The sequence below is a fragment of the Empidonax traillii genome, unplaced genomic scaffold, assembly GCF_003031625.1.
Source record: "Empidonax traillii isolate 1590-97213 ecotype Southwest subspecies unplaced genomic scaffold, ASM303162v1 scaffold1657:size115891, whole genome shotgun sequence".
Lineage (NCBI taxonomy): Eukaryota > Metazoa > Chordata > Aves > Passeriformes > Tyrannidae > Empidonax > Empidonax traillii.
In genome coordinates this window covers 1,285-71,986 of record NW_020956850.1, presented here as the reverse complement: position 1 = coordinate 71,986, position 70,702 = coordinate 1,285, and the positions used below count along the sequence as shown (strand labels likewise).

The 70,702-nt window shown below is 52.6% G+C and overlaps 1 protein-coding gene and 1 long non-coding RNA gene across 3 annotated transcripts in view; both read right to left on the bottom strand.

Annotated features, from left to right (window-relative positions):
• The window catches only part of LOC114070682, a 22,720-nt gene extending 14,912 nt beyond the window's left edge, over positions 1-7,808 (bottom strand). Inside the window, exons 1-3 of one of the 2 annotated variants that reach the window (XR_003573957.1) lie at positions 7,598-7,808; positions 6,718-7,092; positions 5,956-6,145 (exon numbers count right to left, since the gene is read on the bottom strand). This is a non-coding gene — a long non-coding RNA (uncharacterized LOC114070682). Of the gene's footprint in view, positions 1-5,955; positions 6,146-6,717; positions 7,213-7,597 lie in introns of those variants that run through there. The other variant, XR_003573956.1, reaches the window with a different exon arrangement.
• A 3,166-nt stretch (positions 7,809-10,974) lies between these two features.
• LOC114070678 (protein scribble homolog) lies at positions 10,975-61,060 on the bottom strand (the record flags this gene model as incomplete). The annotated part of the gene is made up of 29 exons (XM_027908211.1): positions 10,975-13,230; positions 18,279-18,330; positions 19,837-19,911; positions 21,008-21,045; positions 21,439-21,578; positions 22,259-22,423; positions 25,790-25,978; positions 26,343-26,432; positions 27,817-27,982; positions 29,661-29,826; positions 30,116-30,163; positions 32,381-32,488; positions 33,622-33,747; positions 34,588-34,629; positions 37,403-37,471; positions 39,018-39,425; positions 43,651-43,734; positions 44,448-44,504; positions 47,688-47,744; positions 47,986-48,105; positions 48,821-49,009; positions 49,903-50,019; positions 50,435-50,611; positions 51,793-51,903; positions 52,469-52,726; positions 57,617-57,697; positions 58,417-58,731; positions 60,375-60,452; positions 60,971-61,060. Coding segments are annotated over 29 exons (3,777 nt in total), but the record flags the coding sequence as incomplete, so codon positions are not given.
• Between the last annotated feature and the right edge of the window lie 9,642 nt (positions 61,061-70,702).

Sequence of the window (70,702 nt, the reverse complement as noted above, 5' to 3'; positions counted from 1 at the left end):
TTTCCCTGGATTTTATTCAGAAGGTAGAAGATATAACAAAGTCTAGACCAGAAAACTTCAAGAAAAGGACCGGCAGTGTAAGGTCTAACATGGAGAAGGAGAAGGAGAACCCCCTTCTGCCTTTCGCTGTTATTTCCCCCCCCCATCCTGATCAAACTCTTCCTCATTAGGGCTACAAAAATCCAGTATATTGGGCCTGATAAGCAGTCTGGAAGTGTTCCATGTAACCATAAAATGCAAAGGAGTCCAATCCCGCAAGGTTTGGAGGTGAATTTCAGTTGCTTGGAAAGTTGTGATTGCCAGAAAAGTTATGTCTAGAACATGGGTGAATCTGTCCTGACCCACAACCCTGCTCTGCCACAAACAGACTGTGGCATGTGAACATTTCCACATTTATAGACTCTCAGAATCAGAGACTGGTTGGGGTGGGAAGGAATCGTCAGGCCCATCTCGTTCCATCCCCTGCCATGGGCAGGGATGCCTTCCACTAGGCCAGACTCCTCCCAGCCCCAGCCTGGCCTTGAACACTTCCAGGGATGGGGCAGCCACAAATTTTTCAAAGATGTCCCCTAAGCCACACAGAGAGCATAACTTTTTTTCCCCCTCTCTGAATACTCCTATTCCCACTGCCAGGTGACAGCAAATCCAGCTCTCCTTTCATCTCTCAAGTACAACTCTAAAAGCCCCTCAGGTAAATAAGAGTGAGAACAAAATCTGAACGACCTTCTCTCCCCAAACTACAGTCCCTCCGTGTCCCTCTAATGGATCCAGGTCACGCTGTGCTCTCCTGCCTCCTGATCCAGGGAAAACATGTGCACGGGGAACTGGGAAGCCGTGTTTGGCACTGCTGTCTCTGTCGCTGCTCTGCTTTGGGGTACTGTGCTGTTACTGACATATTTTTGGCCTCCCTCACAACTGAGCTTATTGCAGTTCCCAAAAATTAGATGTTTTCAGCAGCAGAAGGATTTGATCAGCACTCCTGTCCCTTCGCAGGTGCCTCTTCCCTCTCTAATTGTCCCAGAAGATGGAGAACCTGGTCCTCAGGCCAGGCAAGAGCCATAATTGACCCCTATTGACCTCAGCCAATTTAGAGTGAGGAACACGGGACCGTCCCCTTCCTCTGCTCACACACAAATCCTGAGGTCTGTCAGGCTCACCCCTGTGGAAAACTCACCGAGTGTCAGCACGTGTGCTTGTGCACGCGTGTCCACGCGCATCCGTCCGTGCTCCTGCCTGGACGTGCACGGCTATGTCGGGGCTCGCGGGCTGTGTCGGTGCTCGGCTGCACACCCAACCTCACGCGTGTGGAGAGCGGGAGCCTGGGAACTGCTTCCCAGCTCCTCGCACACGGCAGACCTCAGCCCTCCCAGCACGACCACCGGTGATGTCCCCTCTGTGCCAACCTCCCGACCACGTCCCTACTGCATTCCTGATCCAAGAAAGAGGCCGACTCGGGCTCCGTCATGAGGAACTGAGTCAGGCTGTAAGACTCTTCCCAAAGACTGAGGCTGAGTTTGGGAATACCCGCTCCTTGGGGATTTCTCAAAGGGACGGGACACAGTTGTGTGAAGTGTTCACTGAGCAATTTTGATCTGAGGACAGATGGGTCCCTTCCCATCCCCAATCCCTGATGCCACCACTGGGACATTCTGGATCCCTTCCCTTGCGATCCCCAGCCCCTGCTGCCAGTGCTGGGACATTTTTCCTCCCCACTTGCCTCTCTCTTCTCCTCCTGTGTCTCTCCCTTCTCCCCATCACGGCGTGACTGGGAGCTCCTGCCACTGGAGCCTTCCTGCGTAGAAGCAGCCATCTCCTGCCCATGGAATGCCTGCAGAATTCCCCGTCCCAGATCCCAGATGCCCAGCCCTGCGCACAGAAGCAAGGCAGGCCCTCCCCAGCCCTTGCCCTCCACCTCACGCAGCCATGCAGGTACCCCGGCTGTGTCTGCCCTTCTCCTACCTTCCCAGGGGAGCCGGGCTGGTGGTGGGTCACTCTGGCTCAGGCGGCCATGCAGGTACCCGCAAGGTCCCTGCCCTTCTCCTGCCTTCCCAGGTGAGCCGGGGCAGATGGTGGGTCACTCTCTGCTCACCTGGACGTGCCTGCAACCTGATTCACCTGGGAGCCTGGAGAGCGAGGCTCCACCCAGGGCAGAGCGGGGGTGAGTAAGAGCGAGAGAAAGGCAAACTCCGGAGCGTTGTTCCCTCCCCAGGCGCAGGGAGCCAGAGATAAGGGCTGCGCATTCCTGAGCCGCCGGAGGCCTCTCCCTTCCCGTCTGTCCTGAGCCTGTCAGACCAGCTCGGGGCTGGGAGCGGGACCGAGCAGCGCCCCAGACACGGACCCCCGACCCCTGACATGGGCCCGAGCACGGACCTTGGCCCCCAGCCCCGGGCAGGGCTTGGCCCTGCGGCCCCCAGGGACGGGGGATTTGGGCTCTCGGGCACTTCTCTACTCTGGGGGTCTGTTCGGGGCGGTCGAGCGGCAATTGGCACCGTGGCAACAGGAGGGGGTCGGGGGGCAGCGCCCTGTGGCCGCATCTCCGCAGCGGCGGGACGGGGACCCTGCGGCGGGACTGTCCCCCCGGTGTCCCTGAGGGTGCCGGAGAAGGGGGTGTGAGGAGGTGGCCTCCTGCCTCCCCCCCCCTCATCGCTGTACTCGCCCCCGGAGCCCAGGCCCCGCGGGCGGGGAAGGGTTAAGCGAGATTCCCCGCAGCCCCGGGCGTGGCAGCGCCTGTTCCACCTTTCATGTCCCAGCTCGTCCCGCCCGGCAGCCGCCGCCGCCGTGAGGGCCGGGCCGGGCCGGCGGTGACTCAGGCGGGGGCGGGGGAGGCGCCATGGCGGGGAGGCGGGAGGCAGCGGGGCCGGGACCGGGACCGGGGGGTCCCGGGGGGTCCCGGGGGGCGGGCGGGCAGAAAGAACCCCTTGTGTTCCCGCGGCTGAGGCACCTCGAACGCTGACGGGGTGGGTCAGTGTTGCGCCCCTCATGAAAAGGAGGACATTGAAGGGCCTGGAGCGTGCCCAGGGAAGGGGCTGCGGCACCAGGAGCGGCTGAGGGAGCTGGGGGGGCTCAGCCTGGAGAAAAGGAGGCTCAGGGGGGACCTTCTGGCTCTCTGCAGCTCCCTGACAGGAGAGGGTCGGGCTCTGCTCCCAGGGAATAAGGGATAGGTAAAACAGCTTCAAGTTGTGCCAGGGGAGGGGTCAGGTTGGATGTTGAGAAAATTCCTTCCCAGAAAGGGCCGTCCAACCCTGGGACAGTCTGCCTAGGTCAGGGGTGGAGTCCCTGTCTCTGGGGGGATTTAACAGCCATGTGGATGTGGCACCTGGGGACATGGGTTAGTTGTGGCATTGGCAGTGCTGTGGGAGCAGCTGGACTTTGTCATTATCAAGTTATCGAATCATGGAATAGTTGGGGCTGGAAAGAACCTTTAAGCCCATCCAGTTCCACCCCCTGCCCTGAGCAGGGATGCCTTCCATTAAACCAGGTTGGTCCAAGCCCTGTCCAGCCCAGCCTGGAACACTTTCAGGGATGGGGCAGTCACAGCCTCTTTGGGCAACCTGTGCCAGGAACTCACCACTGTCACAGGGAGAGTTTCTTCCCAATTGCCCATCTAACCCTGCCCTCTGGCAGTGGGAAGCTATTGCCCCTTGTCTTAGCCTTCCAGGCCCTTGTCCAAAGTCCCTCTCCAGCTCTCAGGGAGCCCCTTCAGGCACTGGAATTGTGGTAACAGTTCATCAGCTCCTTGGCTTCTCTTCTTGTGGACGGATCACTTCTGCTCTCTAATGGAATGTAGTATTGTCTTTGATTATGTACATCTTTGAGATGATACCTTGTTTGTCATCAGGAAACTGCAAAGGCTCTGTTTTGAGGCCCCAAAAGTGATGACGTTGCTGGCAGTGCCATGGTTATGATACAGATGTTTAAGGCAGGATTTATCAGACTTTGGTAACGACTACAGAGATGGCTGCATCGTGGCCGGGCATCCCATATATTTTGGCATGGTGTCACTATTGTCCATGGGTGCAGTTCAGATCTTCTAGACCAAAAAGATGAACTGTGGCTGAACCTCCCTGGGTACAAGGGAGCCAAACCATCTATCTGATATCTCAGATAGAATTTAGGTTGGATAAGCAGCATTCCTGGTCTGAAGCTGCGATTCGAGACCAGCTGAGCTGAACCAACCCTGCCCGTAAGGAAAGTCAGTTTCAGTCTGAGTTTGGGGCTTTTCTTTGTGCAATATTGACACACGAATTGGTGAAATTACTCAGAAAGTCAAGCCTAAACTGCTTCCCTAATTTTTCCGCAAGGTTTCAGTGTGTGGCTTTACAGACCTTTTATTCCTTAAATAACAATGATTTGTAATAGTCTAAAATGACCTGTAAAGGAACTTAAAATCCACGTGAACTTCAGATCTAGATTCTATCAGCCAGCAAGAGCCTGTGTTATTCTGGGGTGTTACTATTTGAGAAAAATCCCAGTGAAAATTCACTGGCCTTCACGGTTTGTGGTCAGAACAACTCCCTAGACTCATGTTTCAGCCTTTATGTCACACCGTACATAGAATTTAATCCACCTCATTAAATGTCATAACTTGCATTTGACTAAAGTATTTCTCAGTAATGTCACTATTAGTTATCACCTTTCAGTCTTCTCTTTATTAAATAAAGAGAACATTTAAAACCTCTCTTATTTTCTCTTTTGCCCATCATTTAAACCACGTTCGTGAACCTTTTTTGTTCCAGCTTCTCAAAGCTGACGTTCAAATCTGATTATGAAATTGGACACTTTTACTTTCAGTTTCATATTGCTGTATACACAACTGACCGACATTTTATTAGAGTAGGTTTGACTTCTCCTGAATGAAAAATCACCTCGAAAGGCTGATTTCAAAGCTATTCCCAAGGGAATAAAAGGGCCTTAATCATCACACTACAACAAAAATGGGACCACCTGCATCTTTCCACTTGGGAATTAGTAATGAAGTTTTGATGGTTTTCTATTCTGAAGGTTGGTCGTGTTTATTTTCGTGTTCTCTTTCCAAAATAATCTTGGTTATTTTAGGGAATCTTCATTCACAAATGCAGTGTACATGTGTAGATGGTGTTTGTTTGGTTTTCACTAATTACAAGTGTGTGTCTGCATTGTTACACTGGATTAGGGCAGTAATCTGGGTAATTACTGTTTGTCCTCAGTGTCTTGGCAGGCTCCTTCTGCTGTGGCCTGCACACAAGGGACACTTGTGTCCTAGATTGCTGATCTCTGGGTTAATGACATGGGATAAAACAAAGAGCGTGGAATGAGTGTGAGACCTCGTTTCAGATTTGTGGCAGCTGCTCCAGCTGTGACAGAGCCCGCAGAGTGTGGCAGCGAACACTTTGAACAGGTGGGCAGCAGCTCCTCAGGAACCAACGCAGCCCTCAGGCATCAGTCAGGGCATGCTGGGGGTACTGCTGTGGCCCCCAGTTTTGGCAGCGGCCTGAACAGGAGCTGTGAGAGGTCCCAGCAGCAATCAGGAGGGCATTGCACAGATTTGTGTCCTCAAGTGCCACAGAATTCAACAAACATGTGAATATGGCACTTGAGGACATGGTTTAATGGTGAACATGGTGGCGGTGCTGGGCTGGTGGTTGGGCTTCATGATCTTAAAGGTCTTTTCCAGCCTTAATGATTCTATGATTCCATGATTCCAAAACTGACACGTGGAAATCTGACCTGATGGGAGCTGGCACAGAGAAGGCAGGTTTCCCAGAGAAGCTGTGGCTGCCCCGTCCCTGGAAGTGTTACAGTCCAGGCCAGGTTGGACGAGGCTTGGAGCAACGTGGTCTGGTGGAAGGTGTCCCTGCCCATGGCAGGGGTGGGACTGAATGGGCTTTGAGGTCTCTTACCACCTAAGCCATTCTGTGATTCTGTGATTATCACCTCTATGAGCCCTGACAAGAGTATAAGGAACAGATACATTACCGGCCCCAGTGGTGCCATGAACAGAGAGACAAGGTGACCTGGAGAACAGGAACTCGTTCTTCGAATCGCTTCTCTAGCAGTGCAGATCCCTGGGCTCTTGGATAATGGAGGAGAAGGCGGTGAATCCTCCCCTTGACTCCACGCTGGTGACTCAGCCCGGCTGCCACTCTAGGTTTGATCTTTTCAGGCTCTGCATTTGTAGATAGCAGATTATCTGGGTTAAGTGCAGCTTCGCTTTCTCCCTTTTTATCTGTCTGCTCTGAAGCTGTTTAACATGATCTGCCTGTTTCTATGCAACTCAGTATCAGGAACTCCCAGGTACTGACACTGAGCTGAGTTTTTCTGCAGTGACCGCATGCTCGGTGTGTTCGTGAACTCACAGAGTCCCAATTCCCACACCCTGCTCTGCTGACAGCAATGGAGAAGTCTCTTCAGTGGTTGCACGAGTCATCCCCCTCTAGTTCTTCACAGTGACTTTTTACTGGAAAGAACTGTGGAGAAATCCCACATTATTCTAACAAGCAGGAGTGACATCTGAATGGAACTACAGGAGTGAGAACAGAAACCTGGTCTTGCACAGTTCATTAGAATTTTAGAATTATTCATTTTTAAATGAAAACTGCCTTAAATTAATGGGCTGAATGAGGAATAACCTGAGAAGAGTCACTGTTGTATTTGTACAGCAGCACTGTTTGGGTACCATGGGGGCGGCAGGGAAGGGAAGGAGGGTGGTTTTGGTGGTTGTTGTTTTTTTTTTCTTACCAGTGTTCAGCTCTGACGGCCATCCTTTCCTCTCTGTGGAAAAACGCAGGAGCGACCTAAGGAAGATCCCTGGGATCAGGTCGCCTGGCCTTAACCTGTGACCAAACTGGAGAGTCCCCAGTGCAGACGAGGGATTCAGAACATCCAGTAAGAACTAAGAGGAAACTCCTATCTGTTTGGCTGGACCAATTAACGCCTCCCCACAGGAACAAGGATCTCCGGGGCCAGAGTTCATCCCTCCACTGGCAGAGTCTCCATCTTCAGTCACAGGAGTCACATTTTCATTTCTAACCCAGACATTATTTATACAAACCAGTACTGTAGAGAAGACAAACGGATTTTGCTGGCAGATGCGCCGCGTCTCTTCTGCCCTCCCTGAAGCGAGAACCGGCCTCGCTGCGCGGCGAGCCCTGCTTTAGAACGCCGGTTTAAGGGAATCAAACAGTTGAGAATTCGGCAGAACCGCGGGTATATATGGCTTCTGCAGCCGATGAAACTGCAGAGACCGCAGCGCTGCCGGACCGCCCGCCCCGGGATCCGCCCCGGGATCCGCCCGGGGATCCGCGCCAAGACCCGCCTGTGCCCCCCGTCCCCGCCCGTCCCGGGCAGCCCCGGCACTCTGCCGGTGCCCGCCCAGCCCTCCGGGACCGCCCGAACGAGGCCTCTTGCCCTCCAGGGAGCCACAGCTCCTAATTCAGGATGGTCGGCCGACTCGGTTAATGAACGTCGATTTCTGCATCCCGACCCTGAAGACATTTACGAGCCGAGCCTGAAATGGACCCCGGGCCCCCCCACCGTGACGGCCGCCAGCCTGAAGTCACCCCCATTCACTGTGACCCCGAGCCCAGCCCGTCGGGGGGCTGCTCACTCAGCTGCTCACTCCGTGCAGGATGGATGGTCCCGGCTCTGCCCTGGACACCTTGTCCAGAAGGATCCGGGGAGAGACAGAGTCCAAAGTTTTGCTAAAATTAAAAAAAAAAAAATCTTCTGCTGGCTCCCCTCAGTCCCCCTCGCTGGGAGAGCTGGTCACGTGGGGGAATGGAGCTGGTTATCAGCTGGCTGGACAGGACTTTGCCCTCTGCCCAGAGAAGCTGTGGCAACCCTGTCCCAGGAAACGTCGGGCTTGGAGCAACCTGGTCTAGTGGAAGGTGCCCATGGCAGGAGGTGAGACTGGGTGACCTTTAAGGTCACTCCAACCCAGCCCATTCTGAGATTCTATGAACCTGCCCTGGGAAATGTTACCACCCACTCCTGTCCCGTTTCTGCCAAAAGAAAGTTCTGTAGTTCTCAGGTTGCTTTGGCCAGATGATGATTGCCCAGTCCATTAATCCAGTGATGATGCTTTCCCATGGTTATGATATGGATACATTCATAATATTTGGGGAATACAGAGAAACATCCATGTAGGAATTTCTGTTCATGGCGTGTTCTCTGAGTGAAGTTACAGTCAAATGTCAATTCATGTTTAGGTGGAGTTTGAGCACCTTTAGTCGCACAAGTGAAGCATGTGCAGCTTTTGCTTCATTAGCATGTGTGAGTGCATAAACAATAATGTGTATTTTGGAGTTAATGAAGGGAAAATCAGCTCTCAGTGGATCATTCATAGAATCACAAAATCATGGAACCATAGAATGGTTTGGGTGGAAAGGGAGCCCATCCAGTCCTACCCCCTGCCCTGAGGAGGAACACCATCCACTATCCCAGGTTGCTCCAAGCCCCGTCCAACCTGGCCATGAACACTTCCAGGGATCCAGGGGCAGCCACAGCTTCTCTGGGCAACCTGTGCCAGGGCCTCCCCACCCTCACAGGAAAGAATTTCTTCCCAATATCCCATCTATCCCTGCCCTCTGGCAGTGGGAATCCATTCCCCCTTGTCCTGTCACTCCAGTCCTTGCTCAAGGAAGGGAAGGCTCTGAGGAGATCTCAGAACCCCTTCCAGGGCCTAAAGGGGCTCCAAGAGAGCTGGAGAGGGACTGTGGACAAGGGCATGTGATGATTATAAGATCTGTGTCTTAGAAGAAACCCCAGTAATGAATCAAAGAGAATCCGTTTGATTCTCTCATGCAGGGGCTGAGACATCAGGACATGAGACAGCGCAGGACATGACACGAGGAACTGCCAGATGTGGAGGCAGCAGGATGAGAAGCTGAGGAAATCTCAAATAGTGCTGGGAGGAGTGGCTGGATTCCACAGGAGTTCAGGGACAGAGAAGGGATGCTGTAGATAACTGGGTGCCAGGGACTTTGGGGGGCAGAACAGGACAAAAGTTCTCGGGTCACCATATCAGTGTGACACCGTGGAAAGGCAGGTGGTCAGGAAACCCAACTGGAAGGACCAGATTTAGGTATGAATGAGCAAAACTGGGACCAAAGGGGAGGATGTAGTTGTTTCTCTCTGACAGGGGAGGAAATAGTGAAGTTACAGTAAATGTCAATTCATATTTAGGTGCAGCTGCCTCAAATTTACCCTCATTGCAACTGTAGGGATAATGGAATTCTGGTTTCTGCATGGAGAGATGTAATCAGGACAAGGATGACATGCTGCTGGAGACAAAAATCCATGGAATGGACAGTGAGTTTGGAGTCATTTTATCTGTATATGGTGAGGAGATGTCACAATATTACTGATATAGAGAAGACCACTGGGATGGCCGGAAAAGGAATCTCCATGAGCCTGCCTTCCCAGCAGCCCTGTTAAGGGAAACCCTTTGTGTGCCATGGGAGGAGAGGTGGTGGGGGGAAGGTCTCTCATTTATAGGAGTAATTGTTCTATTATTGATTTCTTATACATATGAAATTTGAGGTAAGATTACACATTCCTGTGGGAAACAGGCACCAGCTGTTTGGGAGGCTCCATCCTCCAGGATCGTTGCAGTTGCAGTCTGATGTGTTGTGGTGCTGCCTCGGGTAAGATACAGATGCCAGTTATCTGAGCACTTACTTGTAGCCTGCTTTCACTTCAGAGTGAAATGGGCTGATTTCAGTAACACTTTAATTACTCCCTTTGATACAAGGTGTGAAATCAGCTTGTGCCTTGGTCACTCCATGGGGTAAAAGGAAAAGCAGAGGAAAACTCGAAGGAGGGGGGAGAATGAGGTTGGGATGGGGGCAGGTGGTTTCTGGCTGCAGAAAACGTACCAGCAAGCAGAAGTGGCACTGAGTTACAAGCACAGCTTCATCTCCTCCAGCCATTTGTCTCCAGAAGCAGCTGGTGGCAGGTGAACGTGTGTCCTCCACTCTCTGGTTATCCCAGGTATTCCAAGGGATAGGTTTGGCAGAGCTGACTACACACAGGGAAATTTGCGGTTTGCAGCTTCCATGAAGGGGTTTGCAGCCCCTTCTCTCTCAGCAGACAGTCCTTGAAGAGAATCCTATTGGTCTTCCAGACACTTGCCTGCTGTTATATATGGAGGGAGATGCAGGGAAGGAACAAAGGAATCCTTCACCTTGTGCACCAATACCAGACAGGACTGACTCCTGAAACCAAGAAAACTTGCATTTAGCAGGACCTGAGGGGCAGGCTGTGCAGGTTCACACCTAGAGCTGTGTCCTGATAAGACATTCCCTTTCCCTCCAACTCCCAGAGCATGTCTGTGAGTCACTGTGCTGCTACACAAGACATTCAGCTGTAAGAGTCTTCCCTGAAAACCTTCCACCCAGCCAGTTGTGCTCCGTCTCTGTGCAACCTTGAAGATCTTTGCATTCTCCCCATATCTTTAACTGTGTTATTTCTATTCCTGTTTATAACAAAATCACAGAATCATTGCATGGTTGGCATTGGAAGGGACCTAGGACAAAGCTGTTCCTGAGGTACCACAGGGTGTAGCAAAGGTTCCTTCTCCAGCTGTACCTGTGGCACAGGTGGGAGAATGAGGCTGAGGTCTGGCACTACCCTGGTGCCCATCCACTAATCCAGACCAAGGAAAACCTGTTTGGGCTACAGGAAACAAGGTCAGTTTTTACCAGTCAAACCATATTTTTAAAAACTTGATCATGTAAACAAAATAGCGTTGGAGGTTTTTTTTAAACAGAGTCAAGTGAGGAAAGCCAAGAGGCTGAAGATCTTGCTGGTATCCCTGTGTTTCGTATTGGATTTTTTCCCATCTCTGAATTTTGGCATTCTCACAACTGGCATTGATTTGAGTGAGCATTACTTTCTGATCTCAAAAGCAGGAAAATCAGAAGCATCTTTGCACCAACAAAGTGTCGGTACCGAAACTGCGGACTTCACACAGAGCAAACCACAGTGACTAAAGGCTCTAAAATGTAAAGTAAACTTTATTATCCTTGAACCACAAAATAGATTTCTTTGGTTGTACAAATTTCACTAGTTACAGTCTTGATGCGCTAATTTTCCCTCAGAGTCTCTCAGAAGAGAACGGGAAAGAACCCAGAGCCTGGCACCAGGTACCGCACAGGGAAAGGAGAGAAGAATCACAAGTTAGTCACCAAAACCCAGCCAGGACTGTTTCCAAAACTGCTGTTGTTAAAAAGCAAATGCTAAAATTAGATTTAAAAAGGAAAAAGCTCAAATTGCTGATGATGGAAGCAGCCACGGCTGCAATGAGAGATTATCAGAGTTCCCCCTTCACAGATCTGTAAAATCGAAGCATACAGGGCCAGTTAAAATGATCCACTGGATTTTGGCATGAAGGGAGAGGCTCAACAAAAAACTTGCACCCAGAAAACTGCATCCGTTTCTTTCCTTCAGCAAATGTACAAGCAGATGTGCCTGTTGCTGCCCAGCCACTGTGAGGCTCAAGGTGCAACCCTGGTCTTGCTGGGGAGTCAGAAAGCACCAATGGACGGGGAGTGGGATCAGGCCGAGCTTGGACCTTCCTCCCAGTTAGAGGCAGTGGAAAAAAAAAAAAAAAAAGAAAGGGGGCTGTTTCCCCTCAGTAGTGGCAGCAGAGGTTGATGGCAGAGCTGGGAGCAGCAGCTGTGACCTCCACATCTGCAGAGCTCACGTGACACAGAACCTGCTTGCAGCCCTTGTTCCACGTGTGGAAACCAGAACTCACACCCAAGGACTCACACCCCTGCTCATTTTTCCTTTTCCTTTTCCCCTCTCGCTTGGGCAAACATTCCTTGTCCCTGTTCTCCACGGAAAGGGGCCTGAAGCCAACGAGCTGGCAAAGTGGAACGGTGTAGTTATTGCAAGGCACAGGCCAGCCCCGTCCTGCTCCGTGGTGCTCCCAGTGCTCCCTGCCAGCCCCACGGCCTCCCGTGCCACCCTCCTCCACCTCACAGCCAGCCATGGACACTGTGGACTCCCCACCAGTATTCCTACCTGTAAGACCCTGTAATTCTCAATCTGACCCCAGCAACGCCACGTCCTACCCATTCCGAGTTTCTGAATCCTAACCCACTAAGGTACTGCAGTCACACCTCCCACCTCTGCCACCGTGTCCTACCTCAACTATCCCGCTCCCCGTTGCTGTCACACGCACCCTAAACCCCTGCTACAGCTGTCGGTTCTGTCCCATTCCTGCCCCAGTCCACCAGTTCAGCCCCAGTGCTACAGAAGACAGAGCCTGGCCTCCTCTGACACGCGTGTGCTCGCGGAGCTGCCCACGCCACGTGACACACGGCGACGTGTCCATCCAGGGAAGGACCTGTCCCCAGGACTGCACAGGGTCCCAGCAGGAGCAGCGTCCCACCAGGACAGAGGCAGGTGGCACAGAGCTGGCCCAGGCTCTGGCATGTTCCTTGAGCACAGTGTCAGTGGCAGAGGGAGGCACTTTGCTGGAATTCTGCAGGTTTTTTTTTTTTTTCCTTTTTATTACCTTTTTTTTTTGTTTTTTTGCCTCCAAGCTTCCCATTCCCACACACTCCCAAAGGAGGGAAGTGAGGTGACACAGTGCAGGAGGTGGGAGGAGATGCTTTTTGGCAAAAGACTGAAAATTAAATAGGAGTAAAGGCAGGCTGGACCTTCCTCCCGATTCCCACCAGAGGAAAAGCTCCTTTTAACCACTACAAAAACCGAGTTGAGGCAGTAACAGCTGGAGCCCAACACACTCACACTCCTACGTTCTCCCTGTCCTACCCTTCCCCACACACAATATATACAGGCTAACGAGCTGCCCACTGTCCTGCCCACCCCTCCTCTCCATCTGCCAGCAGTCAGTCCAGTGTTGTCCCATTTTCGGGACGTGCCCCAGTGCGCTGTTGGGTGAGAAACGAGGGTGGTTCAACAGCCTCGGAGGAGTCAGTTGGCCGCAGAGCTCCCAGGCTGTTCAGGTCCCATCCAGAGTCTGGAGGCGGCAGGGTGGCAGCCCGGTGCTGTCCCTGGAGCACAGGAAGCTCAGGAGGGCTGTGCCGGGCTCGTCCATCGCCCAGGTGTGTCGGGTCACCTACGTGGGGACAGCGGTCTCCAAACTGCGCCGGCTGTGTCGGAGCTTGCGCTTGCTGCTGTACAGGGCCATGTCCTCCAGGGCTGAGGGAGTTGGTGCTGATGGATCCCGTGGTCCTAACGTGTCCTCTTCCTCTGGCTGCCCATCCTGCTCCCGGGGAACTGCAAGGACAAGAGATGTTGAGGTTTGAAGAGAAAGCGCTGGGTTAAATTGGATAAGATGCTGGGAAGGAATCCTTCCCTGTGAGGATGGTGAGGCCCTGGCACAGGTTGCCCAAAAAAGCTGCCCCATCCCTGGAAGTGTTCCAGGCCGGGTTGGACGGGGCTTGGAGAAACCTGGGACAGTGCAAGGTGTCCCTGCTCAGGGCAGGGGGTGGGACTGGGTGATTTGTCAAGTCCTTTCCCAACCAGACCACCCCGTGGTTCTGTCAGCACTCAACTGGCACAGTTAATGCAGATGTCTAGGGTATCACAGGACCATAAACTGGTTTGGGTGGGAAGGAACCTTAAAGCTCATCTCACGCCACCCACGGCCATGGGCAGGGACACCTTCCACTAGCCCAGGCTGCTCCACGCCCCATTCAACCTGGCCTTGGGCACTTCCAGGGAATGTTCCCGTGTATTTCCAGGTGCTAGAAGTCTCAGTGACTCACAGCAACCTCGTGCCCAGAACTTTCTGGTGACCTGTAGGTCATGTAGTGACCACTGTGGATCCCGGGAAGGAAGTCCCATGAGTAAGGAGACACCAGGCTCCAACACCCACCGTTCACTGAACGTGACTGGAAGAGCCAAGCCTTAGGAAAAACTGAGTGTCCTGAAAGGTTTCTGCCCTACAGATCACAGAGTTGCCCTGACCCAGGTCTGCAGGGCATGAGGGAGTCCCTCTGTCAGTGAGGGGGAGTAGCACCTTCAGTCACAGACTGGCCCAGATGGTCAGGAGGGCTTTAAACTTACTGGCATCACAGAGATGTGGTGGGATGGTTCCTGTGACCGGAGCACTTGAGGCTCTTAGGGACAGACAGGCAGGGGAGATGAGGTGGGGGGGGACTCACACTCTACGTCAGTGCCCAGCTGGATGCTGGAACTGCACCTGGGGAGGGGTGAGAAGCCAACCAGAGCTCAGGGGTCAGGACTGAAGGAACAGGTGACATTCCTGACCAGGAAGACTGAATGGATGAGGCCTCCATAGACAGATGGAAGCAGCCTCATATTAACAAGCCCTGGTCCTCATGGGGGACTTCAACCACCTCAATATCCGCTGGAGGGACAACTCAGCAGGGCATAGGCAATCCATGAGCTTCAAGAGCAAGTGGGCTCCTGGGAAGCCTCTCTAAAGCCTGGATGTAGCAGAGAACCTCAAACAGAGAAATCCACGAAGATTTGTCAGACAAAAGGCTCAGTCTGCTGAGCTGTGCCCAGTGTCCCACCCTCTGCTCCACAGCCAGGCCAATCAGTGGGAAACCCTTCCCCTACCCTGGCACTCCAGGCCCATGTCCAAAGTCCCTCTCCAGCTCTCCTGGATCCCCCTTAGTCACTGGAAGAGGCTCTAAGGTCTCCTCAGAGCCTTCTCTTCTCCACGGTGAACACTCTCAGCTCTCCCAGCCTGTCCAACCCCTTGACAGAACCCTGGGGTTGGGAGGCAGGTGACTGACTCCCAGACAAGACAAACAGATATAAAAGGAAGTCATGGGCACATGCAGGAAAAATCCAGCCCGGGTGGGTGGGTGGTGGATGGAGAAGAAAATCCTGTGGCTTAGAGGGGAGTCAGTTCTTTCAGAACCCCTAAGGCTGGAATTGGCCAAAAGAACCCCCAAACATGCAGGTTTAGTGATCCCCACGCAGCACACCGAGCTTTAAAAACCCTTGGATTGTTCCCCAAGCGAAGCTCTACTGAAAACAAACTTCCAGAGGGCAGCTTTGGTGGGCAAGTAAGTGGTGAAACCACAGGAAAAGGGCAGGAAGGTGCCACCTGACACCACAACACCCAGCAGCCAGGACCCTACCAGGGTGAGTATCTGGCAGCTAATGAGGAGGAGGAGGAGGAGTGATGAAGGCTGTGCTGGGAGGAACTTCTGATGCCACCAAGCTCTATCAGGGACTCAACTGAAGCTCAGCTATAACAAGTGCACCACGATCCATAGAGTTCAGGGGGAAACGATGCAGAAGGGGAAATTTACTGCAAGTGTGGATAGATTCAGGAAAGAAAGAACTCCTAAAGTCAAAGCCTCTGGCTTAGAAAATGCAAACCCACTGATCACTGCAGCCTGGAGCAGGTCTGGAAAGAACCACTTCCTGCTTTTCTTTTTTTATGTCCTTTTCTGGCATTGCCAGTGGCTCCCATTGGACCCTGGATCATCTACAGAATCCGGCAGAGCCCTGTGCTGACTCAGTAAGTTCAGTTTTACTTATGTAAATGATGTTTAAACTCAATAAAAGGAACAGAATCCCGACTGCATAAAAAACCTGCACCATCCTTAAATGAGATGATGGTTCTGTAGGCACTGGCAGAGCTTTCTGTAAACACTGGCAATTTCACAGCAATCCCCCCCCATTTCACTTTTGAGGTCCAGGTACTGGAAAAGGTGGGAGAACACGATTTAGAATGCTCTCTCCTGCACAAACCTCACAGCTATGTCTGAGCGCTGCAGGCAGCCCTGGTTCTCCTCCTCTACCTTAGAAGCAGATGAAATAAAAAAGGTCCAGGTGGGTGTGGGAACGATTCCTCACTAAGAGGAACAGGATTCCTCGGCCCGAAAAGAAGGGAACTGCTGTGACACTGGCTGACATGACTGGCACGGAGAGAGCAAGTGAGACACAGTCACTCACTGCTTCCCAGAAGGTCTGAGGGAACTATCAAGAAATGACTAAAGTAAACAAAATGCCTCATTATGGAACGAAGCATCATGAAAGGTAAACAATATCTGGACAGTTTTTATAGAAGCTCATTCCATTGTTGATCCAGACACAACACCTGGCTTATGACATGCCTATGCAATAGGTGATTCCAGAAAATTCCAAAAAATCCATCTATGCAAGCTCATTTTCTCTGTTTCTTCTGGTCTTACCCTAAGAACCAACTTCCAGTCAAACAGGATCCTGGCGTGTCCTGAACCAGTACAAGCCTCCCTTACATGCTTCCCACCCTGAGAGAAACAAGGAAATACTGAAGGAGAACACAGGCACTGCTACGGGTATGAATCCAGAGATTCCAGTTTTGTGAAATGTTGGCATTTGGGTGGGAAAGAATCTGGGAAACGGAAGTCTGGAGAAGAAAAGCACGGATGCAAGTCTTTGGAGTAGGGATGTGGCTAAAAAGCCTGGGTGGGAATAAATGAAAGGCACAAGGGGGCAGAGAGAACACTTTTGGTTTCTCTGTGGGTATGAGCTGCCAAAGCTCGTTATCCAGCAGCAAATAAACCAGGCAGGATGATGAGGCACAGTTCCCGTGGGAGCTGCTGCAGATACCAGACAGCCCAAGTGCACAAAGACCACGGGGACAAAAGCAGCTTCTCGCATCCCATAAGCAGGTTTCCAGGAACAGGTGCAACACACAGGTTATCAGGGAGGTTTTCTGGAACCTGACAGTTACAGGACTGGGAAGCAAAAGACTCTGGCTCCAGGTGATCTGGAGAAGTTACGTCGTAACACGAGCGCGTTGCATGGTTCCACCCTAAAAATGCTGCTCTGCAGTTCACTAACTCCGTGGCCCCACTGAAACCTTGAAATAAAGGTTTTAAAACACATTTAAGAGACAACGACCATAAAGTTGGACCCAGAATGGAGGGAACTGTTTCTGCACGGACAAGAGTGTGCTGGGAGGATTGAGATGCCAATGCTTTCCTGCAGTTGGATATCCTCAGAGTTCCTGCTATCACAAAGTTTAAGAATTGCTGAGTCAAAAAGCCATAATCCCGTGATCAAGAACAATTCTGATTATGTTGGCCGGGATGCTGCGCTGCCTAAAAGAGTGAGGTGGGGTGGGGGGATCTATAAAAAACAGGAGAGCTTTGTCCCATCCCAAGAGAGTTTCCTTGCATCCTCACCTGCCATCCTTGACAGCTGATTTGGGAAAACTTGCATTTGTTTGGTGCCTCACACATATCACAGGTGACATAAAGATTACTTTAGGACTAAGGACCAGGTTAAAAAACTCTCAGTGAGCACCACACTCTTTTCTTCCTGGCTTTTATCCCATCTGAGGGCCCAACAGAGCAGTGTCAGGCAACAGTGAGGTCTGAAGGCCCTGAGCAATGGCTGGTATTTCCCAGACCTACCATGAGCTCCCAGTTCCGTGCACTGACTGAATGGATGACCTCAAGAGAATAATCCAGGGCTGAGAGGATGAGTCTGAGGGATAAAGAACAGCTGCTCAGCTGCTGTTCTCAGGAAAGTATGATTTGTTAAGTCCTGCAGCAGAACCTTCTTCTGGAAGCAGCCCAGCAGTCTACAGGGTGCAGCCTGTACTCAGGAGGATTTGTCAACATACAAGAAACTGTTTCCTGTGTCAAATAACGGGGGAAGATCTGCAAAACAGGTAGAAGCAAACCAGCACCAACTTTTGGAGAAACAGAAGTGCTCCTACAGAGCAGGTGGACTCTGCTGAGCTCCACAGGGCTGCTACAGCCAGTGGAATGAACCGGGGGATAGTCTGACCTCTCCGTTACAGCTGGGGACAGACAGACACACACACCCCAGCTGGACAGCCTGGAGATACAGCTGCAGAGCCTTTAACTCCTGCTGATTGAGGTGATTACGCCCACAGACGCACAAGCCACCAAGGTACTGGAGCAGCAAGCGCTCCGAGTCTGCACCAGGATGGATTTACCTCCACGACTCCCTCTCCAGCAGAAGGGGCACAAGGCAGCCCTGAACGAGAGACATCATTCACCTCCAGCAGGTGACAGAGGCCAAAACTTCCCTGCCCCATCCTACTACCACTCCACTCCAGGACACAAATCTGGAGAAAACCAGGCATGCTTGTTACACATCACGCTGGGCAAATTAGTCTTCACTAAAGCACAATGCAAATATCCTACCCAAAATGAATGTGGTGAGGGTGGACTTTTCATTCTAGAACAGACAAAACAGGACACTGCGTCAAGCAGCAGAAGGTGAAGTCTTCTGGGTGGTTCCCCAAGCAAAGGGGAACCCTCTAGAACCATGGTGGGGAGCGAGTAGTACAAAGGCAACTCCTTTGGCCATGGGCTTACCTGAATTATTTCGGTCGTCGACGTATCTGAGGTCATCAGCTGCATCGGGCGACTGGAAGAGAACAGCAAACGTGACCATCCACCCCTGTAACACTTGTGCCAGGTAATTCCCCACCTCCAGCCTTCCAACACCCTGTGGAGAACCTGCTGCCCTCAGAGAAAGCTCCTGATTCCAAGCGAGCCCCTCGTGCCCAGGTCAAGCACCTGCTGCCTGACCTGGGTGTAGAGAGAAGAGGGAGTGACACGAAAGACAGAGAGCGTAAAGAGTGGACAAAAAGGCTTTAAGCTGAAAGAGGGGAGATTTATATTGGATATTAGGGAGAAATCCTTCCCTGTGAGGGTGGAGAGGCCCTGGCACAGGTTGCCCAGAGAAGCTGTGGCTGCCCCAGAAGTGTTCAAGGCCAGGTTGGACGGGGCTTGGAGCAACCTCGTCTAATGGAAGGTGTCCCTGCCCATGGCAGGGGTGTGGAATGAGAGGAACTTTAAAGTCCCTCCAATTGAGGATTTGGAGGTGCAGCCTCCTTTGGAGGCACCTTCTGAGCTGTGTGAAGACCCACTGTTGCACTTGGGGTAATCCATGTGGTCTGGAGCTGCCACAGGGCTCGAGCAGCCAAGTCCTCCAACTTGCCTGGTACAGAACCTGGAGAAGGTCACATCCCAAAGGAAGGAACTCTGAGAAAAAGATGAGTGACTTCCAAGGGCTGAGCAACACCACCAGGGAGAGGTGTCAGCGAAGAATAGACATCAAATCATGTAAAACTGACTGAGAATTCTCAAATCACAGCTCTGCTGGAGCCAGCCTGGCTTTGGAACAACAATCTTTGTGCCCCACAGCAAGCTGAAGCCCAAGTGGCAGCACTTGCTGGCTCTCCACACACAGGTATCTGCTTCACTGTCTTTATATAAAGCTAAAAAAAACACCTAAAAACATTTAGACACAGGGTATCTGCTCAAATCAGGCGTCACAAATGCCATCAGTGACTGACTGACACAGGCAGTTATAGCTTCCAGCACTGGGTGAGTAGTTCCAGCTGGGATTCCGTGACAAAGCAGCTTACACGAGCTTATTTTAGGAAGGAGAAGCACCTCGCCATGGTGCTCACCCTTGGAACTGGGTGTTTCCTCCACAGCTCACCAACAGCAGAACATGAGAACTGACACCCTGCTGCTTCCTGGGCAGGATGCCAGACACACCCACCTGGAAGTTCACATCTGCTCCAATTTGCCTTCTGGTGGCAATAATTTTACAGCTTTTCCTTCCCTTTTAGTTTTCACCTTTCACTTAAAAAATATTTCAGGACCCATTCAAGGTGAAGGTTCATCTGCTTTATATCTGCAAAGCTTCTGTCATTCATTTTAAAACCACCTAGACCAAATTTTTCCCGATTCCACTTGTCTGAAGCCTCCAATAAACCCTCGGGGTTTCATCAAGGCTGGTGTCACTGCCCCCACACAGGCAAGGCCTCTGCAAAGGGTTTCCCCAAAGCCCTCAGCCTCATCTCTTCCTTCAAACCAAGCCCTAACCAACCTAAAGGCGGCTCAGCATGCAGTTTTATACCTGGATTTCGTAAACAGGTTTGGAGGAAGGAATAGCAGCAAATTCCCGGTAGTCAAACTTCTTTTCAGACATGGACTAGAAGGGACAGCAGAAGGGAAGAAACAGAGAAGAAAGTAAGGGGAGAGAAATGGAGGGAGAAGTAGCAGCAAACTGAGCAGTCTACGCAGAGATCACAGCAGAAGCAGAAGGACTCCTTGGGGAGAGCAGAAGCAGAAGGACATCCTTGGGGAGAGCAGAAGCAGAAGGACATCCTTGGGGAGAGCAGAAGCAGAAGGACATCCTTGGGGAGAGCCAGGAGTGCTGGGGCAGAGCCTGGAACATGGGGCACCCCTGGGACACCGCCTTTGGAGCTGCTCTCGTGTCAGGGTGGGGGGTTCCAAGTCACAGAGGAGAAACATCATGTGCCCCAGTGAAATGCTCGTGCGCATCAAGTCAGGCAGGAAACCTGTTTTCATTGGGAAATTCATGGCAGAACTGATAGCGGGAGCAGTCAGGATTCCAATCCTGGTCTAGGTTATGGTGTGACCTGACAGGACCAGGTCCCCTCTGTGCAGCTGCTCCCACGCTTCCCTGGGGGTCTTCACCAATTCTGACAGTTCTGGACAACAATGTCCCCTGGCATTTACACAGGGTTAGGAAAAGGAAAATGCTAATTGCAGCTGAAGGTCTGTAAGGGTCTGTTTTATGCTGTTGAGGAAACATGGGGCAAAGTCCCTGAAGTGAAAGGCTTTCTGAACCCAGGAAAAGTAGTTCTGAACATGGGGAAAGGCTTTCTGAACCCAGGGAAAAGCTCTCTGATTCTGGTGAAAGGCTTTCCGAAACCAAGAAAGGGCTTTCTGAGCATGAGGAAAGACTTTCTGATTATGGTGAAAAGCTTTCTGAACATGGAGGTGAGGAACCAAAGAACAGATGACATAATAAAATGGGGAAAAAAAAAAAAAAAAAAAAGGCAGATGTTACATGGGAGCTGCAATAAAGGTGGTGCCTCTAGCCAGGAGTACAGCTCCACCCACCACCCTCCTCAGCATTCCCTGTACCAGGCAGCCAGGCCTGGCTCAAGGACTGATTGGGACCCACAGCCCGAGGCACAGCCCACACCCGGCCGAGTAACCAGGAAATCCCAGGATTCAGGTAAGGTGAGGTGACAAAAGCAAGCAGAAGGACGTCATACCAGCCTTCCCGGGGAAGTGACGTTCCTGGGGCTGCAATCTGCAAGGGGTGACAGAAAAGCACAGTTAGTGACCAGCTGTGTGAATATCCCCCCTTACCCGCCCAAGCCTGCTCCTTCCACTCAGCAGCATTTCAGTGTGGTGAGATCACACTCAGGGCAGGCCCTGCCTTCTGCCTTCCCAACAAACACCTCTTCCCTGCTTATTCAGAAAGTCAGGATGCTGGCTTTCCCTGGAACCTCACCTCTACCTCAGGTGCTCTCATGTTCTACAGCTCAGGCCCATTCCCTATGCTGAGAGATGTCACATGCCCCCCCAGGACCTTCCAACCAAGCTGAAGGAAGGAATTGCTTCCCACAGCTCTGCTTCTGAGCAGGTTAAGCTCGAGGAGCACTGCCTGTGACCTTTGGAGGCACTGGCAGCCGTGCAGTACCTTCCAGCGGTGTTGGGGACGGCGTCGGGGCGGGCGATGGCGACTCTGCCAGCTGCTCCAGTGTGCTGCGTTTCTTCCCCTCCTTGGACTTGGCAATAACCATTTGGGCTTTCAGAGCATCCTGTTCCAGTGATTTCATCCTGCCTCAGGAATGAGGGGGTGAGAAAAAAAACCATCAGCCATTGCCCCCTTGGTGAGGGACCACACGCCATCTGCACCCAGTGGCCGGCCCGAGCCTGCGGGCTGAGAGCAGATGGGTGGGATGAAACCCCCGAGCGTCCCCGAGGCAGGGCAGGACAGCTGGGCTGGCTGCCATCCCAAAACACACGTTATCCCACGTGTCAGACAGACAGAGCATGAAGCTACGCCTCAATGCATTGCAGGCAGTCCCAGAGGTGCCACATGATGGGACAGGGACCTGAGCTGGGGACAGAACTGCAGGGATCACATGAGTGGGGTCAGTTCTCAGGGTTTTGCTGTCCTCTGTGCTCAGTGTGTTGCATCTTAATCCTCCTCAGCCACCAGGAGATCATAAAAGGCCAGGCTGCATGGGACTCTGAGCAACCTGGTCTGCTGGAAGGTGTCCCAGCCCATAGCAGGGGGTGGACCTTTCTTTAAGGTCCCTCCAACCCAAACCAGTCTGGGATTCTCAGAGACGTCTGCACCCTTCTCCCCATCAGACAGCCCCAGCATCCCCCCTCGTTCTCTGGGCAATGGACACCAGGGGACCACTCCCATGTCCTTCTGCCCCAGGAGGCCCCAGCTGGGGCACAGGGACACGGACAGGAGCATGCAGGTGTGGGGAGGGGGCTGTGCACACCTGGATTGGCCTCCTGACCCAGGGATTCTTGAGGCGTGACTCTGCACTGGGCTAGACATCTGAGCTGGCCTGGCCCCGGTAGCAGGTGCCCACTGCCGGGACTGGTACAGCTTCCTGGCCAGATCCTGCTCGTACTGTTTAATACTGTCTTCAAGAGCTGAGGATCTGAGGAGGAGGAGGAGGAGGAAAAGGAAGAGGAGGAGGAAAAGGAAGAGGAGGAAGAGGAGATGATGGTGATGAACATCGCAGTGGACAAGCGCAGGGAAAGAAAGAAACAGATACAGGAACATACCCTGGTGAGGGGAAATACGGGTCTGACACAGGGGCAGCCTTGGTTAAACTGGGCTCCAGATCTGATCCTGCTCAACCTCGGCCACTGTGAAGGCAGCAGGAAGCCCCAGTGGCAATCTGGGAGCGTGCCCAGAAGCATCAGGCTCAGAGGCCCCATATCCAGAGCTGCCCTCCCCACGGGCTGGGAGGAGACTGGGAACACCTTCAGACCCACGGGAGAGGGTGTGAGGCAGTCACAGAGTGTGTGTGTGTCAGACTGAGGCGTATGGGCAGGGGTGGGTGTGTGCCACACACGGCACGGTCTCTCAGTGTACACCTGCACCTGATCACCTCTTCCAGGCACCTTTGCTGGATGATAGAAAAGAGGAACAAAACGGCTAAGCATGTGACACCTGGTGTTTGCCCTGGGACACGTGTCACTGAGGGGTGAGTTGAGTTCCCAAACCAGTGTGTGTGTGTGTGGCAGGAAAACTCCCCAGATGCTCATAGCCATGGCTGGGCACCTGTCCCTTGGCTTGTACCTGTGCCTCTGGACCTCACTCACTCCATGGCTCAAAGGCTTGGAGTGCCAGGACAAGGGGGAATGGATCTCCACTGAAAGAGATTAGATGGGATATCGGGAAGAAAATCTTCTCGGTGAGGATGGGGAGGGCCTGGCATGGGTTGTCCAGGCAAGCTGTGGCTGCCCCATCCCTGGAAGTGTTCAAGGCCATGTTGGATAGGGCTTGGAGCAACCTGGGATAGTGGAAGGTGACCCTGCTCACGGCAGAGGGGTAGAACCAGATCAGCTTTAAGGTCCTTTCCAAACCAAACCATTCCATGACTCAATGCCAGGGGGCTGTGTGTGCCCACAGCTGGTGTGTAACATGGGTCTCTGGTGTGTCCCAACAGAGCACGGGGATGCCAGGGGGAAAAGGAGGGGCATCACACGTCCTGGCAGAGCACTGATGACACAGGGAGAACAGGGAAAGCCCAAGAAGGTGCAAAGTGATGGGGTCATGATTGACAGCACAGAGCAGAGAACTGGAAAGAAGCAGAAGACAGGAGATTAGAAAGGGAGGAACAAACCCTGCGGCAGTTGGAGAGAACACGGGTTAGTGGGGCTGAGGCCTGTGTGTGGGGCTGTGCAGAACCCCCTCCCCCCACAGCACAGGGGTCTCTGGAGACAGGACCTGAGCCTGCCAGCCCTCATGTCGCTGTGCCTGCTCCAGAGCTAGGGAAGAAGGACCCTGAGACTACTAGATCCTCCTGGGAGACCTGTGGCAGCAGGGAACAGTCCCTCCTTGTCTTACAAAAAGGAGCACATTACAGTGACTGACTGATTCCTGCCCAAGGCATCAGCCAGGCACTTCTCCAAGAACTGCACAAAAAGCTGCACCTCGGCATCAGAAGCAAGCTGGAGTTCAGGCCCTGTTCTGGAAGAGCAGTCCCACGACCAGAGCTGCACACCTGGGACATGAGCAGTGTCCCTGTAGGGACTCTGCTTTGCTTCCAAAGGTCTGTGCAGGCAACATCCTGTTTCTCCTTTTGACACTCATCTCAAAAAAAAAAAAAAAAGCTTCTATTACAGCATTCCTTGTATATGTTCATGCTTAGGCATGAATCAGAGCTGACAGACCTCACAAAAGCTGCCCCCATCGTGTGAGGAATGTGCCTGGAAAATGGAGGCACAAGGGAGTGAAACTCCTGCCTGTCCCACTGGGAAGAGATGGCAAATCAGGCCCTACCCCTCTCCAAGCACAGTGATGTGGATTTCCAGGAGAAGCCTGACAGGCAGTTTCTGATTTGTTGGCTTAAATACAACGGTGGAGTTTTTTCTTAGGTCCAAAGATCGAGCACAGTTCTGTGCAGGTTGTCTGCTCCTGGGGACGCTGTGGTGCTTGCACAGCATCACACTGACGGCTGCTTTTGGCACTGCTCCACACTCACAGCCTTCCCTGAGACAGACGTGTGATTCCAGCCCTCTCAGAGCACCTGCAGCACAAGGGACTTGGTGGTCTCTCCAACCTCATAAGGAAGGATATGGCAGAGCAAGACAGTCCCTCAAGAGGCTCCAAGAGAGCCAGAGGACAAGGACCTGGAGTGACAGGACAAAGGGGAAGGGCTTCCCACTGACAGAGTGCAGGGACAGATGGGATATTGGGAAGAAATTCTTCCCTGTGAGGGTGGGGAGGCCCTGGTAGAGGTTGCCCAGAGAAGCTGTGGCTGCCCCATCCCTGGAAGTGTCCAAGGCCAGGTTGGACGGGGCTTGGAGCAACCTGGGCTAGTGGAAGGTGTCCCTGCCCATGGCAGGGGATGGGACTGGATGGTCTTGAAGGTCACTTCCCACCTAAACCATCCCGAGATTCTACGAAAACTGATCCCAAAGAAAACTTGCGCAAAGAGGCTTGTACACTCAAAGCCCTGGAACAGCAGTCCAGCTCTGACTGAGGATCCACTTGGCATTTGTCCATTCCTGGAGCCTCCCCAGCAGCGACAGCCCCTGTGATCATCCATGTCTAAGCACAAACACTGGAACTGCTAAGTGGAATCACAACTCACGGTGATCCCTCCAGTACCTTATCTAGCAGCCCTGTTCCTCTTCAAGCCTCGTCCAAACCCAAAAGACATTTCAGACTGGCCTTTGAATGTCTTCTACAGGAAACTATCATTAGGTATGGGAGCAGCCTGACTAATCTTTAGAAGGAATTTGATGGCACAGTAAATGCCTGGACTAGCTTCAGGTCTTAAGTTCTGAGCTAGAAAGCTTTCCTTCTTCCAGAAGAATTTTTAGTCATTCTTTCATGCTGATGGAGTAGCTTGCGGGGCTAAAAGATGGCCTCATCCTACTAATGTTTTGGCTGCAGCAAGTTCTCCAGCCCAGCGTTGCTGGATACGTGGAATCCCATTTTTCATTTTGAATATGTGACCTTGCAGCTTCAGTAACACGACCGCACATGGGTTACACGGGAGGTGGGAACTGGGTGCTGAGGGAAGGAACACACCCACCACCACACAAAGGTGTGTTCTTGTTCGTCATGAACCCCCCTGTGTCCATGAACGTGCAAGCACTCTGGGAATCTGGGAGCCCCCTGGAAGCAGACAAGCTCAGCTCAGCTCAGCGGGTGCTTTGCATGGCTTGAACTGATCCTTCATAACCTCCCTCTGGAAGGGTCCTGTATTCCCTAGTTTTATTCCCCGTGCAGCAGCTCCCTCTCCGTGCTCCAGCCCGGCACAGGAGCAGTGGAGGCTCTGGCTCACCGTGCTGCCCTCCACATGGCTCGTTTCTCGGCCTCCAGAGCCCGGCGCTCCGCTGGAGACAGCTCCTTCTCCTTCTCCTGCCCGCTCAGCAGCTCCGGGCTCTGCATCCGCAGCCGCTCCTGGTGCCGCCGCTCGGCCTTGGCCGTCCGCACCGGAGCCCCGGGATCCCCCGGGAACGACGGGCTCAGCCTGGGCAGGGAGAGGAGCAGTGAGAGGGAGGATGGCGGGGTCCACACAGCTCACCTGCCTGTGAGTGACACCCCAATCACCTCTTCAGTGCCACATCCACGGGTATCACCCTGGGAGGACACAGGGCAGTTTCTCCTAAGGAGTTTCAGGTTAGATGGGGCTTGGACCAACTGTCCTTGGCAATCCCCGCATGGTGGGGGGTTGGAACCACGCGGTCTTGAAGGTCTCTCCAACCCAACCCATCCTGGGATTCTCTGAAATTGGTCCCAATCAGTTTCCCTCTCTCCACCAAATCCTTCCCTTGCAGCCTCTGGCTGCTAGAAAGCAGGAACGATCCAGTCGCTGCCCCAGCAGCCCCACTCACCCTGACATGGAGTTGGTTCCCTGCTCAGGTTTGATCCCCTCTTCCAGAGAATTCCTCTGCAAGCTGCTGTTCTCACTGAGCTCTGAGGGCCTGGAGGAAACAACCCTGTCAGCTGCAGCACCACAGGGTGCACACCTAGAGAGGGTGGGACAGGTACACCCCCCCAGAAAGCAACAAATGGTTCAGGTGAAGTCACAGCCCTCCGTGGTTTTGCTCAGCAGCTTCTCCACCATCGCTGTGAGCATTCCCATGGGGATCTCCTAAATGTCCACACTAACATCACAGTTCATTTCCTGCACTTGGAGGTCAGCCAGCCACTAACAGACACACACAGAATTTTTGCCTCAGTTTTTTAAATAAAAATATTTGTTGGGCTTTCTCTTCCTCTGGATCTCTCCCTTCAGTCCCAGGAACTTGGACTTCACAGTTGGCTTTGTAAGGTGTGGCACAAAGGCATTCCAGACAGAGGAGTCCAAGAGAAATTCAACTTGGAAGCACGTACCTTCATTACAGATTAATTTGATATATTTTTTCTTGCACAAGATGGGCCACAGAGCTGCTCCAAGAGCTGGAACCCCTCTGCTCTGGAGCCAGGCTGGGAGAGCTGGGGGTGTTCAGTTTATTGTGACACTCACCCCTGATTTTTTCTGCTCAAGTTTATTTTGGTTAAATTTCAGTTTCTGTTCTAACATGAGAAAAAATATTTCAAGAAACACAAATTCACTCTCTTCCACTGCCTCCTCTATATTCAAGTGTAAATAATAAGCAACTGAAAATCATCTGATGGATCCAGCCTTCCTGTTCCTCAGCCTCCCACGTTTCAATATGAAAACAGGAGTAAGTGGGACTTCCCAAAAAGCCAAGGAGCTGCACAAGGCTGATGTCCTCCTTGGAGCTGCCTCAGCACAGGAGGGGGAAGTCTCAGGGCATAATTGTGTGAGAAGTTCCTCACCTGAGACTGGGCAGAAACAACAGAGAGAAATGGGACTCCACATGCCAGGGTAAATGTGTTCAGCCACTGTGACTGGAAGTGTTTGTGGAGAGGAGAATGTCTGTCCCAAAGACTCCAAAGAGAGATAAGGACGGCTTCAGCTTCCCTCAAGTGCAGCCTTATTTTATCTGGAGCCTTTGAGAACCCTTTTCTTATTCCTCAGTTCTGTGCCCAAGAATTAGAAAAGCACCATCAAGACAACGTGGAGGCCAAGACCTAGAGAACTGAGAAACAAAAGCCTAAGAAACCCCCAGCTTGGTTCTGCATTCAGCTTATCTTGAATCAGCCGTCTCTAAAAATCAACATCCCTTCATACCCTCTGGCACGGTTGAAGGAGCTGTCCCCTGAAAAGGCAGAGCTGGAAAGTTGCCCCTTTCTGTGCTGAAGAAGAAACCTGGCCCACCCTCTTCCTTGAGAATTCCTGGGACACCTCTGACACAACGTAGGTGGTGGTACAGGGCTACCTGTGTAGACCTGTCTTACCGAGCTGCTGGAGCCTGGATGCTCCTTCCGTTCAGCCTCTCGACCTTGTACTCGACACCCTCGATGATGACACTGGACTGCACGGCCTCAGGCACCTGCCTCACCTCCTCCTCCTCCTCAGCTTCCTCCTCCAACAGAAGGGCTCGCTGCTGCTGCAGCTTGCGGGCTGCCAAAGAAGACAGGAGCCAGCTTAGACCACAGAGCACTCGCTGAACCCCCAGCGATGCCACCTTTAGCTCCCCATCGCTCCAAGTCCGTGCTGGTTTCAGTCCATTCCCTCTCAGGGGACAGCTTTGTTCCTCCAGCATTCCACTCATGCTTCGGATGGAACAAACCCTACACCATTCCCTCAGTCCCTCCTTCCTTATCCACCAAACTTCCATTCTTGGACACTCTGTGGGCAGATTTCCAGCAGCCTCTCATGTCCAGCGTTCCCATCCTCAAACTGAAAGTTGGGTACGGACTCTTTTGCCCCTCCCCCAGAAAACAGTCCTGGGAATCTCCATCTTCCCACTGGCCTCCTGAAGGAACCAAGGCCTGGGGTCCTGGACAGAAGGAGACAAAGAGCAGGTGGCTCTCTGAGGCAGATGTCCTGCAGGTGACCAGTCCCCCAGGGGTGTTCCTCAGGGCTTAGTCTCGGAGCCAGTTCTGGGCGAGGTTTTTATTAATACTTCCACCTGGCTGCAGGGGCAGAATGCACCAGTAAGACTTTGCTGATTATGCCAAACTGAGAGGTGCTCTCAAGGGCTTCGAGGTCTTGCAGAGGGATCCAGACAGGTTGGAGCATTGAGCAACCATTAATGGCATGAAATTTAACACGGGCAAATGCCAGGTTCCGCACCTGGGACAGAGCAATGCTAGGCCCAGGTATAATTTGAAGAGGAGTGGCTGGAGAATTCAGTAAATGCCCTTTTTTCCACTTCACACTGTTCCTCATCACCTCCTATAACAACTCTCAAGCAGGAGGAAGTGATATAAAAAAACAGAGCAGCAATTTACCTCCTACTACAAACCCAGAGCAGCATGGTGAGCACTCACTGAGAGCTCCAAGAGCTCTGCTGCCAGTCTGCACCCAGTGAGGGTGCCACAGTGCCATGCTGCTGCCCATCTGGGCAGCTGGCACGGACTCGCTGTCTGGAGCAGCAGCACCACATCACATGTTACTGAAGTGTTTAAAAACTGCAGACCTGCTAAAGTGAGTCCAGAGGAGGGACATGGAAATGCTCTGAGGGCTGGAGCCCCTCTGCTCCAGAGCCAGGCTGGGAGAGCTGGGGGTGTTCAGCCTGGAGAAGAGAAGGTTCCAGGGAGACCTGAGAACCCCTGCCAGGGCCTAAAGGGGCTCCAGGAGAGCTGGAGAAGGAATGGGGACAAGGGCCTGGAGTGACAGGAAAAGGGCTTCCCACAGCCAGAGGGCAGGGTGAGATGGGATTTTGGGAAGGCATCCTTCCCTGTGAGGGTGGAGAGGCCCTGGCACGGGTTGCCCAGAGAAGCCGTGGCTGCCCCATCCCTGGAAGAGTTCCAGGGCAGGCTGGCTGGGGCTTGGAGCAACCTGGGCTGGTGGAAAATGTCCCTACCCATGGCAGGGGGTGGGACTGGGTGAGCTTTAAGGCCCTCCAATCCAAACCATCCTGGTTTGTGATACAGGACACCCCGACACCAGAGCACCTCCACCAGCCCACACAGTATCAGTGGAGCATCCACAGAACTCCTCAACATTCACTTACTTCAAGTTATTCCCAGGCCTTTTAATTACCACCCATGGGCTTCTCTTCTGGAAGTGCTGCATTTCCATGGGAAAGGCATCACTCAGCAGGCCAAATTCCTGTGCACAGATTCCAACATACCTTCCTCCTCTTTCATTTTCTTCAGGTCGTCCTCCCCCACCAAGGACACACGCTTAGGAGGCTTGTCCAGGTGCTGCTGCTTCACTTCGATCTCAAAATACTTCTGCCTCTCCCGGAAGGACCTTTGCTCGGGGCTGTGCTGTCCCCCTGGCCTGTGACCAGCCACCTGCGAGAGCCACAATGCTGCCCACGAGCCCCCTCCAACCCCATCACCACTGCCCACGGGCCCCCCCACCCAAGACCACTGCCCCCAGGTTCCCCAGTCACACCACCACAGTCCATGGGCCCCTCAGCCACACCACCCTCCTCGTGTCACCCCAACCCCTACTCTGCCACCTGCTCCACACCCTTCTCCTCCTCCCCCAGCTCCCCCGTGCTGCGAGCCCATCTCCTCATCACAGCTCCCAGATCCTCCTGACTCCCACCCTCTTTCCAGCCCCAGTCCCGAAACTCACCTCCGAGGCCATTTTGGGGTTCTCTGTGCTGCTCTGACCAGACAGTTCCTAAGGACAGAGAGAAACAGCGACATTTTAAAAGGAAAGTTTCCGCCCACCCCCCGTCTTCCAGCCACGTGAGCTGACAGAGGCTCCCAAACCAGTCCCGCAACTCGCACAGAATTAACAAGTCAGGATGATATCAGCGATAGTCAGGAATGAGGATTTACATTAAACTGAGGGTTAAACAGAACCAGGTGTGACAACTTCTGAAAGAGCAGAAACTGAAAAACATGAAACAGGTGGAGAACAGGAGCAGGGGCTGAGCTGGAGGGAGTTCACAGGAGCTGGGAGGGGCTCACTTCAATTTTCCTTACATCAAAGATAAAACCACCCAAAATTTACCACTTTTACAAAGATAAAGAACAGAATACTGGATGACTAAAACGCCAGGGAGACGAGAGAGTCCACAAAACTCATCTGTGAATGAGGAATCCATAGGGGTAAACTGAGAACTGCCAACAAGTTATGGAAAAGATGTAAGTTTTTTAATTAGACAAATTGAAAGGATCCACAATAACAGAGCAAGATGACCCTTGGCTTCATCCAAACACACTCCAAAAACTAACAGGAAGTTTTAATTTTGTATAATATGGAGTACAATAATAGAGAAGGGAAGGAGCTAAAAAAGGCAAAAAATAGCTTCCAGCTGAGAAGCAAATGCCTGGAAACAGGAATTATTGCTGCTACCACAGAAGCAAAGCCAAGAGCTCAACACAAACGTGCAGGACCAGAACAATCCCTCCACAATAACTCTGAGTGGAATGACTTGTGACAATGCCCATTTGACAAGCACAGGTTTTTAATGGACTTTTTAACTGAGTGGAGGTTCATGCCTAAAACAGTAGCTGATATATTCCTAAAAATCCAGAAGCAGGCAGAGATAATGTGAGCAGTGGACTTGTCAGTCTGTCCAAGTTCAATGGACAAATGTAATTAAACAAAAATAATTTAAGGGGACGAAAAGAATTTCCCTCAGAAGTGCAAACTGCCAGGTAAATCTCCCACAGGAGCAGAAATTGTTCCTCAACCCGCAATGCATTAGCTGGAGATGGTGATGCTGGAAACATTTCTGTGCACAAGGCACACCTGACCATGAGCTTGGGTCACCTGGGGGATGACAGGTGCCAACAGAGACCAGTTCCACCTCCTGTTCATCCTGGGCTTTGCTACATCTTCCCTGAGGTTGTCTGACAGTCATTAACTCTGAGGAAATTAGTCAATAAAGCTAAAATGGACAAAGGTCAAGCCTGAAAACAGTAGAGACAGACTGTGACCCCTACTGATGTACCAAACCAGATCAAGGTGAGGGCAGCTGGGGATGAGGGAAGACACAAAGTGGCTGTCACAAGTCACTGCAGGATAGCCACAGCTTCCAGCATGAGCATGGAAAATGAAAGAAGGGGAAAGGAGGGGAGGGAAAGGGAAAGGGAAAGGGAAAGGGAAAGGGAAAGGGAAAGGAAGAAGCAACACCCCAGTAGAAAGCCACCTGTGAAACAGGATCTCATTTGCAGCAAGAATGTGCCAGCAAGAACAAGACAGGGACAGGGAAAAGGGAAGCAGTGAGGTGATTCCAAGAGCAGAGGGCCCCAAAGCACCAAAGGGGTTCTGCCAGAGGGTTCTGCTCCTTTATCAAATGCCTGTCTACATCAGACAGTTCCAGAGCTCTCACCCAGATGGAGCTGCCATGCATGGACACAGGCTCCTTGGGAAGGATGGGCAGGGAGGACGGTGTGGGAGGGTAAGCAGCAGGTTCAATGATTCTAACTTTCAAGGCTGTCCTGTTTTGCATGGGAGACTAAGGCAATGACCTCCAAGGCCTCATCTAACCTGAGCTGTTCCATGATTCAGCTACATGGGAGGGGAGAAAAAAATAGTTCCACTGAAGCTCAAAAATCAAAATCCCCTCAAAAATAGCTCAGCACAAGTTTAGCCTGGCCCTGGACTCTGGAATTTCAGAGTTCCTTTGTATGAGAACAGCTTGGTGGTACATCAGCATCCCAACGTCCAAGGAGAATAACGATGCTTTGAGATTCCGGGACCTGATAAACTCACAGACAGGACTCTGCAGGGTTGGGAACAGATGCCAAATTCCACAGGACCTCAACGTCCCCCTTCTCTACAGCGGCTTTCTTTGGAGGGAACAGATCACCACCACCTTCTTCCCTTCTCACACCTGCTCTGCTCACCCCTGTGCTGGAGCAACCCCCCAGCAACACAAGTTACCTGCGTCCCGAGCAGCGGGTGGGACAGGGGCACTGCTGCGAAGGTCTTGTAGGCCTGCTTGACATTGATGGGGACCTCGTCAGGGGAGGGTGGCGACGGTGGCTTTTGCTACAGGGACAGACAGGAGGCAAAGGTGAGCACAGGTGGTGTGAAAAAACCCACACGGGGGAGACACAGCCCAGCTCTCTCGGCCTGCGGAGCCCGAAGAGTGGGGATATGAAAAAAGAATGTGTAATGGAATATGTAAACCTTGCCAAGGCTGTTTCCTGAGCCTTGGGCAGGAACACGAGGAGCAAAGCACTGCACGTACACTACACACAGCAGCACGTGGGTCACAGCCCTGTTTTATTTCCTGGATGGTGGAGGAATGGTAATTGCAGTGGCACAGATCCTCACTGATCTGACAGGAATGCTGTGATGGATCTCCTGGCCAAGGACCACATTGCTGTCACAGTCCTTGAGGACTTCCACCCAATTCAACCAGCATGTGCCTACCTGAATCAGGGGTTTGGGGGCTGGAACAGGACAGTTACATGGTTGACTCTGACCCCTACTAAGGGTTGAACAAGATTCCTTCTAGTGGAAGGTGTCCCTGCCCATGGCAGGGAGTGGAACCAGATGGTCTTTAAGGTCCCATCCAACCCAAACCACCCTGTGGTTCTATGATCTGATTCAAGCATTTGTGATCTGGGAGGAGATCTGCCTCTGATCTCAAATATTTCCTCTGCAGAATTCCACTTACTCAGAAACATCTGACAAAGTCTGAGGGGACCTTCCTATTGCTCGTCACTGTCTTTGCTGGTCCTTTCCTCATCCACCTTCCCCATGGCCCCTCCTGCCAGGTTTGGGGGAAAGCAGAGTTGGGGTGCCAGCCACTGAAAAAGGTTCTGTAGGATTTATGTCTCCACAGAACTTAACACCTCACAAATATGGCTCTAAACCTCTCCCTGCTCTGGGGATTTTGGCCACAACAGCTTCAAGCATTGCTGACTCCTGGGATGGGCAGACACAGGGCAGCTGGGGAGGCCCAAAGAAACAGGTGGGATGCGCTGCCTTTGATGACTCCTGCCTGTGAGGAGTGAGGGCTCCTCCCTGGGGTACCCAGACTGGTGCGTGGACACCAGCGGCCTCAGCTCAGGCACGTGGATGTCAAACCACACCGTTGCTGCTGGGAGGGTGTCCAGCCAGGTGGCACCTAAGGCAGGGAGATGGCTTTCAGGGAGGAACCCCAGGCCACTTACAGAGTTGTGGATCCTGAAGCATGGCTCGGGCTGCTGGAAGGGGTTGGGGCTGTCCCCCTCCTCCGCAGTGTGCGAGGCAGCGCTTTGTCGCACGCGGGACAGAGGCTGAATGACGCCAGGCTTGGTCTGCTCATGTCAGCGCCCCAGAGAAAAGCAGAGGAAGAGGAGGGGGAGGGAGAAAGAGAGAAGAGAAACGAGCAGTTAGGGCAGCAAGGTGCCTGCCATGCAGGTGAATAAACAAATCTATGCAAATCCATGCACCCCAGCTTCATTCCTCAGCTGTGCTGCCCGCTCCAGCTACCAGACCCAGACCTGCAGGGAGAGCTCCTGGGGCCACCACCACAAGAGATTCAGCCAAGTCAGGGCCACGCAGGGTTATGGAGAAGGCCAGGACACAAGGGAGCATCTGCCACACAAGAAGCAGCTACAAGGGTCAGTGTGAGTGTGATGAAACTCAAGAGAACGTGAGCACTGGGGATGGAGGTAGGGAAACATCAGCCAGGAACTGGAAACTGGCAGAAGCTGTAGATGGAAGTGAACCAGACCCAGTCAGGGCTCTGACTAGAAATGCAGTTATAGGAGCAGAGGCAAGAGTCTAAGATTGACCTAGGCATCATCGTCACTGCTGGATATTGTGTGGAAGCGAACAGAGCATCGGACACTAAAGAGAGTGGCAGCAGGAGTTGGGTAAGCCAGCAAAAACCCCAGGAGTGGAAGCTGCGAGGGGAAACAGGAATATAAGCTGCAAAAACAGTTGTGCTGGGTTTTCAAATTGATCACATTTAAGACTTGGAGCATTTGTACAAACTTGAAGCACAGTGGAGGACTGAAGGAGATAGAATAGGAGCCAGCAGTTGAGCTGCAAGGCTGAGTGGGAGTGAGCACCCACAGGAGGAAGAGACAAGCTCCACGTGCTAGGGGATGCACAGGGACACCACAGTCAGGCCTCAGGAGAGTTGTACTCACTGATTTATTGTCATCCTGCGACGTAATGAAGTTAATGGAAGCCTGCAAACAGAAACACAGGTGTGAATCTGGAGTCCGCCCTGAAAACCTTTAGTTTACCTCTGCCCCGCTGCCTACCGTGTGTGGAGAACCCCCAGATCCCACAGAAACCCCTCACACCTGCTTCTTTGAGTGGGGGCAGGCTAGAGCCCATCTGCCAGAGCTTCTCCCAGCTCCTCTGCTATGCGAGGATAACCCTCAGCTCTCTGCACATCTCCAGGTTCTGACTCCCACTCTTGGCTGATCCTGGTCCTGGCCCGTGGGCACATCTCCTGGTCCTGGCCCCTGCTCACAGCCCCTGGTCCTGTTCCCTGCTTACATCCCCAGGTCCTGGTCCCTGGGCAAATCCTCTGCTCCTGGACCACGGACACATTCCCTGGGCATATCCCCACCCTCTGCACTCGCCCCCAAGCCGGAGCAAAGCCATCCCACCGCAGCTCCTCCCCAGAAGCGCTTGCAGGTGCCATCACAGCAGCAGCTCACGGGGGAGCAGCCCCTTGTGCCTCAGGTGCCACCAGGGCGCTGCTTCCTCAGCGAGCCCCAGGGGAGCCCCAAGCCCCCACGGGGACACGGAGCCGGAGCACGGGGCGTGGGCAGCGGGAGCAGCCGGAGCAGCAGCGCACACCGCACACCAGCAGCACTTACAAAGCGGGTCTCCCTGCCGGCCAGGTGAGGAGGCCGGGGGGCTGCAGGCACCTGGAGAGAGGGGCATCAGCAGGGGAGAGAATGGGAGAGAAAACGGAGAGACTGGGTTTTCCGCGGGAGAGAAGCACTGAGACTGCAGCACCTGGAGCTCCTGGAGTCCCCACCGCGGGGGAAGCCCCTCTGCCCTGCTCAGCACACACACAGACCCACCACAAACATCTCCTGCCTCCCCCAACCCCCTCACAGAGGCACGACGTCAACTCAGGACAAAGGATTCCATTTCCCTCAGGACTTCTCTGAAATAAGCCAATAAATTCTGGCTGGACTACAAGATGTTGAAACCAAAGAATTAACATTAAAAATAGATGGAGCCAAAGAATTAGAGATGCAATTCCTTGGAACTTCTGCTCTGGAGGAACAAGACTCCTGAATCCTCAGAAAAGCAGAGAGCTGGGGGTGTTCAGCCTGAAGAAGGCCCCTTGCAGTGCCTAAAGGAACTCCAGGAGAGCTGGAGAGGGACTTGGGACAAGGGCCTGGAGTGACAGGACAAGGGGGAATGGCTTCCCACTGACAGAGGACAAGGTTAGATGGGATATCGGGAAGAAATTTTTCCCTGTGAGGGTGGGGAGGCCCTGGCATGGGTTGCCCAGAGAAGCTGTGGCTGCCCCATCCCTGGAAGTGTCCAAGGCCAGGTTGGACGGGGCTTGGAGCAACCTGGGATAGTGGAAGGTGTCCCTGCCCATGGCAGGGGTGTGGAAAGAGATAGTCTTGAAGGTCACTCCCCACCCAAACCATCCTGGGAATCCATGGAAACCAATCTCAAAGAAAACTGGCAGTTGTGGTAAGAGGAAAAACTACAAACAGCCCAAAACAAACCCTCACCAAGTTTGCAGCTGCTGTCAGAAACACAAATAGGGAAACACATGCAGTTGGAACAAAGTGCCTTGAAATAGTGTTGCTCTAACAGATCTCATCCTCTTCTAATCTTGCTTTCTTCCTGATAGACACTCAATTCCAAAGGATCCAAGAACTGAAGGAGCAGCAGGAGATGGACTGAAGTGCTGCTCCTACAGTTCCAGCTCATGGTCTCGATCCTTCTCCCAAGCCCGTGTCACTCATCACCTCACCCCAAGGTAAAGCCCTTCACCTCAAGAGTCCTCTCCAGCTCTGAGAACTGAAATGGCTCCACTGAAGATCAGGGAAGTGTTAGAGCCAGTGGGGAGAGCAGCTGGACAGCTGCTGTCAAACAGCTGGAGAGCAGCTGTCCAGCTCCAAAAGGAACACAACAGACCCAAAATGACTACGGACAGAGGACAAAGTACAACCTGCAGTTCACTCCAGCCCCCAGTATAAAACCCAGTTACAGGTAATGGCTGTGAAGGGAAAATTAAAAATTCCATTTAAGATCATTTAACTTCAAAAGGTTCAACTGAGCTATGACACCTCCTGCCACAGGATGGACAGTGGGAGCAAAGAGACTCAGAGACTGAGAAGGAAAGATCAGAGTTGATATAATGAGTAAGAACAGTGAGGGAGGACAGGTAATATTCATAAAGAAAAAATAATCAGAAGTTACAAGAAATAAAGACACTTTCCACTGCAGAAGGAAAACCTCTGAGCAAGGAGGTGTAGCAAATCACTTCCTGAGGGCAGGGTCCTTCCACTTCCTTCCCAACAGCTCACGTGGGTCACCTCCAGTGTCCCACACAGATCCAGGGATCCTCTGGGAAGCACTGGGCAGCACTGGTTTACAGACCTGAGATCATTCTCCAAACACTGACTCCTCCATCTCTTACCACATACCAGTTGCCAGGGTCCCTGTATAAGGCATTGGTGAGGCCATTCCCAAAATACTGACAACTACGGGTTGTACCACTCCAGGTCCATCATCGCCCTGGAATTAAGCCACCTCTCAGAGCTCATTTATGACCAGCTAATCACCCTCCTGGCTCCCTGAGGCATTTTGAAGGAGGGAGTTCTTCCCTTGCTCTCTAGTTGCATCCTGTGACAGATCCCCTCCACCTCGACAGTGTCACTGAAGGACGAAAACTGCCCTCAGCTTCCTCTGCATTTCATCCCTGGAAGTGCCTCCCTGCCTTTCCCATATCACCTATCCAGGGGCCAGTCTCACCTGCAGATTACTGGGAGAATAGGGGGTTTCACGCCTGGAATTTCCTGTCCCAGACTCGCCCACAGGAGCCTGAAAGAGAGAAGACAAAGCTCGAGAGTTACTGTATGGCAGGAGAAAGTCTGTAGAGCCCAGGAGGTTTGGGACACCCTGGACATCCAGCCATGGCTTCTCACCAGGGAGCAGGGTTAGCAGGACCCAGCAGCAGCTGGAATGTGCCAGAAATTCCAAAAAGCACTAGAAACAGCGAGGGAATTGGAACTGGGATCACATTCAAACACCGGGCAAGGTCAGCTAGATCAGGTACAGCCTCTGAGAATCCTCTCCCCTGACTCCTCACAGCCCTCATAGGCAGGGCCACAGTCCAGGCAAACCTCCTGCTGTACAGGCACTGAGCAAAAATTGCCATTTCCAACTGGAAGGAGACAGGAATCACCCCCGACCACATCCATTACTATTGGCCTGGTGGCAGAACCAGTGGCATTGGAGAGGCAGAGCTCTCCTCAATTCCAGAGGAACCTCTGGCACCAACGCTTGGCTGAACCAGCCGACAGCCCATCCCAACAGCTGAACAGGGAGCAGAGTCCCAGGAACCACCTGCACTGTGACTGCAGGAGTGAGGAGCACATTTCAGAAGTATTTTAGATGCCTAAAGATGAAAGGAGGTCATTTGGAATTTAGAGAACTGTTTAGGTTCCCAGTCACAAATACCACAGCCACTGGTCAGTTGGTTCAAGTTAGCCTTGGGCAACAGTGTTTAATCTGACCAAGCCTGAAGTGACCTGAAGTTCATACTGGAGCACAGATTCCACTACGTGCCTTGCTCTAAGCTGACCTGCCTACACACTGGTTTAATTCCCTAAAACACCTCCAAGATCAATACAGCTGGGGGCTGGGTTGGTTGATTGATTGGTTCTTCCTCTGTGGGGGCTGTTTATCTGTGGTTGTTCAGCTTTTGAGACCTCCCAAAAGGCTGAGAAAGCAAGAAGGGAAAAGCAACGTGGAGCTCATCTGGAGGATGGACTAGACCCATCTTTGGGTCTAGTCCCTGCTCTGCCAAAAGTTCCCTGTGCAACAGCAAGCATGTCAAACACAAACAGATTTCCCAAAGCAGAAAGCAAAGTTCTCCCTTGAAATCCCAGCCTCATTCTACCAAAAAGTGTCATTTGGAGGAGCAGCTCCTGGGCTGCAGATCGACCGCGGCAGCTGCTCTCCGCTTGCTTTTCAGACCTCTAAGAAGGGCTGTTCAGGCCCCAGGTGGCACCAGCACCGACCTCCCACAAGCCCTGCCAGTCCCGTGCTGCCAGCTGAGCGGGCAGGGACACCGCTGTCCTAGCTGGCCTCAGAAGGACAGCAGGGAAGTCGCAGATGTCCCTGTGTCCCCTCAGCGGGGCTCGGCAGCGCACACACGGCCATGACCGGGGTGCGTTAGTGGCTGGAGGACAACACACCGACCCTCGGGGACCAGCAGCCCCCACACGCAGTGCTGGGGGCACACGGGTTAGGGGGGCCCGGCCCGCGGGCACCGTGCTGCCCGGCGCTGGGGTTTAGTAGTGGGGGTAAGCCCAGACTGTGTGAGTGCATGCCAACCAAACCCCACGTGGCACACGCCGCTTGCCTTGGAGTACAGGCTGGTCTTCAGCACGCCCCCGCTGCCATAGCCCAGGGGAGGCCCTCCCAGGCCGGCTGTGCCCGCAGCCTTGCCCCTGCGGTTGGCCACCACAAAGGGGTTCTCACTGAAGGGGATGGGCTGTGAGTCGATCAGGCACTCCGGCTCTGGCGTTTCTGGAAGCTGCTCCTGGGACAAGGGACGCCCTGAGGAGTCCTGCTTGTCTCCCCGGGGTTGTTCCGCCCCGCTCCTCTGCTGATGGGGTGACGTGGAGTGCTGAGGGGGCCCAGCCACACTGCCACTGGTTGCACCCGCTGCCGGGTCCGGGGACGCTTCCCGGCTGTCCCATGCTGAGGGCAGGGACAGCACCGTGCAGTCACCCTCCATGCCGGAGCTGGGCTTAGTACACTGAACAGGCTGAGAGGAAAACAGAAGGATCAGACAGATATAAGGAGAAGAGAATAAAGGAGAGGAGGAAGAAAATATAGAGCAGCTGCTGAAGGACAGGGGAGAGAAGAATTCCGGCACTGATGCCCACACACACACCGTGCCATCCCTCTCTCCTGCTCTGCCACCAATCTGTGACCCCCAATGCCACTTTCAGGAGAGGACCCTGCTGTGCACACGTACCCTGAGGAGCTGAAAGGCACGAGCGCTCCCTGCGCTGCTCCAACTCACACACATTTCTCCAGCTGCTCTCCAGCCAAACTCACTGCCAACACCTGCATGAGCACACATCCTCCCCCTGCCCACCACAGCACACAGAATCACAGAACAGCTCGGGTTGGAAGGGATCTCTGGAGATCAACCAGTCCAACTCCCACACCATTCACACTCCCCCTGCCATGGCCTGGCCTCTGCTGTCACACTGCCACGTAGTCACACAACACCCACCCCGTGCATTTCCATCACACCTGTACAGGTGAACGTGGTTTTATGGCCCCAGGGCATCACAATTCACCCAAAGTACCAGAGCTCAGTAGAGCTGATGGAGCACAGACCCCTTGGGTGGCTCTTGCTGAGGGCAGGACTGAGGCAGCCCCAGCTTTGCCAGGGCTTGCACCCAGTCCAGGCGAAGCCCCGACCCTTCCTCTTAATGCTGTAGAAGAAAATTTGTTACCCCAGCCACAGCCTTCGTCAAGAGAGCAGAGAAAGGCAGAGAGCAAAGAACAAACCTTCCATCCAAGTGCCTCTGGGGAGCAGAAAGACCTCTCCTGTTCAGAACACATTCTCCAGCTCCTGTGTCATGGCAGTGGTCACCAAAATAGCTCTCAAGGGTGGGCTGGTGACTACAATGGCAGCTGGGAGGCTCAGGAATTTCGGAGGCCCTCCCCTAACCCCCCCAAACCCAACCTCTGTGGTTGGCAGAGCCCTGGCTCATATCACGTTTCCTGAGCAGCAAAGTCTGTGCTACCTTGAGAAATCCTGCCATTGTGGCTACATGACTTTCCAGTGTGAAAACCCTAATTCCAACCGCCTTTGCCCAGAGGGCCATCAGGCCTGATAGTCCGTGGGGAGCCTTAATCCCTATTTTGTTCTTGGAACTGACTGGAACTGGGCAGGATCTGCCCCTAGCTGTAAGCTCCAGTTTCCACTGTCGTGGCATGTCCCGGTGGGGATTTCTCACTCCCTGGCCCCACAGGAACTATTTCTGTCAGACAAGCCACAATTTCTATTTTGGGTTAGCAAAGATTTGGGCAATGCAGTGAGCTTTCCCAGCCTGCAGACAGGACAAGCATGTGTTACCCTGCAATCTCCAGGGCACTGAAAGAAATCTAATCTGAAATCTGCAGAACCAAGTACAGAGAAAGAATCAGTGGCAAGAAACCAAAGAGAAACAAACTCAGAGAAGAAAGTACGGGTTGTTAATTAACTAATCATGGTGGCCTGGCACCGAGACATGTCAGTTCTTCTCCGCTTCCCATAGTCCAGAAAGCAAAGCTAGACTTTAATCATTCTGCTGTGATCAGTGCCTCGTGGGTCTGGCTTTCCCACCTGTTCGATGACAGAGACTGTAACAGCTCTTTGACTCCTGCAAGGGCACAGTCATAGAGTCACAGAATCCCAGGGCTCATCTCATTCCACTCCCCTGCCAGGGGCAGGGACACCTTCCACTAGACCAGGTTGCTCCAAGCCCTGTCCAATCTGGCCTTGGACACTTCCAGAGATGGGGCAGCCACAGCTTCCACCCAGACATTGCAGTACACCGGCTGCATGGCCAAAGAGCATCGCCCAAACGAGCATTCCCACGCTGCTTCCGAAGGGAATTTTCAGTTGGGCTTCTAAGAGCGGACAAACAGAACAGGCAAATCATCAGCCTTTGTTAAATCCTGCTCACAAAGGGACCCAGATGCAGCAACACAGATTGATCCGAGGCAGACAGTCACCTGCTCCCTCCTCTGGGGGCCATTCTCAGAACCCTCATGACAAATTCCACCCTCAGTTACAGCGGTCAGGATTGATGTGCACCTCCTCTTGCTCCGTTATCAGAACACGAACAATTCCCTGCAGCTCTTCTTGCTCCACAGCCAGGACAGGAATGGTTCCCTGCATCTCCTCCTGCCCCACAGTGAGGACAGGAATGGTTTCATGTAGCTCCTCACGTACCATGATGAGGATAGGAACAGCTCCCTACAGCTCCTCCTATCCCAGAGCAACGACAGGAACAGCTTCTTTGCACAGAACTCTGTCAGTAAAAGATACCCAGACACTGTTTCTAGAGGAGAACGTATGTGGTGAGAGAGCTGGGCTGGAGACAGGGAGAAAGAGAAAACCCCAGTGGGAACGGGACAAGAGAACAGATCATCTGGATGCAGTCAGACTGTCCAGAGATGGACGACCTGTCGCTGACCTGCCTGTCCTTCTGCTGGAAAGCCCACCCTGGCTGAGTCTTCCAGCGGTCACCAAACAGGCCAGAGCAGCTCCAGAAAGACCACCAGAACCTCCCTATCCCCACACCAGAATCTCACTTGTCCCCACGGTCCAGGCAGACGTACTTTTCCAACCAGAGCAAAGACGGGGCCAGCGACAGCTGGACAAAAACCACCCATCGGCACCCTTGGGCCCTTCCCTGAAATAGGACATTTATAGATGCCGCCCATCACCCCGGCATTCCGGCACACTCAGCCCCACATTCCCATGCCAGGCGTTCCCGGGTTGACACAGGCTGCGAGGCACAAGCTCCCAGAGGCTGCTCCGCTCGGGACCACGCTTGGGTTGTCCGACACGGAGGCAGCTGCTGCCTGGGGCTGGCTCTCCCCCTCTTCCAGCTACCGAGTTACACTCAGAGGTGCTAAAAATAAACCTTTTCCTGATAATGCTTTTTGTGTGAGCAGCGGGAGGGAAACCTAAAAGCTGAGAAGTACGGGAACAAAAGGAGCCAGAGCTGGAGACAATGCAAGGCTGTCATTGAGTGAGGCAGAAAGCAAGAGGGCCTGGAAACGGGAGGAAAGAGAACAGAAGAGACCTGTTTGCATGGAATGGAATGGAGACTAGAAAGGTAAAAGATGATCCCAAAACGATGGAGTGGGATGATGAGAGCAAAGGGAGGTCTTGCCACACCAGAAGGAAAGGAAGGTGGACACCGAGGATGTGCGAAGGAGCAGACAGAAGCCCAGTGGAATAGGGGTGATGCAGGGAAGATAAAAGGAAGCAAAGATGGAAAGGGGAGAATTTAAACAATACAGAAGGGAGATCAGTTCGTAATCCATAAAGTTTGTGAAAACTGGAATTTCTCACCACCACGTATGAGGGACTGGCAGGCAGAGCACAGGGCAGGAGCATCCACAGCTGGAGTCACGACACACAGCACGATACATGAGCCACAGGGCTCAGCCACGACACACAACCACAGCCACTTTGCCTTCTGCAGGCCAGGGGAATCTTGGTTTTCATAGAATCTCAGGATGGTTTGGGTTGGAAGGGACCCTGAAGACCATCCAGTCCCACCCCCTGCCATGGCCATGGCCACCTCCCTTTAGACCGGGTTGCTCCGAGACCTGTCCAACCCGGCCTTGAACTTTTTTAAATACTTTTCAGTCTCAGCATCTTCAGCCTTTCTCCTTTCTGAACACCACTCCAAAATGGATTTACAACTGAGCTGTGCACCCAACGCTGTCATCAGTGTGTTGGGAAGATTCTTTGCCTCCCTCCTTGGCAGCTTTCTGGAGCTGCTTCCTTCCACAACAAACCCCTGCACTCTTCCACTCACCTCCCCTTCTCTTTCTTCTGGGGTGTTCTTTCTGCCTTGTTCCAGACTTTGTTTTTTTTTGCAACTTTGCAACTTCTCTTCCCAAAAAGAAAAACTACCTGGCCCTTGCTCTCCTCATTTTCTTATTCCCATCTTTTTTTTTTTTGCAGCTACCTCCTGTTTCAGTGCCAGAGTACCCCCCAGTTCTGCTTCCCTGTTTTCCTCTGCAAAGGATGCTGTCACCTCCCACAGCATGGCACAGGCGAAGGGCACGTAAGGAAAGGACCACGGCCTCCCCTGCAGGGATCCCCATCTCCACAGCTCCTCGCTGCCTCCCCCAGAGGGACCCCCACCTCCTTAACTCCCTCGTGGCCACTCCCCCACAGGATCCCCACCTCCTCGGTCCCCTCACAGCCTCCCCCCCTGCAGGGACCCCCCCCAGCCCCCACTCACAGCACGGTTGCCTCTCTGCAGGCCGCTGCTGGGCAGTGCTGCCAGGGTCCGGTAGTCCAGGCGCAGGGGTTCACTGGGGATGCTCTGGAGAGGGGCAAAAAACCACAAACACCAGCAACGGGTCAGGCCCAAAGTCAGTAACTAAGTCAAAGGAGGAAGAGCAATGACAAGGGAACCACCCCAGTAATAACCAAGGCCTTATCTCCAAAACTCTGCCTGGAAAAGGAGCTGGAATTGTTCCAAACACAACCATGGGGATGCATGGCGGGGGCTGGGCTTGAGAAACCCTGCAGAGAACATATCACTGTGGGCTCCTGGCCACCCACTGCTGCTCAGATCCTCTCACTCCTCTTGCTCCCACATCCATGCCCTCACAGGGAGGGAGGAGAATGTGCTGTACCTACCCGTTTGCTCCAAGAGCATCCAGAACAGTTCCAGTCTGGACCTGGACATGTTCAAGAATACAATTCTGCAATTCCTCTAGTTTCTTTTCTCAGCCTTAACTCACACTCACTCTACAAGTTTGTTCAATTTATCTTGTCATGTGTTGCCTTTCTAACCCCAAACAGAAGTCCAGGTTTCAAACCAGCCACTGTTTTCCACCGTCCCTTTCTCAATCCCTTATACATTTCTTCAGTTCCAATCTCTTCTGTTATCCCCAAAGTGACATCCTTTTAGGGGAGGGAATGGAGAACACAGGCTACAGGGAACAAACTCTTTTTTGGGACTTCTCCAGCCTTCCAGTCCAGATGTAGCCCTTTTCTGGGACTCTCCAGCCCTCCCTCCGTGCTGCTCACCTCCACCTCCTCCTCAAGCTGCTGCGTGGCTGCCTCCCGCTCCCTACGCATCTGCTCCTTCCGTGGGACAGGACAAAGCCAGAGCAGAGAGACAAGAGAGAGGGAAAGAGGTCAGACATGCCAGGTAGGAACTCCCAAGGGGATAGAGGAGCAGTGCCAGCACCAGCAGAGGGGGAGCAGAAATTCAGCATGAATCCTGGGTCCAGGGAAAGAGGAGCTGGAATTCTGCACCCGCATAATTATCACCAGCAGAATGGACAGGGACACCCCGGACAACACGATCAGGCTTGCCACAGTGCAGGGGGAGAGCAGAGATCCCCAAGATCCTCAGCAGGGACAGTCCTGGGGAAAGCAAAGGAAAGCACAAGCCACACAAAGCACTAAGGGAGAGGAGGAGGCTGCTCATTGCCGGAAGAGACACCTTGACAGAGCAAGAGAGGTTGGAAAGGAACGGAAAAACAAATCTACAGAGCACAGGCCTGGCTGTCACCGAGGAAAAAAAGGCCTAAAACTCACATGCTGCTTATAGCATCACATAAACACATCAGGGAGGGACAGATCAGTCTTAGCACAAGGCCGGGCCCAGCACAGACCATCAGCCCACGGTCACTCAGCACCACAGGGACACTACAGAGTGACCAGTGACTAATCCCGAAAGTCCCAGCCATGGGCTCGCTTCCAGGCTGTAACAGGAAGGGATCAGTGTGGGACTTGTCCTAAAGACTGATTTCTGGGCGCTGATACCTCTGTGCTTTGTTGCCCAGAGCTGGGGACACAGCAGCAGCATCCTTCCCTTCTCCTGCCTACAGAACCCTCCCGGCTGCTCCTCCCAAGATGGTCCAGAAGTCCCAAGGCTGGGAGGCTGAGAGGTGGAAAGCAGCTGACAGGGAGCCAACTGAAAACTCTGCTGAGCACCTGGGCCCTTCTCTTCAACAGCTTCCATGCATTACAGATGCTCAGTGTCCCACACTGCCCCCGGCCTCCACAGGAGAAGACACGAATGGTCTGGAGGATCACAACTCCCAAAGGGATACTGAGGGATAGTTAAAGGTCTATTCTGGATCCAGTTATGCTTGGTTCTGGACAAGCTCTCTGTAGGGTGAGGGTTCCAGGTGACACTAATCTAGTGTATGACCCTTCTCTGAGTACAGGAGTACTTCTCTGAGAAGCGACAGGAGCACCAGCCAGCCCAGGTGGAGCTGTGAAATGCTCAAAGTCCATCTCTGACAACATTGGGGAAGGATCTGGATTAAGATTAGAAAAATAACTAGAGCCACGGAGCTGGGACAGACAAATACACCAGGAATCAGTCCACGGACATTTGGAGTTACTGATATTTCTACCAGAAGCTGAACTATCAGAGAACTGAAGGCAATAGATGTCTGCAGCAAGTGGGTTTGAAAACCTCTACAGCGAGTAGAGCAAAATCAAAATTCTTCCCAGTTCTTCAGTTCACAACTGGCTGTAGGCTGGAGACACGTTTGGTCTCTATTGTTCTTGTGCAGGAATCAACCCAAATCACTGAAGAACAAGAAAAAAGATCCAAAAACGGTGACAGAAATTACTGAGGACGTGGCACCAAGATGGGAACTTCCTTCAGCGTTCCAATGGCCACCACACAGTGCTGGCTCCACCCTTGAGAGAAATTTATTCCTCTGAGGAGCCTGGAGCATCCACTGCTGCCTCCTCCTGACACTCCAAGGGAAGGGGTACCAAAAAATACCAGCATTTTTAAAATGAGACATAGCCAAGGCTACTTCACTGATCCAAAAGGTTTTCCTACTTTTTTTTTTTTTTTTTTTTTGCCAAGTACTTTTAAGTAATCTCAGTATAAACTTTGGCAAAACCTTTCTTTACCTGAGCCTGGACAAATGCCACCTGCTCAGCCTGAGCAGCAGTTTGGGGCCAGACTTGGTTTATTCACAGGTGTTAAAAGTACTGATACCGACCCCACAGTACCTGAAGTCTCCTGGAGCGTATTCAACTCCATATATCCATATTCAAATCCATATATCCATATTCAAATCCATATATGCATATTCAAATACAGATTCAAATGCATATGCTGCCAACATAAAACTGGCAGGAAAAGCTTTTGCTCCAACAGAAACACGATGAAATCAGGTTTGCTGAACCACTCTAAGTTCCTGCTCAGGCAAAGAACTGGGCATTTTATAGGAAAAACTAAATTGATCTGAATTGGCTCCACTCTGGGCTGAACCAAGGGCACTGGTGAAGTCCCTCCTGCCTAAATTATTCACAGAATCACAGGATGGTTTGGGTGGGAAGGGACTTTTCAGGGTCATCTAGCAATGAGCAGGAAGCCTCCCACAGGATCAGGTTGAAGATTATTCTGTAAGGTCGTTCCACTTCCATCAGAACTGCCAACCTCACCCCACTCTTGTGGGGCAGCAAATGTGAAAAGGCTGAGAGACTGCAACTGCTGAGAGAACGTCAGGTGTGACTGAACTGGAAACCTGATGAAACACCTGCAAAATGTGCACACTCAACTGCCAGAGGAGCAGATTCCCAACTGACAAGACCAAAGAATTCAGTTTTTTCTCTTCCAAATGCTGACTGGATAAATTACTGTTTTAGGAGAGATGAGTGGAAACCCCAAGTCCTTGAGGGGCTCGAGTCTGTTGATCTATTTCTGGGAAATCTTACTTCTGTTTCCAGAAAATTCTATCTCTGTTTCTGTGCAAGGTTGAACCAATGGGCAGAAACACCAAATGCTCACAGCAAAGCAGAGAAACGACCATGTGAACTGAGGAGAACAAAGCTGTGACTAATTACCAGTGTCACTTCTCCACTCAGGGCAGCTCTGAGCTGTGTGTTCTCATCTTTGCTCACAAAAGCTCTGTCAGGTCATGGGGTACTGGACGGTGAGAACTGATTAAATCTGCGACTTCCAAGCTCACTGGCCATTTTTCTCAAAGCTGCAGCTTGGCCAGGAGGTACCAGCAGGTAACAAGAATGGACTCTGAACACCAGAGGCGCATCACCAGAGAGGTGCATAGGGAGATACAGCAAAGCCAAAGAGCAGCTGGGGTAATGGAGTGCTTCTCTACAGAGAGGGAATGCCCAGAGCTGCCCATGGCACTGACAAGGAAACAGAGATCCAGAGCTGCCGTGGCACTGACAACGGCACAGAGATAACCTGTGGCACCTTCCTCGGGGCTCACGGGCTCAGCAAAGTCACTGCCACAAACAGATTTTGCTACACAAAAAAACTCTCACCACTTTCTCCATTTCTTCTCTCTCCCACTGAGTTGCTTCTCTCACCATTTCCATCTCCTAGGAGAGAGCAGAGTTAGAGCCGCCTCAACCAGTGCTCTCTCCACACCTGGAGCACCTGGAACCTCGTGAAGGCGCCGCAGCCTCATCCTAGCGCATTCCTGATCCAAGTGCTGGGATCCCATGCCATGTCCAGTGCCTGTTACGCTGCAGATTCCATGCACCAAGGGAAGACTGACTAGAGATTTCCAGAAGCTGTTTCCACTCTCTAACATGCTCCCAGTTCAGCCAGAACACCCACCTTCTGCAGGATCTCCAGTTCCTCAGGGCTCAAATCCCGGTCAATGGAGGAGATGCTCTCTAGGCTGTTCTTGCGCCCAATGCCAGCAGCAAAAGGGTTTGCAATGATTCCTGGGGACATCTGCAAAGCAAAAGGCAAATCTCACCTGCTGGAAGTCCCCAGAGTGCCATTCCAAAAACTCCCTATCCCGGGCTCCCAGGTATGGAGTACCAGGACAATCCCTGATTGTGAGAACCAGAACTCTTCCACAATTTGAAACCTCATTCCACAGAATGCCAGACTGGTTTGGGTTGGAAGGGACCTTATGAGCACCCAGTTCTAACCCTTCAGCCATTTCAGCTGACAAGTGCTCAAGGAACCTGAGGTCTAAGAAAGATGAATGGACCCAGGTCCATAATCTAAGAAAGATTAAATGGACCCAGGTGCAAGAAAGGGATGAGGTGAGCAGGGATTGGGTTCATGTTCTCCTGGAGAAATAAAAGCTGACTAGCTGAGCCTTGAAAACAGAAATCTGAGAGAGCACAGGGTTGCTCCAGGGAAGCGTTATCCTGAAAGGCAAACAACAATAAAGAGCCAGACAACTGACTGCAAAGGAAATATTGGCCAAAAAAAAATGGGCCCAAATAATAGCCTGGGGAAAGTGAGCTTGAAAACTTCATTTCAGTGCAGTGCTAGCATGGGACAGCTCTGGAAGCAGCAGGAACGAGACAGTACTGAGGGACCACTGCTTTTCTGGACTGGCAACCGCCTCTGGTTCATATCATAGGTCAGACTTTGAAATCTGGGACCTCAAAAAAAAAAATCTACAGCAAAAGGTTGGGACTCCAGTCCTCACCTCGATGGCAGCTGCAGCCTTGGGGTCGAAGCCGTCGCACACCAGCACGAGGAGCGCATCGCCCACCCCTCGGAGGATCTGCACCGCTTCCGTGTGCGTCATTCCCAGCAGGCTCTGGTGATTCACCTCCAGGATCCGCATCCCCACCTTCAGGCGGCCGTCCCGGGCCGCAGCCCCAGAGGAGCTCACCTGGAACAAACCGGGGTAGGTCACGGTGTCACTGGAGAGGTGACAGAGGAGATCAGAGAGCACGGGGACCATCGGGAGGACAGAGCGAGAGGGGACAACGAGTCAGGAGAAGCATCTGCAAGTACTGCAGTAGACTCATGGAGAGAGCAGGGAAGGAAGAGCCTGTACAGACTGGTAGAGGAGACAGGTGTGCAAGAATCTCTTATGGGAGATAAAAGACTGTGAATTTGAAATGTGCTGTCCCAAGGAAACAAACTGCTTTGGCTTTGCCAGTGAAGCTGGTGAGAAGGAAAAGCTCTCAAATCATGATGGGATCTCAGAAAGGGAAATCACTGTTTGGTGGGGGAGAGACACAATGGAAATGCAAATGAAGACAAACTAAGGAGGAAGTAGGCAGGGATCAGACATGCAAAGAGGAAGAAGAAAACAAGAAAACACGTGTTACTTCTGGGGGAAAAGTGATTCGAGAATAAGTGTGACACAAGCAGTCACAGGGTGTGTGGCACAGGAGGAAAAGGGGAGTAATTCCTGATGCTCCCCATGGAAGGAGGGAAGAGCTCATGCGTCAGAGGGGGCAGGAAGCCACAGGCATGTGGGAAGCAACAGGAATGTGGGGAAAAGGAAGGATGTGTGGGTTCACATTACAGAAAAAAATGTGAGAGGAAACACAAGGCAAAATAAAGGCAAACAGAAAATGGAAGAACAAATGGTGTAGCTGTTGTAGAGGAGGAAATATGAAAGGACAGGGATTTGCCTCCTTAGGTGGAGGAAGAGTCTCTAGAACTGCTGCAACAGTGAAAGCAGAGAGAGCACACCCAACAGATCCCCCAAGGATCACCCTTCTCCTGGCAGTCCTCGCATGGCATTGACCTGCAGAGTTAATGCTCTGGTACCTTGGAAATGAAGATGCCTTCATCGGTGGGATCAAACGGATTGCCAGCATGGCCCTTGGCTCCACCCCGGATGCTGATGCCCAGCTTCTCTCCTGGAGCCTTTTCAATACATATTTCCTGGAAACACAGAAAAGTGTTCTTGTTTTTGGGACAAGATCATGCTGGGATAGCTGGGGGAACACTCCTTGGAGTGGCCATATTCTCAATGCCCTGAAGAGGTCCTGAATTAATCCTGTCCCTCACCTGGCAGTTTGTTCTCTTTGGTGAGGCTCTGCCCTTTTCTGTTCCCTGCTCAGGTGTGGTCTTCATGGAATCTGGTCATTCTCTGATGACAGAGTCACCACGGGCAAGGCAAGAGAGCCTCACCACTCTCCCACTGGAAATACGCTTACAAGAGACTGGATCCTTCCAAAGAAGGAAATTCCAAACAGAAGTCTGGTGGTGTCCTAGTCCCAGACCTCCAGCCAGGTAAGAAACTGCCTCCAGAAGTGACCTTGCGTGATTGCCCCCAGTCCTCTCACTCAGAACCCACCTGCATACCAGGCGGAGGCGGGTCCCTCCGGACCACCATGGTGAGTTCCTGGGCGTTGGAGAGCAGAGCGTTCACCGCTTCCTGGTGGGTGGCATGGCGCAGGTCGATGCCGTTCACCTCCAGGATCCTGTCCCCGACACGGAGCCCGCTGCGGGATGCCAGGCCCCGGGGAATGACCTGCGGAGAACCATCAGTATAACTGGAGAAGGGAATTCCATCTCTCCTTGGAGATATGACTGTGTCCCTGGGCATCCTCCCAGCCTGTTTTGACTCCTCCCCCTGCAGCCCAAGTTCCCCAAGAGGTGATATACCTGTGAACACTGGCAAAGAATGAAGCGGGATTTGCTTTGAACGGCCATTTCTGTATGTTTTTCTCATATTCCCAATTTTATCTAAACCAAAGCTGTTCCAGCTTTGCCATTTTTTTGTCCGTGATTGTAATCAAGACTGACAGCACCAGTACAACTCCAGCCCTCACCCAGTGCTCTCTACAGGGGATCCTGAGAGCTACAGAGGGACTAACCATGGCACCAAACCTCTGCTTCTGGTAAAACAAAGGAGTCAGCAAGGAAAGGCTGACATCTGTGAGTATGTGGGCAAGCAGGGATGGTGGGAAAAGGTTAGTTTGGCTTTGGGAAGAGCAAATCCTGCTCCACTGACCTGCTGAAGTACTGCTAGGGGAACAATGGACACATGAAGGAAGGGATCTGGCAGGCATCACTTCCAGAATTCCTAACAGCCCTTGACAAGGTCTGAATCCTGACTCCCAGCCATGGGTGTCAGAGGAGACAGATTCAGCATCTCCATCGGACAAGAGATGTTGGAAAGCAGAAAGGGCTGGGCAGGGATGTCCTCTCCAGCATCCCTAATCTAAGGAGCACGGATGTGCAGGACTGTGAGGGAATGGGCTGCAGCCAGTGACTGGCCTGTGTGCTGTCCCTAAATGGCATTAGCTGATGTCACTGCTGGAACAGGAACGTGGGGTCGAAGGGCATTGGCCTGAGTGCAGCAGAGCAGTTCTGGGTCTCCCTGCACTCATCCCACCAGTGATGACTGGCTTTCTGCAGGGCCAGCATTTTCTCATGACTCGCTAAAGCCAAAAGGAGCTCAGCAATTTCAGAAGCTAACTGGGATCCCTCCGAAGGGTTCGGCACAGATTACACAGGTTTGAGGCTTTTATGTGCCCTTAGATGGTTCCAGCAGCAGCAGCAGCACATCCAGTACAACCCTTCACACATCCCCCTCCCATCCCTTTATTTCATAAATCCATCCTATACTTCTGGGCTCGCATCAAAACCTTTCACCTTAACCCCAATAATCCAACAGCTCAGGGGTGGGCGCCTCTCCTCAAACTCTACCTTGGAGATGAAGACCCCTGGCTCATGAATCCCAAAGGGATGGCTGGAATGGTCACTGCCTCCGACGATGCTGAGGCCCAGGGGACCACCCGCTTTCACCAGGTGGATTTCCTTGAGGGAACAAGAAAAGGAGTCAAAGGGAATGAGGGATATCACATAAGGACCACAAACACTAAAACCATGGAATTAGGGGTGTTTTGATGGGTGAACACACACAAGACAAGAGGGTTTCCCCTTGCGGGAGAAGAGCTGGAAGGGGCTCCAAGAGAGCCGGAAAGGGACTTTGGACAAGGACCTGGAGTGACAGGACAAGGGGGAATGGCTTCACACGGACAGAGGGTAGAGTTAGATGGGATACTGGGGAGAGATTCTTCCCTGTGAGGGTGGGGAGGCCCTGGCACAGGTTGCCCAGAGAAGCTGTGGCTGCCCCATCCCTGTGGAAGTGTTCAAGGCCAGGTTGGATGGGGCTTGGAGCAACCTGGTCTAGTGGAAGGTGTCCCTGCCCATGGCAGGGGGTGGAAATGGATGGGCTTTTAGGTCCCTTGCACCCCAAGCTTTTCTGCGATGACTCTGCCGCGCCCCGAGAACCCGGCGCGCCAACTCCCACCCCAACACCACGTCTGCAAATGAAACCCACCCAGGATTGCACCATCCCATATCCCCAGGCCGGGCTCACCTCGATGGGGTACTGATCCTCCAGGCCTTTGGGGAGGTGGTTCCTCTGCGGCGCGGGCGTCTCCTCGGGTGGGCTGCCCCCAGGGCCGGGGAGCGGCGGGGGGGAGTGCATGCGCACGCGGGGCGCGCCAGGCGAGTCTCCCTCGCCGGGCTGCTCCGAGCCCTCTCTCTCTACCAGCAGCACGATGGTGGGGGAGGCCGCGGTAAGCAGCGCTACGGCCTGATCATGCCTGGCTTCTGTCATGTCTACCCCATTGATCTAGAACAACCCGCAAACTCGGTGTCAGTCCATTGCCCCGGCACTCCCCGGCATTTCCAGCGCTCAGCCAAGCCCCTGAGGGACCCCATTCTGCTGGAACACGGCCCCAGCTCAAACACCTGTGCTCCATCCTGTAACTCATCCCGCTCCCTCCTACCTGGCGAAGGGACACGGGGGCCTGCTCATTCCTGCCTGATCCCAACCCCCTTCCTAGACAGCTTTCCTGCCCCTTTCCCACCTTCCCTGTGCAGCTGGTGCCCTGCAGCACTGATGCTCCAGGGGACCCCACAGGCCACATGGGATGCTCCACCTCCCACACCCCAACCAACCCAGCTGGGCCTGGCCTATGCTCACCCAGGAGAACACCCCAGCACTCCCAGCATTCCAGCTTCCCACTGGGACAAGAGGCTGTAGTAAAGGAATGGGGCCAAACATCTCAACGTGGGAGAAGCCAAAAGAGCAATTTTCAGCCACGATGCCACAACAAATCGATGTGCTGCAGCACATGCTGCATTGTCACCGGGCCACCTGACCTTATCAGCCACCCAAAGCCCAGACATAGGCACTGAAAGGTAGATTTGTCACTGGTCACCCGGCCACTGGTGGCCACCTGCGCTGGGCAAGGTCATGGCAGCCCGGGGGAGACGACAGCTCTAAGGCATTAAAAGTGACCCCAGGTACAGAGAGACCAGGAAGCACAGAGAGCCTTTCCTACAAAATTAAAACAGCTTCCCTTGAAACTCAAAGGACCAGAGGGATGCAACTGTTCTCCACAAATGTATGAGAGGCAGAAAACCAAGAGCCAAGCTGGAAGAACAATGCCAAAAGGACAAAACTTGCCAGGAGAAAGTTGAAGCTGGAAATTAAAAGGTCATTAGGTTCTGTAAAAGCTTTGCAAAATGAACGAGGACGTGAAAACAGCAGCTGCCAAGATGGGGTTTGACTAGCTCATGAAATAACATGACTGCAACAGCCACAGCAATTGGGCTTTGTAGCCCAATTCCTCACAGCCTGATTCCCAAATATCGTTACTCCCCAGCTCCTTTCCAGAGAGCAGTTCCTGCACTGAGCTGACACACACAGTCTGACAGGGTTTTGTCCAGAACCCCAAGACACCCCCAGCACTCACCCGACCGGCCCTGTCCCGCCCACAGTCACAGGTGCTGCTCCCACCGCGACAGGGAAGGAGAACCACAAGCAATCCTGTTCTGTGCTGGAAAATCTGAGCCCCACAGTGTCAACCCTGCTGAGGGGACTGTCCCCATGGGACACCTCTGGCACCAACCACAAGGATGTGAAGGCAGCAGCTGGCACATGCCCGCAGGAAGAGGAAGGATGAAAAGGACCTGGGTAGTGGCTGCTGAGCACAGGTGACAAGGCAGCAAGCAGGAAAGGCAACAGATTAACCACAAAGGTGCACAGACCTTAATGGAATGCAAGTAGCACAGACGGGGCTTGAACACTCCTGAATGGATCATCAAAGGAATCACCCACGTTAGAGAAGTGCAGTCAAACTTGGCAACCCATCCACAGAGGCAGTGGAGATTATGAGGGGTTATCTCAGCACAGCTCTAGTGGAAAGGGCCAGCTGGCTGCAGGAAGCTTTAAGGTGGGTTGTGGGAATGTGCAGCACTTATTATGGAATGTTTACCAAAAGGGAAAGGGGACTGGCCCAGGATGAATGAGGAGGAACTAGCACAGGGAAATGCTGAGGGTGGAGAACAAGAGGCTGCTGGTCAGTGCCACTGTGGCCAAGCCCTGGGCCTGATCACCACATCTGCTCTGCCTTCTCCCCCATTCTGTATGAACTGTGCCAGTTCACGCTGTTCTGGGTACATGCGTGAGAGCTACTGGTAAAATTCAAGCTGGACTAGCCAGCAAGCAGGAATCCAAAAGGCAGGGAGAGCCAAGAGCTGGTCCAGAAGCTGGATGAAAAGCTCAGGGTCTGGCCAAAGAGCCTCAAAGACCTCAATGCTTGGGCCACAGGCTGGAGACCTACAGACACGAGCATTTCCCTGAGAGAGGCAGGGAATGTGTGCCCATTCCACCAGCAAACCCAATGAGCTGGTAGGCAGGACCTGGGGGAAGCTGGCTGTTGTTCCTGCCCCGTGAGGACTCCTTGTGCTCAGGTGTGCACCTGTAAAGGTACTGCCCCCACCTCTTGCTTGTGCGAATCTGGAGCCAGCCAGGTCTGCAGTGTGTTCCACCTTTGGAATCTGCACTTATCCCTGCTGATGGCTGGACCTGGGAGCAGGGAAAGTGGCAGCCATGTGTCCAGAGGAGTGGGAAGGGAGGATCCCTTGGGTCCTCAGACAGTTAACAAAAGTGACATGCAGGAGAGACTCTGGGTTCTACTACCAGATCAAGGCCCAACAAAATCACTGAACTGGAACAAGATGATCTTTAAGATCCCTTCCAACCCAAGCCTTGCTCTGACTCTGTGACTCTACAACAATACTCCACAGACAGACCTGCTCCAGCATCACCCACTCTTGATTTCCCACATCCCCTCTGCTATTTTCCTGTCCCTGATACGATGAGGGGGTCGGACCAGAAGGGTTCAGAGGTACCTCCCCAGCGCAGGGATCAGGGCACGGGACTCCCAGGGTCAGAGGTGTATCAGGTGTAACAGCCCTCGATGCACTTCACCCAGTAATTCTCCATTACCTGGCGATGCTGGAGCCCTCCCAGCCTTTAGGCAGCTCATTTTCCATGGCCTTTATCTAGCTAGAAAGCAAGGTCAGCAATGCAGCGCAGCTCTCTGACTGCCCAAGAGGAAGGGATAGGAAATTATATTATCCTGGCGAAACTCTCAGGGATCAAACTGCCTCATTAGGACTCCACGTGTCACCTACCACTGTCCTAAATCTCCCCAGAATCAGTTTTCTTTAGCCTACTCCCAGTCCCTTCAAAAAAAAAAAGGATGTCTTTAGTGACTGCTCCCAATCCTGCACCTTCCCTGCTAGATTCCCATCCCACAACTCCAACTCTCTGACACTGCCCCCAGCAGCTCCCTGCCCCATGACTTCCCCCACCAAAAGGACTCCCAAGAGATATGGGAATACAGGGAAGCTGGGGAGTGAGTGTCACTCTCTGGGGAATTTTGGGAGGTGTTAACTCGGAGAGGAGACCTAGGCTGGGCTCTTCAGTCCATGTGCTCAAAGCTCCCTTAGGAAAGTCAAAGGAGCGATTCTGGTCCTTCCCTTGTGGAAAGGTCCAGGAGGGTTTAGAGCACAGGGGAAGAGCACGAAGCTGTGCTGTATTTGTTTCCCTAAGAAAACAAGATCCTTGGCAAAGTTAGAGCTGAGGCACGCCCAGGAGACCACGGCTTTGGAAATAGGCCCTGCCCGTGGGACCCATGTGCCCAGTACCTAGCGGGTACTGGGGTCCTCCCCTTCCCCATGCAGGTACAGGGAACACATGCAGCCTGCACCCACATCCCAGGAATCACCACAGCCTGGAGCTCTTCCAACAAAAATGGGCAACCACTGCTTCAAAAGGGTGTGGAAAGCAGGCTGCTCGGAAGTTATGGGAATAGTCCAGTGGGTGTTCTCCTGGAAAGCAGTAACCTGCTCCTGCATTCATCAGGGCTGAGCACAGGACCTGAGCTGCAGCTCGTGCTCAGCACCAAACCTGTATGGCCACAATCACCTGTCACAGGTACCGAGGGGACCCCACTGGGGGTGTTGGGACTAATGACAGCAAGGCCTCAGCCACATCAAAATCCAGCACAGGCCCCCGAGCCCTGTAAGCCTTCAGCCCACACGACCCGCCTGGAATTCACTGCAAGCTATTACTAGGGAATTAGATCTGCTTTTCCTACAAAGCTGCCCATGGGTATAAATAGAGCTGCTGAAGGGGGGTGGAGACAGGTTTGACTTTTTGACTCTAAGATCTTCCCTCTTCTTGCCACAGACAGAGCAAACCAACCCCAAATGCTGGGCCTCAGTCCTGCCTCTGTACCAGGGAGCACTAAAACATGAGCAAACCCAAAATAATTTGGTCTATGTGGCACCAGTCAGGGTCAGGGCTTGATTTTAGAAGGAGTGGGGAGCACTAGCAAGAAGGGAGTGATGCTGTACCAACTGAAGTCTCCTGCCAAAAAACTACTGTAGGACCTGGGCCTGAGCTCCACTGAAATGTCCCCGAGCAAATACAACACAGCCCCAGCCCAGGGATAGAGCAGACAGAAGCCAGCACTGACGAGGCTGTATCAGTGTTTACTCACGCCAGCGCTGTGGTAACACGTGCTCTTACCACAGCAGCTGGGCCAGAAACCCACCACCAGCACCAGGATGCAGGAGCTTTCCCTCGCAGGCAGCACGTGAGCACGGGGAGAGGGTCGGGAGGCTCAGAAGAGGCTCCCTGGAGGAGGGGAGCAAGGGACAGTAGGCAGAGACATGAGGTTAGAGCAGTGAGACCCGCACAGACAGGACAGGAAACGGGCCAGAGTTCCGAGTGAAGCAGGGGAGCACCGAGCTACCCCTGCCCTGCTCCACAGCACCTTTGGGCAGCCCCCTCTGCTCCAGCTCACGCTGACCCCACTGTGTCCGAAAGGGCTCCGTCCCTTCCACTCGCCAAGGCAGAGCCCCCTCGGGCTATCCCCAAGCTCTGGAGGGACATCAGGCTGGGGCAGTGCTGCCATGTCACCTCTCTCCAGGTCATCCCTGGGGGAAGCACTCACACACAGGCTTTAGGGAAAGAGGAGGTGTAACTGCACCCACCAACTGTCACAGACCGGGTAAAACCACCCACATTAAATGGTCCCACAAAAGACTCAGGAGCTTAAAAAAAGGCCCCCCAAAATCCAGCTTCAGTGCCAGAGAAAGCAGCCCCTGCATGAGAGAGGGCATGGAGCCAAGTCAGCCCCTTCCCTGCACACCCACTCACCGAGATGACCCGGTCTCCGACGTGCAGGATTCCGTCCCGGTGGGCTGCACCACCCTCTGCGATCCGGGAGATGAAGATCCCCTGGAGCAGTCAGGAGGGTCAGAGCAGCCTGGGCTTCCCTTCACCTGGGCCTGGCTCTCCAGACCCGTTCCTGGGTGCCAGGCAGGTCCCAGCCCTCTCCCCTCCACTCCCAGACCCTTCCCCTGCCCTGGCGCTTCCTGTTTGTTCCCCACTCCACACAAACCCTCTGCTCCCAGAGCCACTGTCAGCAAAGCCCTCCCGTGGCCCAGAGCCTGGAATACGTGCCAAGAGGGCAGCAGCAGGATTAGATGTCACTGTCAGAGATCGGGAGCCCCAGCCCCCCTCCTTCTATAAAAAAAGAGCGAGAGGGACTTTGGACAAGGGCCTGGAGTGACAGGACAAGGGGGAATGGCTTCACACACACAGAGGGCAGGGTTAGATGGGATGTTGGGAAGATATTCCTCCATATGAGGATGGTGAGGTCCTGGCATAGGTTGGCCAGAGAAGCTGTCGCTGCCCCATCCCTGGAAGTGTCCAAGGCCAAGTTGGACAGGGCTTGGAGCAAGCTGGGATAGTGGAAGGTGTCCCTGCCCATGGCAGGGAGGTGGAACAAGGTGAGCTTTTAGGTCCTTTCCCACCCAATCCACTCTGGGATTCCATGATTCCCTGACTTGAGAGCATATCCCGGCTCTCAGAGTGCAACTGGCCCACTAGCCCAGGGCCAGTGCTGCACACCCAGAGGTGAGGAAGACCCAGGATCCCAGGGGATCAGGACTGACCGTGTCCCCAGCCCGGTAGGGAGTGGAGCCCTTGCCGCCGGCGATGCTGAAGCCGAGGCCCTTCTCGTTCCGCATGAGGCAGGTGGAATATCTCTCGGTGGCAGGCGCTCCCTCGGGGCGCTCGGGGAAGCGCAGCCCCCCGCGCCGCTCCCGGGGGCTGTAGTCGTCCTCGGGGCGGAGTGGAGTGACTGTGATGGCGTTCTCAGGCTCCACCATCCGCTCCCGCAGCACCGTCATGGAGACGGAGCTTCCCGACCCCCGCAGCGCTTCCACGGCCACGTGATGCTCGGCGCAGTGCAGGGACACGCCGTTCACCTGGGCACAGAGCAGGGACAGCCCTCACCTCACACACAGCTCCAGCCTCAGCCGCTGCTGCCGCCGCAGGGAAGCAGCTCAGCAGCTCAGAGTTGGGCTGGCAGCCTGTTCGTTCCCACAGGTGTGCCCACACCTCCAAGGAGTCTCCCTACGCTCCCTCAGCACCTGCTGCCTGTCCAAGGCCAGCCCAGTAAAGGCCCTTTCAGAGAAATGCTCCCTCCACAGGGAGCTCCAACTTCCCTACACCTGTACCAACTCTGCAGGCAACAAGCTCCCAGACAAACACACCCACCCAGAACCATCTCCACCAACAAAACTCAGCACCACTCGGGCTGACACAACTTCTTGTTCACCTTCCCCGTAGCCTGCTCACACCTCAAAACATGTACAGCTGTCAGTGTGACAGTCCCTTGATGTGGGAAAGGCCATGGAGCAGATCTGGAGCGTGGCACACACAGGAGAACCACAGGATCAGGCCCAGCTAGCCTGGGGTTGTGACAGGTAGGCTCTACCTGATCAACCTGATCTCCTTCTACGACCAGGTGACCCACTCGGTGGGCGAGGGAAAGGCTGTGGGTGGGTGTGTCTGCCTGGACTTTGGCAAAGCTTTTGACGCCATGTCCCATAACATTCTCCTGAGAAACTGGCTGCTCATGAGCCAGCGTGTGTGCCCAGGTGGGCAAGAAGACCAGTGGCATCTGGCCTGTATCAGCCACAGCATGGCCACAGGCCCAGGACAGTTCTTGTCCTCCTGTGCTGGCACTGCCAAGGCACCTCCAATCCTGGGGTCAGTTTTGGGCCCCTCACGAAAAGAAGGACATTGAGGGGCTGGAGTGAATCCAGGAAAGAGAACAGAGCAGGGGAAGGGACTGGAGCACCAGGAGCAGCTGAGGGACCTGGGGGGGCTCAACCTGGAGAAAAGGAGGCTTGGGGGGACCTTAGAGCCCCTTCCAGTATTTAATGGGGCTCTAAGAGAGGTGGAGGGGATCTTTGGACATGGGTCCAGAGTGACAGATCATAGGGAAGGGCTTCCCACTGACAGAGAGCAGGGTTAGGTGGGATATTAGGAAGGAATTCTTCCCCGTAGGGATGGTGAGGCACTGGAACAGGTTACCCAGAGAAGCTGCCTGTGGCTGCCCCATCCCTGGAAGTGTTCAAGGCCAGGTTGGACAAGGCTTGGAGCAACCTGGTCTAGCGGAAGGTTTCCCTACCCATGGCAGGGGGAGGAACTGGGTGGGTTTTAAAGTCCCTTCCCACCCAAACCATTCCATGACTCCACGATTCTACGAAGACGGGCATATGGCTCCCTGGGTAAGAAGTTATTCCACAGAGTCTACTTTTGCACCTTCCAGGTGTGCAAAGCTCAGCCCACTGGAGATGTGTTTCTTCCCACCTGCATCACACAACACTCCAGAGCTGGGGGAGAGTGAATGCAGGAGCCGTCCCGTCCTTACAAAGCAGTAAAAAATTTACGGTAACATTAATTAAACAACTATGAGCCAGAGGAATTCAGTTTTGCTCTCTCACAGCTCCTGATGCTTAATTTGGCCTAAAATCTGTGTGATGCACATCTTCTCCCTCCACTCCACTCCACTCCAAGTCATCTAGAAGCATTTGCTTTGTCACAGGAGCCAGGCCCTTACCTCCAGGAGCTTGTCCCCGACACGGACCCCTGCGCGAGCTGCAGGACCCTCTTCAGACACACGGGAAATAAAGATGCCCTGGAAACAAAATCACCTGTTAGAGGTCGAGCCCATTCTTCAACCCTCTGGAGTGCAGAGACCTCTCCACCCCCTCAGCTCCGGGGAGAGGGTCGGTCCCTGCTGACCAGTCCTGGGATGTGGGGACATGGCAGCCACATCACCCTGTTCAGGAGCTGGGAAGAGGAGACAGAAACTCACTGCGGGGCTACCCCCAGGTGACACAGGACAACAGGGAATGACACGTTAACCCTTTTCAAGCAGGACCAGAACATGACACAGCTGATGCCGCTACGTGTGGAACAAACCCACACTCTTTGCCCTGTGAGTCCTGTGCCCCAGGACACAGGTGGGAAGGAACCTGCTGCTCCCACGGCCGCTCCAGGTCAGACCAGCCAGTCCCACCAGCTTCCTGCAGGGCTGCTCCCACCTGGCCCCAAAAACCCCCACAGCCAACACATACGGACACCCAACCTCCAGCTACAGAGAACCAGTCCCCAGAAGCAGGTGCCTCACCAATGACACAGCTCAGGTCTTACCTCATCGTCCCCCTTATAGGGGGTGGAGCCCTTGCCCCCCGCGATGCTGATGCCCAGCCCCCCCGTCTGCCGCACGATGGTCAGTGTCAGCTGGAAGCAGAAGGGACAGTGGTTACGGGTCAGTGCAGAGCGGGGAGCGGCCAAAACATCTCCAAGAGCAAGGGACGACTTTTAAAACAATAAATAATAACCCCAAGTGATCTGCTTGCGCATTGGGCCGGCCACGGAACCCGTGGGTGAGCCATGGCACCCGCGTCTCGGAGGCACCACTGCCACAACAAATGAAACACACTTCCTGTGGCTGAGACCTGACCAAACAGGCAGTCTGCCCACAGTGGACACATCGGAAGGAGATTCCACCACAAAGCAAACGGGGCAGCCTTGGGCTGGGGCTGGATTACAGAACCAGCTGGTTCACATCACAGCCTGGCTCTACCACAGGGCTCCCTTTAGGTGTAATTCCATCTGCCACTGGGGGATTCCAGGTCACCCTGGTGTAGCGTGCAGTGACAAGGAGGGCACTTCATCAGAGTACTCTGAATTGGATACTTGGCTTTGCTGTACTGATGGAAATCAACACATGACTCCAAAAAAAACCCCATCTGCTCTGTCCAGTGGGCTCCTTCCTCTGCTCTCCTCTGCCCCGGCTGCTCAGGATCGCAGCTGAGCAATCCAGAAGTCTCTTCTCCTTCCTACCTCCCACCTCTACATACCCAGTTATGTTCATTGCCAATAGTTGGTCAAACTCGACCTGAAGCTGCTTCTATTCAGGACACCAGCACGAACCATTCACATTGCCACAGTCACGAGAAGGAAGACAGGGAGCATGTGGTAGGATATAGGAAGAGGAACAGGACAGATGGGACTCTCTCAGGGGTCAAGGGCCAAGGAGCTGGTGAGGTAAGGGACAGAAAACATGCACAGACTCCTGGTGAGAACCAAATTTGCTGTTCTCTCCAGATTCCCCTCCAGATGTCACCTCTCTGGAAACAAGGTCCAGGACAGAGAGCGGCTGCTGCAAAGGAGTTGAGTGTCAGTGTCAGCTCATGTGGCCACAGCGTGGGCAGCAAAGGGAGCAGGAGACTTGCCTTCCTTAACCCTTCTCTTATGAAACCCCCTTCACTCCTACAGTGATAGAAGCAACAGCCTGTGGAGCTTCACATTCTGCTATGTTTAAACCAAAAACCAAACCAAAAACCCACTGCAGGAAGTACGAAGCAATCTGAGGTGCCCTGCCAGTCGCTTTGGCACCCAGTCGACAGCAGAGCAGAATGCTCTGGGATCTTCCCATGGAAATCCCTGGTTCCAGACCCACCGTCAGTCCATCAGAGACTGAGTAAATAAAAGTGCTGGAAGACAAGGATTAACAAGGTGAGACATAAATGGGGTACTGATGAGACAGCACTGTGTGTGTCACAGCCCAACTCAAACCAGCTCCAGACCAGACAAACACTTCTTATGTGACCAAGCCTTTTAGGAACTAATGACAAAATCCACATTTCTCCTTCCAGACTCACTGGATTCTAGAAATGCTCTAAAGACTCACATCTCTGTTGTTCAAGGAGCATTCAGAAAACGTCCTCGGGTACACGGTGGGATTTTGGGATTGTCCTGTGCAGGGCCAGGAGCTGGACTTGATGATCCTGGTGATAAGGAGATTCTGTGATTCTGTATTTAACACAAAAACTTCTAAAGACGATGGACAACCAGGTCTCCAGGCAAGAATTACAGAATAGTCTAATAGCAGGATCCTGGTATTTCCCAGGAAGACAACTGATGGTTCTGCTTAGTGCCTGAATCCATGGGACAGGATGACAACTTCTTGACAGGTGTATGCCTTTGACTCAGGCTTAGGACTGTGGCTTCCAGTGCATCTTATCACCTGCCGTTTCGTCCCTCACCTGTCACTGCAGGGCTTTACAAGCGTGGGTATAACCCTCGAGCCTGCGCAGTGGATTTTTTTAGGTGAGGCTCAGCTTGCGCAGAACTGGTCCCACCCTTTACTCCTGAGGTTCATCTGCCAGGGCCTGGCAAGCTTGGACGGTGACAGCGAGGTCCTCAGGACGTAGGTTTAATTAGAGTATCCTTCTCTTGGATGGATGGCCTTACAGGGCTAAGCGAGCTCCATCTGCCCGGGTTTGGAATTAGAGTTGTCCTTCTCCTAGGATGACCACCAGAAGGCTGGTGAGCTCATCCTGCCCGTGGACACATTTTATCTGACCCTTCAGTTTTGACCTGTCTGGCATGGGAGACCCTACCGGAGATAAAATGTGTCCATCAGTGTATACTGAAAAGCAAAATACCAAGCAGGAACCAGACTAGTTAAAGACACGGAGACAACAGCAGCAAAGGGGCTTCAATTGGATGTAAATATATTTAGGCTGGAAAGAAGATTTCAAACTCCCCAAGCAAACCAGTTTTACCATAAAGCCAGTGTGGTGAGGAACTGACTGGTGGATATTTGTTTGAAGTCTATGCAAAGAGTAACTGATGTGAATATGAACCTGAGCAGGAAGGTCTGGATCCAGCAGCCTACAATGGCCCTTCACTTTACAGACCAGTCTGCTTCCTGCACTCAACCCAGAAGTTATTCTCCAAAGCTCCTCTGTCCTAAGGCTGCTCCAGACCTGCCTGTACTGCCACGATATTGGACTGACCCTGGAGCCACAACACAGAGTTACCCTGCAACAGGGGCAGCTCAGCTCCCTCCCTGCCATCCCTGCGCATTTTCCTGTTTGTGTATTTTTCCCCCAAAGCCAGGGATTCACCCACAGCCCATCTCAGATGTAATAACTGATCCATGCTGCTCCCCACCAAATCTTGCTGCTCTTCCCTCTGCAGAAAGGACAAACCTTCACGGAGTGGGCAGCGAACCCTGAATTCCTTGTTCCCCCAGACAGACAAGGTCCAGCCCTCCATGGAAAAGCGCAGCTGCAAGAGGACAGAAGTGGGCCAAATCGCAAAAGCTGCCACATCAGCCTCGTGCTGCCATCCCTCCCCCTGAGCCCCCACTGGGAACCCATTCACCAGCAATGGTACCAAACACGACCCAGGAAGCAATTCCCCTGCCTGTGGCTCTGCCTGTGTCTCTCCAGGGACACACCAAGCAAGGACTGGGGCCGCCTCAACCCAGTTTGCATACGGTTTTTAGTGAAGCTCTCTTTTAACATGGAATCATGTAACGGTTTGTGTGGGAAGGGGCCAAAAACCAAACCACCTAGTCCCACTCTCTGCCATGGGCAGGGATGCCTTACACCAGACCAGGTTGCTCCAAGCCTCGCCCAACCTGCCCTCAAATGCTTCCAGAGACAGGGCAGCTACAGCTTCTCTATTAACAGATTCACCTGATCCTGCAAGATTGCCCACCTTTCAGGGAATAACCGTATACGCCGCTCTGGAGGCACCAGAAGTGTTGCACACCTGGACAGACTCACTTTCCAGTAGCAGCCAGGGACACCTGGGCGTTGCCCAACAGACTTGGGACGGTGCAAATTCACGGCTGTGCAGCTGCCTGCTGGGGATTCCTGCAACTTGTCAGGGGCACAGCAGACACATCACATCCCCGGGAGTCAAGAGACAAAGCTTGGAGCTGCTGTAATCCAGAGCTGCTGGAAGACCAAGCTCTTCCTCCACATGCATGCATGGGTTCAAGGGCTGGAGAAGACAGCAAGTTTCTGCCAACAAGGGCATCGGTTTGTAACTCACTGTACACGGGGATGCACGTAACTGGGGTCAGCGTTGGGTCCCTCATGACAAGAAAGACACTGAGGGGCTGGAGTGAGGGCAGGGAAGGGAATGGGACTGGGGAAGGGTCTGGAGCACCAGGAGCAGCTGAGGGAGCTGGCGGGGGGGGTATCAGCCTGGAGAAAAGGAGGCTCAGGGGGGACCTTTGGCCCTGCAACTCCCTGACAGGAGGGAGGAGCCAAGTGGGGGTCGGGCTCTGCTCCCAGGGAACAAGGGACAGCACAAGAGGAAACAGTCCCAAGTTGCACCTGGGGAGGTTTAGGTCTGATATCAGGAAAATTCCTTCCCGGAAAGGCCTGTCCCGTCCTGGCACAGGCTACCCAGGGTAACGTTGGAGTCCCCACTGCTGGAAGTGTTCAAGAACATGGGGATGTGGCACTTGGTGACATGGTTTAGTGGTGGGTTGATGGCTGGACTTCATGATCTTAACGGTCTTTTCCAACCTTAATGATTCCATGACTCTAAGTGTCCATTTACAGACCCTGAAACTTTAAATGACATTGTCACAGTGAGACAGGAAACTGCAATAAACACTTGGTGTTGGGACAGACACATGACGATGGACACGTATCACGTGAAGGTGAGGGTTCCCACTGAAACAGCAGCTGAAGAATCCACTTATAAATGATCAGTAACCTTTTTCCAAATTCAGAAGGACTGAACAACTTGTGCCCAAGAGACCCAACAACTCCCTGAGATCTCCGAGATGCTTATAGAGCATTTCCAAAATTCTGGTCTCTTGCTACCCCAGTACAGTACCTACATTGTGGTGAGGGACTGAGAGGCTACAGATGCCTGTAACCATCAGCTCCTCATCCAGGGACCATTCCAGAGGAGTAACTGAGGAACAAGTGTGGCTCTTACCAGGCACAGAAATAGCTCTCATGAAAAACAGCTGAATTTTATGAAAATCAGGTCCCTCAAAGCCCAAACGACTGTATTCTGACAAGACTCCAGACTTGGCTGATGAAGTGAAGATTTACTAAGCAGACTTGTGTGAAACATGGAACCTGAGATCCAAAACCTGGCCCTGACATTGCCCGATGCTGGTTCAGGTGTGTATTGCACAAGCCAGGAACCACGTAGGAGTCATCAGGGAAGAACTATTTGGGTTCTGCCGAGATGCATCAGGCCTGGTCTAACATCAAATCAGACAGAATTGAACTAATTCTATATGAGAGGAGGTGGGGCAGGCCCTTTTTATCTTTTAATTCCATTATTAATTTTATAGAAGATGATTATTCCATGTTTGTAACCACAAAGGAATTAGGGATATTCAATGGAATTTAATAGGATATCTAATGCAAAAAATACTTTTTAACATAAAGCTCTAGTAAATTACATAATTTATTGCTACTAAATTCTGTGGAACTGCAATGTATAAAAGGGATGGGAGAAATCAGACAACTTCACGGATGGCAGTTCCATGGTGCCTCGTACAATGGCACGAACAGAAATCCTGATCCACAGATTGCCAGGAGCTGGGACACCCACCAGTGAAAGGATCCTTGGGTCCTGCACAAGGATAGCCCTTCCTCCTCCGTTACTTTACACTGACAGCACATTCAGTCAATGTAATATAACGTGTCACTTCATAACTGACACATTAGAGCCTCGAGGTTCAGGTTGGACATCAGAAGGGGCTGCCCAGGGAGGTGGAGTCGCTGTCCCTGGTGTTCAAGAAATGCCTGGACGCGGCACTCAGTGCTCTGGTCTACTGACAAAGTGGGGATCGGCCAGAGGTTGGATTTGATGGTCTTGGAGGTCTTTTCCAACCTAAATGATTCTGGGATTCTGATCACCTCGGGGGCACACAGCTGGGACATGGAGGAGCAGGAGCTGGAGGCACTGACTCACCAGGAAAGATGAGAAGAGCTAAATCTGTCTGGCTTCGGTCAGCGACAGCTTATGAGGACAAGGGGACGGGCCAAAAATATCGGTGAGCAAAGGGGAGGTGGGACAGTGCTGTGTGACTGCTGAGAGATAACTTAACCTGGACAGTGGGAAAGGAGCACAAAGGGAAGGCCCGCATTGGCAGCGGAGCGGCCGCTGGACACAGGCTGGAGGTTTCCTGATTCTGATGTTATTCCTTTCTCTGTTCCAATGGGTTTAGTTCCCAAGGGAACAGGTACTTGGAGGACAGAGAGGGTGAGCACTCAGTAGAGGAATCAAGCACTTCACTGCCTTCTCACTAAACACCTCCACAAGACCAGTAAAAACCAGAGAGCCCCAAAGAGAGACCTTTGACAGCAGTACCAGGAGCAGACAGGACTGGGGACCTGCCACAGCCCCACTGGTGACAGCAGCACTGGGAACAGACGAGACAGGGCACTTGCCACACTCAGGGCTCTGCTCTGCTTCTGCACATTCCTCCCCAGGTAAACTCCAGGAGAGCGATTACATTTCCCAAAGGGAGGAGGAAGCATGAATGCCTTTTAAAAATATGAACTACGGTGACATTCAAAGCACAAATAAAACCCGAGGCAAAGTTCCTGCAGATAATCTCAATATGAATCTCTATGGCCATGGTTACGCAGCTATGGGGGAGAGGAGTCACGTGAATATACAAATACTGACATCTATACGTATGTCTACAGAAAGAGATGATTTCACCTTGATATAAAAAGAAATGTTTGCAGTGAGAATAATCTTTCTCTGGGATAAACTCCCCGAGGAGGTGCCGAGTCCTGTCCCTGGAGAGTTTCTGGATGAGATGGTCTGGGGTGCCGATATCCTCACCAAGGCTCCTTCCCCACAAAACCTTGGGCCTTTCGAGGTCCCCTGAGCCCAGGCTGGTTTACGATTCAGGATTACTTACGTCACTAACGAACTCCAGAACTAGGGATTTAGGAAGCTGGTACTTCCTCCCATCACCATGGGCAAACAGCTTTGCCATGGGCACGGAGGAGGGGATCCTGCAAGAATCTGGGCTGGCCAAACTATGGAATGCAGCAGGACAGGGCCCCTTGGAGACGAAAACACTCAACTGCTTAAAGTGAAGCAAAATGAGCACTGGCCAAAGCCACTGAGCCTCAAACTGTTTCAGAGCCAGAAACAGGACAAAAACCTATACCTGGATTCAGCTGGAAGGGGTAACACTGGGAACACGTTCAACTTCCTTTCTTCAGCAGCAAAGAACTTTGATTCCTGTTCTTATTCTTTTTTTTGTGGTGAAATCCTTGGAGCAGTCATTCATTTTGCACCATTACACTACAAAATGCCACTGGAGACTCCTCTCAGCCCAGCCACTTCAGAGGGTTCTACATTTTGGCCATCATTTAATATATAATTACAAGACTGCAAAGACTGGGGACTTTACAACCTTCCTCTGCTAAGGGCAGGCCACACAAGATGAGAGTGTCTGTCCAAGGAACAGTGGGATATATGGAAAACTCTTGCACAAAACCTGGCATCATTCACTTTAAAACATACAAGAGACATCCTTAAGTATACCTTGTCTGGAGGTCAAACCTCCCAAGGACCCTGAGGGGCACAGGAACAAAGGCTAAGGGTACAACAAAGGCACAAATAAAGGTGGATAAAGAGAACTCCCATCCAGGAACGGGAACTGCCACATTTGGAATAGAGAAACAACTATGGAATTTAGTCTGAATAAACTCTGTCATGTTGTCCATAGTCACCAAACCTGAGTTCAAGTAGATCAGGTGAAAAAAAAAGGCAGCCAGAAAAGAAGGGAATGGAAATCCTTCTTACCAAAGAACACCAGAACTGGGTTCCTCTAAATCCAGCAAAAGGGAGGCTGGAAGAAGTCAGGCTGACGTTCACAAAATTACACTGAGGACAAGCAGACAATGGGTCAGCCAGCAGGGAAGAGACTGGACAAGAAAAAATACAATGAAAACAATGAACTAACAAATGAAAGTTCCAGTTGAAAGTAAGCTTTCTAATTATCCCAGAAGCAAAAATCTGGAGAAGTTTTGGGTTTCTCCCCAGAGGAGAAATCTATGCGTGCGTGCACGTCTTGTAACAGGAGGAAGCAATCTGTATTTCATGAAAAGTTTGACTGACTTATGAAACAGTTTGTTTATGATTGCCAGTGGTGGCAGGAGACTTGACCTCAAGACTTCTTCCAAATCCTCTGTGTAACGTTCACTGCGAACTCAGCCTTGTTGTTCCCGAGTTGAGCACAGCCCTTTTTTGGCTCAATCGTATCTTCCAGAAATGCCAACCTATCCCAGTCAGGCCTCATTCTATCTAGTGGCTGGATCCAAGTTGGGGATTGTTTTCCATCACAAATTCTTGGAACTGTCTGGGAGTTACCCTTCTCCTCCACTGACACATTCAGAACACACGGCTGAAAACAGAGACCATTTTAAGGCACATGAGTGCTTCAAGTCCTGGAAATTTCTACAGTGGTTACTTTAATTGTCTGAATTTCGTACATAATCCTGGTCCCAGGCAGCAAAGCCCCATGTCTGTTATCCTGGGCATTTGCCTAGTTCAGAAGGGAAAATCAGGTTCGCCGTGGAGTGTTTTGTTTAAACATGGAATTTTCTCTCTGCCAATCACTCCTCTGCTGCTTTCTGCTCCTTCTCTCTGAGAAAGCCAACGAGATTATTGTGTGATAGAGCAGAACCAGGTGATTTTGGCCCACTCTTGCAGCAGGTAAAGCAAACTCTGCAGGTAGATCTGCATTTGTGTAAGAAATCATTCCACAGGTTTGCCTTTTGGCCCTTAGGGAAGCTGCAGATCAGACAGAATTCACAGCTTAGACAGTGACCGATGATGAACAAGCAGCAAACCACACAAGTCATTAAGCTCTAACATTTTGTGGGGAACTTGCGTCCAAACTGTGCCTTATTGTGCCCAAACTTGAAATTGTACTTCCAAAGGAAGAGATCACAATCCAAACCAGAGGGTCACAGAGTAAGGAAGGTGTCAGAGCACTGGCCCAGAGAAGCTGTGGCTGCCCCATCCCTGGAAGTGTCCAAGGACAGGTTGAACAGGACTTGGAGCAACCTGGTCTAGTGGAAGGTTTGTGTCCCTGCCCGTGGCAGGGGGTGGGACTGGGTGACCTTTAAAAGGTCCCTTCCAACCCAAACCATTCAGATTCCACAGAGAACACAAAGAGCCCTTCAGCACTTTAGCAGACAAAAACATTCCAATGGCAAGAAATTAAAAGCCAGACAAATTAAAACAGAAAATACGGCACGTTTTTTCTTAGTCAATGGTAACTTTGGTCCTTTTAAAAATTGGGAGAAAAGTGAGTGTTGTGTCTTTCTCAAACGTCAAAAGGATCCTGCTCTACCATATTCCAGTCAAGCCAGGTGAGCAAACACAGGTGATGTGACCTCTTCTGCATTACACAAGAAGTTTCCTAATCTTTTCTGAGTTTAAAATTTATGGGTCACAGTGTGGGAAAATCAAATTTGCTAAGGATTCAAAAGAATTCCAAGCCTGACAACGCCCCAGTGAAGCCCACGAACACCCTGCAAACACAAAACCAGAGCGAGGGGCAGAGCTCCACATGTGCAGCAGCACCAGGCAGCCCCACAGGTAGGGACAGGATGGCTCCTGATGCATCCCAACACTGCACACCCTTTCCACAGCTGACCTGCCGAGCATGGGATACTCCAGGAGGGATAGGACTGCTCCTGACACATCCCAATGCCCCACACTACATGTGCCAGCCTCTCCAAAACTGAACTCCAGGCTGTGCTGTCACATCTGCCACTGGCAAACACTAACTGCTGCCAGGCCTGAGGCTGGCATTCCAACACAAATGGTAACATTCCTGAGCAGTTTCCACAGGATGAGACTCTATAAGGAGAAGACTTGACTCACTCCTGACTGTGGACCAACAGGAAGCGACACCTGAGCAGTAGCAGCAAAGAATTCGATGTTCAGGAGCTCTGACCACCCTCACTTCTTCCCAGGGAGGGAACTAACAGCTCCCCCTGCCCAGGGGTCCAACCTCACACCATCAGACAGCCAATCCACGTGCTGCTTCTCTCCTCCCAAAGCCTC